The following is a 72,089-nucleotide window of genomic DNA, read 5'->3' as shown; positions in this document are numbered from 1 at the left end:
AATAAGGAGTTTTGAGAAAGAACAAAGTGTGTGATGCATGCAACTTGCCGAGCTAAAGTAAGTTTTCCACAAGATACCATACATGCTATGTTATGTTATATGATATGATTATGAGAACTACATGTTAGATTAGGGCTAAGGATCTAGGAAGGATGCCTTATATGCCTGTTGTATGACTTTATTGAACTATATGCTAGGGCTGGTTAGTCAGCAGTATGGTAGCCTGGTTAGGTTATGCTTGGTAATGGTTACTCAATGCACGAATGTTGCTTGCTTTGTGTTGATATGGGTTCCGGATAGCTTTAACTAACTAGTAAGCGGATATGTAATAGTATCCGCAAGCTAGTTAGGGAAATATGGTAGGGACTCCTTGTGCAACTGATGGCGGAGAGTATGTCGGAGAGTGCCCTAGGACAAGCCTAGGATGAGATTAGTTGGAAAGCTGTGTTAGTAAAAAGGGACTTGGTGAAGTCAAGGCAATTCTTTAGGAAAGTATGGATAGATGTGGAAGGTAGTATGGGCCCGTACTACTAGAAGCAGATGACCTGTACTTGAATCAAGGATGGTTGAGATAGAACCAGGAAACTTGGAGAGTGTATAAGACCTCTTGAGAGTATATATGACTCTGAAATCATTGTCTTTATTTTCAGTATGCCGATTACGCAACATGGAGAAGGATCTGGGTTAGGCTTGGGTGTGGGATCCGAGCAGGTTGATGACAAGCTACGCAAGTTCATCGCGTCTGAGATCACGAGAGGTATCCTTGAGGCGACCCCGATTATTTTTGGGTTGATCAAGGAGGGGATTATTAAGCTGATGGAGGATCGCCTCCGAAGATTCAGGAGTGAATTGGCATCCAGTCAGTCAGGTACGCGCACACTGTCCTTCAAGGACTTCCGGGGGAGTGGTGCACCAGACTTTCATGGGGCGAAGGACCCCATTACTGCTAGGAGATGGATCACATACATCGAGTCTACGCAGTTGATGAGCTTCTACCTGGAGGGGTCAAAGGTCTGCTTTGTTGCGGGTTGTTTGAGGGATAGAGCTAGGGATTGGTGGGAGTCACTTGGTGACTCACTGGGATCCCTAGCCATTGAGGCTATGGCTTGGTTAGACTTTGTGACCAGGTTTATGGCTGAGTTTGCACCAGTTGTGGAGCTTCAGAAGCTGTCCAGGGAGTTCCTTGGAATAAGACAGACTACAGAGTTATTGGTAGAGATCACCACCAAATTCCGGGAGAGGGCCTTGTTGGTAGCTCAGTATGCAGGGGATGAGTAGATGCGGAAGACTCGCTATCATGATATGTTAAGGGCTGACATTCGGGAGCATGTTAGTTATTTAGCCTGCCCGACCCTGGAGTCCATGATTGCCAGGGCGAGGGGGAGAGAGAGAGATTAATTTAGAGCACCTCATGAAGAGGAAGGCAGAGACGAATCAAGATTACTGGGGTTTCGGGGAAGAAACATAAGGGATCCGACGCTAGGTCGAAGGGCCAACCAGGCCAAAGTTATTGGAGGGAATGCGGCAGGCTACATGAGGGAGTTTGTAGAGCAGGGTCATCAGGCTGCTACAAGTGCGGCAAGACATGACATTTTGGCAGGGATTGTACTGCTCCTTCCCCCATTGTTCAGACTTCGAGTATGATTTGATTTCATTGCAATCAGAGGGTCCATAAAAAGGCTAACTGCCCCAGGTTGACAGCAGTAGCAGCAACGTCAGTGGTGGTGCCAACTCCAGTAACTACATGGGTTATGGATGGCTGGAAGGTCAAGCCAGAGGCTCCAGTGGTGAGGAGCCGTGCTTTTCAGTTGACAGTCAAGGAGGCACGCGTCGCACCCGATGTGGTGACAGGTATGGTTTCTTCTCTCTAACTTTTATTATATGTCACTTGTGATATTGATGTATTATGTTATATGTTTTGTTTAGGATTGTTCCATTTGAATGGTATCTCGGTCGAGGTGTTGTTTGATTCGGGTGCTACTTCATCATCTGTCTCTCTTGCTCGTAGCAAGAGGTTTTCTGTTCTTCAGGGTGTGTTAGATTGCCCTCTAGAGGTCGAGATTGCGGACGACCGGTCAGTGCGAGCGTCAGAGGTTTTTAGAGATTGTGTTTTGAGGCTGTACGAGGAGCGCTACTTGGTATATTTGATTCCCACACCATTGCAGGGGAACAAGGTTATCATAGGGATGGATTGGTTGAGCCCCAATAAGGAAGTGATCGACCGAGCTCAACAATTGGTTCGGATCGGGACCCCAAGTGGGGGAGAGCTGGTGATTCAGGGAGAGAGGCCACAACATGGACCAACTTTATGTTCAGCAGCGAGGGCTAGGCGCTACCTGATGCAGGGTTACGCAGGGTATGTAGCCTATGTTTGGGATACTTGAGAGGCTGGTCAGGCGACGGTGAGTGATGTGCCAATGGTACGAGATTATGCGGATGTATTTCTAGAGGAGCTGATTGGGAGGTGGAGTTCATTATCGACCTGGTCCCTGGTGCGGCTCTGATAACCAAGGTACCGTATCGTTTGGCTCTGCCTGAGATGCAGGATTTGTCTACACAGCTGTAGGAGCTGTTAGACAAGGGATTCATCAGACCGAACAGTTTGCTGGGAGCCCTGATACTATTCGTGAAAAAGAAGGATGGGTCGGATCAGATATGTATAGATTACCGGGAGCTGAATAAGGTAACGATGATGAACCGTTACCCATTCCCAAGGATTGAGGACCTCTTTGACCAACTTCAGGGAGCATCTTGGTTCTGCAAGATCGATCTGCGTTCGGGTTACCATCGGATGAGGGCCGGAGAGGAGGATATGAAGAAGACTGCTTTTCGGACACGATATGGTCATTTTGAGTTTGTGGTGATGCCTTTTGGGCTCATCAATGCTCCTGCCATGTTCATGGATCTCATGAATCACGTGTGTAGACTGATGTTGGATCGGTCTGTGGTAGTTTTCATTGATGACATATTTGTCTATTCCAAGACTCGAGAGAAGCATTAGGAGCACTTGCGGGATGTATTGGATACTCTTAGGAGTGAGAGCTTGTATGCTCCAAGTGTGAGTTTTGGTTGCGCAAGGTGTAGTTTCTTGGGCACCTTGTCAACCAGGACGAGATTTCAGTCGATCCGGCCAAAGTGGAGGCCGTGATGAGGTGGGAGGTCCCGAAGTCTCAATCTGAGATTTGAAGCTTCTTGGGATTGGCAGGGTACTATCAGAGATTCATTTAGGACTTCTCCAAGATAGGCGTGCCTTTTACCAGGTTGACAAGGAAAGTCATAGTCTTTCATTGGGGGTCAGAGCAGCAGGCTGCATTCGAGACTCTGAGATAGAGATTGTGCGAGGCGCCAATCTTAGCCCTGCCAGAGGGCATGGATGATTTTGTGGTATATTGCGATGCATCCGTCTCGGTTTTGGGCGTGGTATTGATGTAGATGGGGCATGTTATCTCCTATGCTTTGAGGCAGATGAAGCCTCATGAGGCGAACTATCTGACACATGATTTGGAGTTGGGGCAGTTGTTTCGCCCTCAAGATTTTGCGTCATTATCTTTATGGGGTCCGTTATACCATTTACACGGACCATAAGAGTTTGAGGTATCTTATGGATCAGCCAAATCTGAATACGAGACAATGTCGATGGCTAGATGTAGTGAAGGATTATGATTGTGAGATCCTTTACCACCCGGGGAAGGTCAATGTTGTGGCCAACATGCTTAGCCGCAAGGTAGCCCCAATAAGAGATGTTTGCATAAGGATGACGGTAGTGACTACCCTATTGGAGCAGATCCGCGAGGCACATGTTGAGGGCCTAAAGGAGGAGCACTGGAAGTGCGAGCGGATCATAGGCCAAGTGGCCTCGTTTGACTATGATAGTCATGGATTTTTGAACCTGCATGGGAGGGTTTGGGCACCGTACTGAGGTGAGGTACGATAGTTCTTGATGGATGAGGCCCATAAGTCCAGGTTCTGCATCCATCTAGGGGAAACGAAGATATATAAAGATCTTCAACCCGACTACTGGTGGCTCTTCATGAAGCGGGACGTCGCCTGGTACGTTGAGAGGTGATTGACCTGCAGAAAGGTCTAGGCCAAGCACCAGAGGCCTCACGGCAAGACGCAGTCATTGGATATCTTTATGTGGAAATGGGAAGATATTACTATGGATTTCATTATAAATATTCCCAGGACTGCACGGGGAGTGGATTCGATTTGGGTCATCCTGGATCGGTTGACCAAGAGTGCCCATTTCATACCGATCCAGGAGAGCATCTCAGCCAAGGCTGATATCTACATCGAGAGGTAGTAGCTCGTCACGGAGTGCCTGTCTCAGTGATTTCGGACAGAGACATGCGGTTTACTTCCAGATTCTGGAAGAAGTTTCACGCCGAGTTGGGTACTCGTCTGCACTTCAGCACTGCTTTTCACCCGCAGACGGATGATCAGAGTGAGCGAACCATCCAGAATCTGGAGGATATGTTGCGGGCGTGTGTTTTAGACTTCGGAGGTAGTTGGGATACTTACCTTCCTTTGATAAGGCTACCCTAGCTTATGCATCACTCTATCTCACTGACCACTTAATCATCCTAGTAAAACCATGATCCAATACTTTGACCCAACCGGTCTACCAGGTCTCACCTACACTGCTATAATTATACAGTCCTCACCCATAGGTCTCACCCAGTCTATACCAACAAACGGGCCATGCCCACAGGTCTAACCCCATCGAGAGCTACACAGGCCTAACCTTACTCGGACCCAATGGTCCTCCTCCTATAACATAGAAATGATCTCCAACAATACTGTTCACCTTGCCCAAGGCAAGAACTGATCCTCTTTTATACTGATGACCACCCCTAACGATGGTCTATCTCAATCTGGCGAATGCTACGATCCCATCGCAGACTTACAACATTTCCACAACTGCTTGGAAAATCTACTTCCCAAACTCTCATGGACATTGACAATAGAAACACTGGAAGTCCAGAAAAGTATTCTCTTCCCAATGGAAAGGGATCGACCATAGTCAACCCAGTTGACCAAATGGTCAACAAAAAGGCTAAGTCTAAGATAGTCCCATGTACCATTTACTAAAGAGTCCATATGTTTTATTTCCAAAGGAAGGGACATTGGTTGCGAAGCAACCCTGTTTACCCGAAAGATCATAAGGATGGTAAAGTCAGAGTGTATGGCTCTACTTCAGGTAAGTCCACTATCTAACTCTATTAAGTTCCTATTTGGAGATTCTTAATACATGATGTGACTAGGTCACATTTTGATGTCTTGTAGAATCGAAGAAAATAGAGGAAGCTTAAAAGAAGAGTAAGCTGATTCTGATTGTGAATAGATGGATTTCGATCGCATGATTCGATGATTAGAATTTTGAGTTGATGCTTAAGAGTTATGATAGATTGCTCAGAAATAGATAACACCATAGTTTTCATATGTATGTGCATTGTAAGGATAAGTTTTTCCGCAATTTTTTAAAATAAAAGAATTTTTTTATTTATTTTAAGTATCCTTACAATGGAACTTTTGAAATTTGTTGTTTATATGATTCCATTGATAGCAATATTGGAAAATGGATTTGATTCTTTCGTTTGTGATAGTGTAATAATTTACCAAATAAGGAAAGATTTTCATCACCCAAGTTTCAGTTGGATAGAAACTTGGAATCATGCAACTTGTATTGTATGATGAATGAGAATATTCATCTTTGGAAAATTAAGACTAGTTCCTTGTTCACATGTATATGTGAGTTAAATGAAGGACTAGGAGATCGGGTACACTTGGTTGTGCGCTGATCAGGTCTACTACAGAGAACGATAAGGCTATTCATCATGAATTACTAAAGTTTAGTAAATATGGTTGTGCTTACAAGTTTAAGTATAATTCTGAAACATTGGAAAATTTTCAATGTATGGCAGGATGAATGAGAATAATCAAATTAGGCAGAAAGATAAAAGTTTCTCCAATCTAAAAAGATGGAAGAGCACTTCAGTATCATGTTTATGATCATCTTAATGATTATGAAAAACCATATCACAATTTGACCCTCTAAGGACATCTTAGTGCATTTGTTTGACTAAGAAGAGGAACCGTGAATTGTTGAAATGGTTAAATCAAGAAGATGAGTCATACTTCATTCCAAAACAAGTCTTAGTGTAATACTCCAAGATCAAGCCTTGAGTAACATTATGTTAAGAAGGTTTAAAACACTTGTCAAATGTAGAATAAAATGTTTTCTACTCTTGTTCATTTGAAATTGGTGAGTTGTGATATTTTGGATAAAACAAAGCCCAACTAAGGCCAATTGTGTGAGGTGTTTGTCTTGATAAGAATCCGCACTAACTCTTGAATATTTGCTTTGTCAAGGAATGGTTCTTGACAAGAGAATCTTATATGCCAAGAGGTAAGTGGGAGTATTAATGATCTTGAAAAGGGTCTCAAGAACTAATCAAGAATAAAACATGTTGTTTATCACTAACACACGACTTGAGGTTTATAACCTATCATGTTGACATAGTCTTGTTTCTATGTCCATTCCAGTTAAAGTTGACTATGCATGTGAGTTCTATAAGTTCTCAATTATTTTCATAACAACCTGGAAGCAATGGTAGGCCCTTGTACTGCCGGGTGGCAAGAAAACTATGATTAAATAAGTTCAGTCCATATGAGTCTGGATTTGTCACTAACCTTGTCTTATGATTATGGTTATGACAAATTTATATGGATAGGAACACATACACCATAAATATCTAAGTGTCATAAGGTTTCTCTCCGATATATGAAAATGATGGTGAGGAAACACTTTCACTAAGTAGATTTTAAGTAGATAGCAATTGTGATATTTGCATTCTCAAAGTCGTTAGTGGAGCGTGTGTGGTTAACCGGCACACTAACATGGACTAGTAAGATTGGAAAAAGGTCTAAACATTATGAGCTATCCAAGGAAAGGTGTATGGTTTTGATAAAGTCTTATAAAATCATCTCATATCAGAAATCTGAACTTTGGTAAGAAAGTCAATAAGTATTGATTTCTAAAAGTCCAACTGATTTTTGGATACATGTCAAAGCTAGTGGGAGTGTAAGTGTTATGCTAATAATTATCATGCTAGTGGGTGCATGTTTATTATGTTAGGTGTTGCAAGTTAGCAATGTTAATTATAGAAAACAAAAGTGTCAATTTGCAAAGTTGCAGGGTCTGGAAAGTTGTTTTGCTATAATTAAGGGAGAGTTGTTTTGCTATAATTAAGGGAGAGGAGATTATACTTGATTCCAATTCTAAAAGCTTAGATTGTGAGTCTTTAATCAAATTTAGTCATGATTACATTATTTGCGTTCTAAAATTCGATTATGATTACGACATCCCTTTTCATAATTCGCATTATGAGAACATGACAAATAGAAATAGAAATAGAAATATTATAGTAAAAGGCTGGTCTAGCATCATGTCTTTATGTAAGACATCATGAATCGTGTCCCATATGCTTTGGATATGGGATCGATTACATGTCCTATAATATTCATATGTTCTAAATTTTCCAAATTCCTGGGGCATCAAGAGGGAAAAAGTACTAGAACCATACATGACTAAAATGATCATGCAATTGTCAAGGGCAATATGAGGTTTACTAAAGATTAGTTGATCATGGACAGTTGGAAGTATATTGTTAATTTTGGAAGGACCATATTGACATATTCTAAAAAGAGGCAACTCTTGTTCAGAAGTAGTAGTCAAAATGTGGATACGAAAATGTTTCCATAAGTGGAAGTTATTCTTTAAATCTGTGTAAGATTAGAAAACTTAATGGAAGAAGGATGTTCAAAGGAATGTTCTTTGAATGTGAGACTTCGAAATACTTTGTAATGTCTATTGCCAAGTCTTTGTGACTTTTGTGCATAGTCATCACAAAAAGATCAATGCATATATGTATAGAATCTAACAGATTTCAGTAAATAGCAAAGAATCTTGTATTCTTACATTTGCAATAAGGATTTGGAATTGTGAAATGAGCATCATTTGAAATGTTGTCAATTGATCTATTCCACAAACAAAGGACCATAGGTAAACATAGTGTACATGCTTGGAGCATGGGACAACTATTGTTTTGATTCAAGTATAAAGTTGATTATTCGAAACATTATACAATGAATAATGAGTAATCAATATGGTGATTAAATAAAAGGTGTTTTATTTACTCTCAAAAGTTTTGGGGCCATATAGGATTAATATTATTCTTGTGTTTCACTTTACATGTTTTGACTTCCCGAATAACTAGGTTATTTAAACTATCCACAGTCGATCATACTTTGGAAGTAGGTTTTGAGGCAAGACTTTCATGAATGGGTCTGTAGCTTATCTAGGTAGCCTAGACATAGCTACAATATTGATGAGTGCTCCTGGAATAAGATTTGAGTATTGGATTAAACCCACACTCATTTGAATCACTTCATGCATTTTATCATGAGTGATCATGAGATGGTAATATCTGATATTATTCAAATGGAGACATGTGAGTTGTAGTTGCCAGTTGGTTGCACTTTGACATATGTAAAGACACTAGTAACTTGGATGGTATAAAACATATCATTGTGTGTAATTTGATGAGTGAGTACAAGCGGGTATTTTGGTCAAAGTTTATCTATTCCTTTTACCCCATGTGGATAAAAGCAATATCTGTGCCCCCCTCCCCCCCCCCCCCCCCCCCGATGATTTAGTGATGACAACCCTAAGTGCTCGGTCGAGCTTGGACTGATTTGATTCATTCAATTAGTTGGTCGTCATAAATCGGAAATCAGGAAACCACAGATGGATAGAGAGAATGATTAAAATCCATGTCTCAGTCCATATGATATCTACAATGGAGGAATATATGATCTGTTATCTAATGGACATGTCATTGACTAGATTGGAGTTTGACAACGACTTTTACGAGCTACGATTGCTAGTCGGGATCTTAGAGTCATATTTGCAATAATAGTTTTAGACTTTTCCAAGTGGGAGACTGTTGGATTAGATATCTAAGCCCGTAACTATTATTGGTATGTACTCGACCTGAGAGTAGCATGGTCCATTTGGGTTGCATAACACTAGGACAATTTGTTAGGATGGACTCTTGAGAGAAGGTTATATATGATTTTTTTACTATATTATAAGTTCTAATATATTAATATGAAATCATATGTTTTAATTAGTATTGATCAAGAATTAATTTGGAATTAATTTAGTGATCAAAAGAGACTAATTAAATCTATGGGGATTGATTATGATAATTAGTTATATTTATATGTGTTGGGTTTGTGATCCATGTTAGACCAAGTTTATGTATGGACAAATGAAGAGTTGGCCCGCCAACCTGTTTATATTCTTAATAAAAAAATTTGGAATTAATTTGGAATTAATTTAGTGATCTAAGAAAATAAACGGGTTGACCCGCCAACCTGTTTATATTCTTAATAAAAAAATTATTTTATTTTTAAATGTATTTATGTATCAAGTATTAATATTTAATAAGTATCATATAATATATACCATTGATTCATAGACCATTTAACAATTTTGACATTTTGACTCATGGTGGATGGTCTAAGGTCGTACGTCGTAACCTATAAGGCTAAGTCTGTAACATGTTTCTATGAATGTTTTTAATTTTCATTTGGATGTTTAAGACTTAAATGCTTACAATTTGGACCCACGAACCCAAATTTGAGCCACGAACCCGCCAACCTGTGAACCCGTATAAATAAATGGGTTGGTGGGTCATATATGGGTTTATGTTCCAAACCCGCCAACCCGTGACCTTTATATTTAAATGGGTCATGTTTGGGTTGGCATATTTTGACCCGCAAACCCACCAACCCGCGATACGCCAACCCGAACACAACACGATTGCCACGCCTATGCTAGTTATAGGCTTAATACCCTGGAAACATCATTGTATGTATAATTTGCAAAAAAAAAAAATAGATCCAACGTATTTAGGGTTGTATGTGCACTATTTAATGTTGTAGTATACAAAACCCAACATGTGGCAAAGACTATAATCCCTTGACCAGAACTGGCGAGTCTTCACTCCAACTTCCCGTTCCCAAAAGGATCTCTGCATTTTAACCATCTTCAACCTTCACGATTATGAATTTCCCTTGGCATATCTAATGTCCAAACAAACTCATGCGACTGCCAATTTCATCTTCTTGCTACCACTGCTTCCTAGTAGCAGTAGCGATTGGACCTAAAGGACCATCAATAGATGAATGCTGATCCAAACTGAACAATTACAAACACGTTTGAACTCTGATTTCGCTGATGAACTAATACAACCAATTCGTCCATAGATCTTCTAAGTGATACCCCTAAATTGACCCCATCAAAGAATCGGAACAACAACCGAACAAACCGAACCCACTTAACAAGACACAATCCACTAATAAATCTTGGCATGAGAAAAAAGATGGCATATGACAACTTTTTGGATAAATTAAATATATTACTTATACAAGTCCTTTCATTCTTAGGTAATCAGAGCATAACATTTCATACATATGCCAACATGGAATTATAAGCATAAAGATTAGAACTTGAAAGAGAAAAAATATGATACATACCCGAAGCGTCTCAGGGTTCTGCTCCCCCTTCTTTTCGATGTACCAGCGATGGAACTCGGGCTGCCCCACCCACTAAGCGTGGGCAATTCGCCCTGATATAACCAATCTGATGACAATGATGACACAATTCTACCACCATGATGCATTCTTGGAGAAGGAGGCCCTTGCATGTGCACCTGTCACATTTCGACTTCCAACGTACATGTTCCTATGTTTCTTCATCCCTCGTTTAAACATCATGGCCCCTCGAGCCTCTAACACTAGACAAGGCAACATCCAACTGATCAGATGTTGTTAGCTGAGTCGGACCATGAGTCTGCTTCCTCTTCCCCAGTCTCCTCTCCTAACCGATCTCCTGCTCCTTAGTCACCTCAACCATCCCATCAACCGCCTGTACAACCAAGATCCGATTCTCGAACCTGATGATCAATCTATCAATGACACGACCAATGATGTCGGGTAACTACTCGCGTAAAGCTCACAAAACCTCAGTGGCAGTCCAATCATGGGATCGATCTCCAGGAAGGCATGATGCATATCCCACCTCTGATTCCTCATGAAAAGAGCTAGCAGTAAGAACCTCCTTCCCAAAGGATTCTAGAGCTCCACAAGCCTTGAGCTCCAGATGAGCCCCCCAACTATCCTACTGTAATCTCGGTCTGAAATCCCCGAGATGATCATCCAAGATTTCCATAATCCCCTCCTTGACCATACCAAAGATCACAAGAGCATGCTCCAAAATATCGTGGGTAATATTGGGCAAGATGAACTCCTGCATCCGCTCATCAGTTGGCCCAGTACCTGCACTTGAGCCTGAACCAGAACCTCCTTCTGGAGTGATCATCATCATATGGAAAATCAAACCATGCAAATGATCAACACATAACCATGAATTCTTATCCAACAGGCTTCCTAGACTCTCTGTGACTCTCCTCGATTCGAGTATGGATAATGTGCTTTCAGTAGTACGGGCCCAATACTACCTTCAACACCTATCCTTACTTTCCTCAAGAATCATCCCGAATCCTCCAAGTCACATTCTCAAACTGATACTCCAAGTACCCGCTTAACAGTGCAACTAAACCCACTAAAGCACTTTATAGGCTTTTCTATGTTTCCGACCTCACCCTACCATCATCTGCTGAAGAACTCCCCATAATGTAAGTTAACCACCTCATGAATACAATCACATGCAATAAAGCTTAGATAATACTTCAAGTAAAAGACTCATCCCTACAACGATTAGACTCAAACGAGAGCTGCATGATAGGGTCAAATCCATCACCCTGAGATTATTCAACCTTTGTCATATGTGACTTAACATATTCACTTAATAGTTAACTCACATCACTTAAGAGTTCCACAAAGCACAAAGCAAGCAACATTCATGCAGTAGCACTCCAATCCATAAAATAACCAAAGAACATTCAAACCCACATACTACAACTCATGCTAGGAATTTACACTCTCACTATCGATTGCCTTATGCATGAGAATTATACACAATACATGATCAAATAGACTGTCGAATAAAAGAATCTATCTTAGGACCGCAACCAAATGAGGAATAGGAAATAAGGCCAAATCAATCATTCTAGGGCTATATGATCCTAATTGTATATAATTTTTTTAAAGCATACACTTAGAAATTACTGATACCAATAGATATTCCCAATCTAGCATAACAGCAAATGCTTCCTAGGCTAAAAGGAATCACATATCAGGACTATCTATCATGCAATTCTTGAAATTATCAATAGTATTTTCCTAGCATGCAATTCTCTTAACATATAATCATAACAAAAATGTATGGTTATTCTGGGAATCACTTACTTGAGCTCAGCCGATTGCACGTATCACACCCCTTTTTGTCTTTTTAAATCCTTTTAGAAATTTATTCCCTTTTTCAAAATCTTTTTAGAAATACATTTTCTTTCGAAAGATTATCAATCCCTCAGTTTGAGTTCTGGCATACCTGAGAGTGTGCCTGAATCCCTCAAACTAGGGCTTTGATACCAACTTGTAACGTCCCAAAAATTATAAGGTGAAAATTTCATTTTTAATACAATCAAAACACCAATTGTCGATTATTCAAACATTTAAACATATTTCATAGTAAATCAGTCATCATAGTACAATCCTAAAATCATCATAATGTAGAAATCATGGGTGGATGCGTTGCGATCACGTCGGACCCTCCCATTTCGAACCGGAAGTACCAAAAACTATAACCCTAAAAACCGTCAACACAAAGCTTAGTGAGTTCCCTAAAATATCACATACCATACAAAGATACAACCAAGAATATATGGGTGCTTGCAATCCACATTGGTCTATTTAACCCCTACCACTACCATACATATCAAACATATAGTGGGCCCCGATTGACATCGAGCCCCACCCCATATACAGATATGTCTGTCATCATGCCCCACCATGTATACATATAACATATAAACATATAAAACATGTGATCGTCACAAAGATAATGGCATACAGTGCAGTCATCGGGGCCCACCTAGCATCGAGCCTTGCCCAGTAAGCATACTAGCACAAAACACATGCAAGAGTCATGTATACACCAAGCATCCTAACATAATAAACCAAAGGCCATCATTGGTGCCTTCGACCCACTAAACGCAGTCTGGAAAACTCACCTCTACTGATGATAAATGAAACAACACTCGATTGGCGATGAACGCTGCTCCTCGTGTTAAACCAAAACAAGAAACATATCCAATCAATAATTAGGGTTTAATCTAAACCCATGGTCTAGTCCATTCCTCATCATGATGAGGTCAAAAAGACCATTTTGCCTTTTATATACAAGCCCAACTAAACTAAGCCCAAAACCCCTAATGGCCCAAGTCTTAAAATCGATATATTGGGCGTTTGCTGAGAACGCCTGACAATCCACCCTATGATGCCTAGCATCCAAACGTTGGACGTTCCCATGCAAACGTTTGGCATTTGCTTGCTGATTAACAACTTCCAAACCACTGTCTTAATGGTTTAAGATCTCATGTCTAAACTTTATATCCAATCATAATAGTACATCTAAATCCATAAAGTTGCAAAACGTATGCCGATGCATGGCTACAATGATCCCAACACCAAGTTCCTAACTCAAAATCAACTATAAAGCTCCAAAACTCTTACATGGAAGATTATAAAGACCCAAGATTGCATTTTTATGATTCTAGAATCACTTTTATGATTGAAAGGATAATCCAAACCTCTGGAGCATTCCAAACTCACAAATATCAAGTCTTTAGGACCAAAAAAAACATAAGCTAGCCCTAATCAAGCTCTAACAAATGAGACATCAATATCTGAACTTTATACCTCAAAATGATGCTCCAAGATGTCAAGAGTCCATATCCACAACACAGAGAGCAACCACAATACTCCAAAGATCTTCCTTCTCTTATCAAGAACACTAAATGATACAAAAAAGATGAACCAAAGCTTCAAACTCTCATACACACTTAGGATTTTCGAAATGTGGATGGAGGCTAGAGTGGTGAAGGGTTTTGAGGCCATAATGTTCTTTAAATATGGTGTTGGTCTCTGCGTGAAAATGACTGGCGTCCATCATAGAACGTCTAGCGTTGTATGCCAAACTTCTGATGTTTGGACCAAAGACCTCATCACCGGGATGTTACAACATGTACATTAATTAGTATAATAAAGACCTCATCGTCGAACTTCCTCCATCCTTTTTCTTGTCCTTCTTCAAACTCCACTTGAAGTTCCCATCCGCCACCCACTACGTTGCCACCCAAACGTCACCACCACGGTTGGGAAGCCTAGATAACTTCGTTATCGCCATTCCGATGTAGCCGAGGATGAAAACCTAAATTAGGATGTCATTCCAGTAGGATCAGCTGCCGTCATATTCCTTCTGCAGTTACATCGTCGGCCACCGCTGCTGCCCATACCCCTTAAAGACAAAGCTATTGTCGGATGGTAGCCTCTTGTTGCCGCTGTGAAATACCGTAAGCGCCGTTGTTGCTGTTGTTTTGTGCTACTGTCGCCGCCGTACACCTCCAGGTGGGTGGTTGGGTCCTTTTTGCAAACAAAATGTGTGTGTATTTCTGTTACGAGCATGTGTTCTGTGTGGGGACGTTTGGCCGGAATTTGCAAGAAAAGCCACCGCCATCACCGTGAGTTGGTGGCTGCTACCTTCTACCACCGCCGGTCACTACAAGGGTGGTTATGTAGGTGTGTTTATCTTATTGTGTATTGGTTATTTCAAGTTATTGCATTATGTAATTGTAATTAGTGACTAGAAGAATCAAAGAAAACTCATAACCAACATCCTGAGATAGTGGTTGCCGCCTTCCGCCGCCACAGCCGCCGTGTTGGGTGTCGGTGTGCTTTTTCTTGTGTTTAGTTGCTTTTGTGAAGCTTGTTCATATTTGGAATAGAACCATAACCATCACTATGAGGTAGTGGCCACCGCCGTGAGCCGTCGTTGACCACCACTACCCGAGGTGGTAGTGGGTGGTGCCCGACTTATGAAACACTAGTTGGCCTAATGAAAACCTAATTAATCTAAAGACTTATCTTTTGGGCCTAACTGGGTTGGAAACCCTAATTAGGGTTTAGAAAACCTTAATTTTAGATATATGGGTTTTGGATTGTCGAGACCCGCATTTCTAGATGATCGGATTGGGATTATGTATTAAGCTGACCACACTACATGATCGACCCAATAGATTGATAGATTTAATGGATTAAGTCCTTAATGGGTTAAGTGGGAAACACTTAACCCTAATCATCATTTTATGTGAAAACCCTAATTTTACTTGGGCTCCGAGTTGATCCTTTCTATTGGGCTTTGGTGATTGGGCTATTGATGGGCCATCCAAGAACAATCAGATGGACTAAGAATATATGGATGGGATTTAGGGTAAGGCCCATGTAAGGGTTTGGGCCCGGTTTAGAAAAATGGGCCATAATTGGGCCTTGAGGATTATCAGATGTTGTACCATTGGAATACCAAGTGTTAGACCAAGACTAAATGGTTGTGCCTTAGTGTAAGATATGATGGGTTTTGAGCATTCTAACACTTCCTAAGTGTACATTCAACCCTAATAACCTTGAATATATGTTTGTCTAGTTATCATGCAAAGTTGAATTCCAAGGTTATATTCCTATCTAGCATACATGGGGAACAATATTTAACTTGAATGGAAGATAAAATAACTTACCTTGTTGTTGCTTGTGATCCTTGAAACCTTGTGAGCCTAGCACCCCAAGTGTGATGCCTCTAATGCTTCACACAACACCAAATGCAAAGGAGTAAACTTTTGAGAGAATCTTACACTTGCAAAAATCGGCCTAGCCCTCACTTGTTCGTGTGTAGCCGATTTTGGTGGAGAATATGATCATTATATAGTGTTGACACATCTAGGGTTACACCATGTAAACCCTAATGTGTCATGGCTCTTCATTTCCATGACCTATGGGTTTGTAACTCCCACGGAGCATCCATGGAGCATCCTATGGGTGGAACCCAACTTGATAATCCATGGAGCCTTTTAGCCCACTATATAAGTATGGATGATTTACATAATCAACCCATATATTTAATTAGTTATCTTTTGATCACTTAATTAATTCTAAATTAATTCTTGATCAAACTAATTAAATAATATTATTAATATATTAGAACTTATAATATATTAATAAACCACAAGTGTTATTTCTCTCATTTAGTCTATCCAATTGCATGGTGCCATGCAACCCAAATGGACCATTCCGGGTCGGGTCAAGTACATACCAGAAATAGTTATGGACTTAGACACCTTATCCAACAGTCTCCCACTTGGATAAGTCTAATAACTATAACTACAAGTATGACTTCAGGAACCGATCAACAATCGTAGCTCTTTCAAGTTTTCTCGGAACTGAGAAGATGATGATATGACATTTAAGATAAGTGATCATATAATCCTCTATTCGAGATATCAGCCGGACAAATACATGGAACAATGTCTTACTTATTGTCCAGAAGTTTGTTTCTCGATTTTCGATTTGTTTGACAAAGAACATAATTGAACACATCAACTTAGTTCTGACCGGGCCCGGTACATAGGTCAAAACAAAATCATCGAGGGGCCCAGATATCAGCTTCTAATCCAAGAAGGAACAGATAAACTTCGACTCATATGTTTGTTCTACCACTCATTGAATTATACAAAAGAAATATAGTAAATGTGACAATAGTCAAATTCAGGTCAAGTCAAAGTCAAACAAAGTCAATAAGTCAAACCGGACGACTCATTTAACTCTTGCGTATTAGGGTTTACGTTGTGTATTTACTACACAATCCGTTATTTTAATGAGAAAGCATCATTTGAAAAATCCATGTGATTGAATTTTTCCTAAGCCTTAAATGCGGTAAACAATGAACCAAGGCGATAAAACACAAATGTACACTCATCAGGAGTGTGTAAGACATTAAAACACGGCTTAATGGGGTTTATGGACCTTGCATTGCGAAGCCGGACACTCAAAAAGGGCACAAACGAAACCTCTCTCAATCGTTTTCACTCTATCTCTTTCTATTTGAAATCTCTCTCAAATATCTCTCAATGGTTCTCGTAACTTTTTGAAGTCATTCGGGTCATTCCGACCTTTCATCGGGTCAAAAACCGCTTAAAACGGGGTTAGAACGAGTAAAATACCCTAAAAGACCCGAAAACACTTTAGAGGGCCGAAGCCTCTTAGGGCCGAACCCCTTGGACCAAAAGCAGCAAGAACCGAACCCTCTTGGTACCCGAAGGCTGCTGAACCCAGACTAGGAGGACCGAACCTGAAGGATGCTCTCAGGACCGAACCTCGCACACCGAACCTCACCGATCGAACCCCCTTTTCGGGCCCGAACCTCGCACAAGCCCGAACCCAAAGTTCCTGTTCATCTCGGTCTATTTCGCTTCTGACGCCTTCGGACCGAACTGAATCGCTTCTCGCTGGTTTGCCTCTTACTGTTTCGCTTCGTTCCGCCTCTCGCCCGGCCTCAGGAGGAACGAACCTCGGCCAGGACCGAGAGGTCTCGCAGATTTAGCCTTCCTTTTCGATTTTCGATTCCGACTTTGTTTTGGCTTCGTTTTAACGCGGGATTTTCACCCAGAACTTTATTTTATCAATTAAAGCCCCATAATTCATTAATTTCCACGTTTTTGGTGCAAACCTTATCCAAGAAATGAGTGGGTGAAGTACAAAGGTTGAGTGTTGACTTTACTTTACCTTATGACACAAGCAACCACCCCCATACCCACTCTATGAGCAACCACACCTCCCCACCTTACCTAGGTTACTTCAATGTCCTTTCCACTCATTTACCAGCCCTCCCCACATCCTTAGGGTTGGAACACCCACCCTCTCTCCTCACTTCTCTCATTTACTCTCATTTCACCAAAGATACAACACAACTTTTCTCTCAAACTTTTTCTCTCTATTTCAAGACTCCAAGGCCAATCTTCAAGCTTTATTCTTCTTTTGGTAAGTATAATTCATCCTCCTTGTGATTATTGACTATTGCTTACACAAACTCCATCACTTTGATGTTACATTCTCGAAAATCTTCAAGGCATCTTCAAGTGTTCTTGAGTTGATCACTTCCATTTTCAACAATCATCTACTGAAATCACATAAGGTGAGTTCATACCTCTACATTCTCATATTTTCTTATGTTTTAAGGGGGAGAATACAAGTCAAATAATCAAGAACACAACTAAATATTTCTAACAGCTTACATCAGAAAAGTTGGACTCCATTCACAGACTGTTTTGGTCAACTAAAACATTTTTGTTTTCAAAACTATACAAAGTGCAAGTAATTCAAGTTCTTAGATTTAAAATGACTACTTGCACATCTCCATACGATTTATCTATAATTTATGGTGATTTTTGCAAAACTGCCTATCATTTCAAGAACCAAACCGGACCAGTCTGTGTTTATGGACGTTTTCACTTAAGTTGGAGGTCACTAAAAATCATAGAAAAATTTATTAACAAACTAGACTCATTAACCAAACTCCCAGAACTTAAGGATTCTGATTTGGATCTTTTATTAAGTTTTTATAAATTTTCTAATAACATTGATTGAAGCTGTTACAAACAGAAAAATGCTAACATATTATTATCACCTTGGATCATGTTGAGCAAAGTGTATATCCTTATGTGAATGTGTATTATTACAAAAGAACGATATTTTATCTTGGTATATGAACGTGCAACAGTTAATAAATGGATTTTGATATGGATATACATATGAAATATAAAGGATAACACGATTGTTATAATCAAAGTACATCTATTTTACTCAAACAATTGAATGAACTACGTTGAATAGGATTACGTATGTTACCATTACTACCCTTGTTTTTGATAAACCATAATAGGTATGGTTTATGATACACTACATAGCACACTCATACAAAGATTGTACATTTATACAATAAGGGATTTTCATTACATTCCATGTAAATTCGTTAAGGACTTTGTGAGACATTCGCTTCACACTTACCATTAAGTCCTGTATTGTAACCTGAGTCTCCTGGAGGGAGAGCGTGATAGTTGTATATAGATCTATATTGGGTTTGACAAACCACACCTTAACTGCATGTAACAGTTAGACCGGCAGGTCTGGGGTGACAAATGTCATAAACAGTTCCGACACCTGAAGAACGTCGTTTCAGGCCAACTAGGTCATAGCATGGTTATAATAAACTCACTGAAAGTATTAACAAACATAAGAATTTACGAGAACTTCATTAAACTCAAACGCGTTTATGTCGATTTAAACACATATAATTTTCTATTAGTAAGAGAGATTACTTATACATTTTGGTCTTCGGTTATAAGACTACATTACACAAATTTTAAGGAAAATATCAGATTTTTCTGAAACAAACGTGACATTTATAAGAGAAAGACTTTTATCAAGTTGACAACAAAAGCTTATGAACTCACCAACCTTTGTGTTGACACTTTTTCAAACAACTTGTATTCTCAGGAAATCACTAATCAGGTACCAAAGTGCATTTTGAGGATGGGACATTAAGGCGTCAACATATCATGTTTTTGTTAACATATTGTAATTGATTTGGAAACATGTAACTCATACACTGATGTAACTCTTTCAATTATATATATGTTGGTTGTGTTTGCTTAAATTACTATTGCAAATGTGGTTATGATACTATACATGAAGTCCTCCACCCCCGGACATTTCCGCCATCCTTGGTTTGGGGGTGTGACAGTAAACGATTGACAAGAGATAGAAACACTTTACTCACAAATAAAACACCTTTTGTTCATCATCTAATGTCAATTACACTTTACAAATTTCAAGGTTATCTAAATACTAAATCTAATATCATCCTTCAGCCCTATGCTCCGAGCATGCTGGAGATGCTTAACCCGAGTCAGTCCCTTCGTGAGGGGACCTGCTGGATTCTCATCCGATTGTACCCTCTTTGCCAAGAGGAGTCCTTCTTTTATTCGATGTCCGATGAAATGGTATTTTCTGTCGATGTGTCTGGATCTCCCATGTGGTTCCTTGGCTAAGGCAACAACACTTTCACTATCACAGAAAATTTCCATTGGCTCCTTAATAGCTGGTACAACTCCAAGGTCGTCAATGAAGTTCTTCAGCCATATCGCCTCCTTTGCTGCCTCGCTAGCTGCTATATACTCTGATTTGCAAGTTGAATCATCCACTGTCTCTTGCTTGGAACTCTTCCAAGAAATTGCTCCTCCGTTTAGGGTAAAGACCCAACCTGACTGAGAGCGGAAATTATCTCTATCAGTCTGAAAGCTAGCATCACTATACCCTACAACTCTCAAGTCTTCACTCCCACCAAGGGTAAGAACCCAGTCCTTAGTCCTCCGTAGGTACTTGAGGATATTCTTTACCGCAGTCCAGTGTGCCTTGCCAGGTTTCCCCTGATACCTACTAACCATGCTCAAGGCAAAGGCTACATCAGGTCAAGTACATGTCATAGCATACATGATCGGTCCTATAGACGAAGCATGAGGTATTCGACTCATTTCTGCTATCTCAGCCTCAGTACTAGGGCTTTGTGTCTTACTCAATCTGGCGTTACTCTGGATGGGTAACTCTCCTTTCTTGGAATCCTGCATGCTGAATCTCTTCAGCACCTTATCCAAGTAGGTACTCTGACTAAGTCCAATTAGCGTTTACTCCGGTCTCTGAAGATCCTTATCCCTAGAATATAGGCATCTTGTCCTAGGTCCTTCATAGAGAAACACTTCCCAAGCCAGGACCTAACTTCCTGCAGAGTTGGGATGTCATTTCCTATGAGTAGTATGTCATCCACATACAATAACAAAAAGCTAACTGTACTCCCACTAGCCTTGACATATATACACGATTCATCTTCACTCCTTGAAAAGCCAAAGTCTTTGACTTTCTCATCAAAGCAAAGATTCCATCTGTGAGGTTCTTGCTTTAACCTATAAATGGATTTCTCAAGCTTTCACACTCTATTAGGGTACTCTTTATTGACAAAACCCTCTGGATGACTCATGTAAACATCCTCAACCAACTTTCCATTAAGGAAAGCAGTTTTGACATCTATTTGCCGAATTTCATAGTCATGAAATGCAGCTATGGCTAACAGAACCCTAATAGACTTAATCTTGGCCACCGGAGAAAAGGTCTCATCATAATCAACTCTCGGAGTTTTTGAGAAACCCTTTGCAACCAGTTGTGCCTTATAAGTGTGTATATTACCATCCATGTCGGTCTTCTTCTTGAAGATCCATTTTCACCCTACAATCTTACAACCTGGTACATTCTCAACCAAGTTCCAAACTTGATTGTCATAAATGGATTGTATCTCGTTGTCCATTGCCTCTTTCCACTTGGCTGACTTAGGGTCTGCCATGGATTCCGCGTAACTGTTAGGTTCATCTAGATCTATCAGTGTCTCATCACTGATAAGTGTATCACCTTCTACGGTAATATGGAATCTATAGTAATTCTCGGGTGCATTCCTAACCCTTGTGGAATGCCTCAGAGGTAAAGACTTGTCAATTGGCTCAACAAGAGTTTCTTCCTCAAGTTGAGTGCTAGGGTTTGAAGTTCCATCACTGCTTGACTCTTGAATTTCTTCAAGGTCAACTTGCTTCCCACTGTTTCCTTGGCTTATGAACTCTCTCTCTCTCTCTCTCTCTCTCTCTCTCTCTCTCTCTCTCTCTCTCTTTCTCTTTCTCTCTCTCTCTCTCTCAAGAACGCCCTCCTAGCTACAAAGACCACATTTTCACTAGGTCTGTAGAAGAGGTAACCAAAGGATTGTTGTGGGTAGCTGATGAAAATACACCTCTCGCTTTGAGGTTCGAGCTTATCATGAGTCTCGCATCTCACGAAAGCCTTGCAACCACAAATCTTGATATGGTCTAGTTTGGGTACTTTACCAGTCCACATCTCATGAGGAGTTTTGGCAACTTTCTTTGTAGGGACCAGATTAAGGAAATGGGTGGAAATCTTTAAGGCATACCCCCAAAATGAGATTGGTAGCAAACCTTGAATCATCATGGAACAAACCATGTCCAACAAGGTTCGATTACGCCTCTCAGCCACACCATTCAACTGCGGTGTCCTGGGAGGTGTCAATTGTGAGACAATCCCACATTCCCTAAGATAGGCGAGGAACTCTGAACTAAGATACTCACCACCTCGATCGGATCGAAGCATCTTAATGTTCCTGCCCAATTGATTCTTGACTTCCTGTTTAAACTCTTTAAACCTGTCGAAAGTCTCTGACTTATGCTTGATTAAGTAGACATATCCATATCTACTATAATCATCAGTAAAAGTAAAATAATAACGATTATCATCCCTTGTGGCATGTTTGAAGGGCCCACACACATCGATGTGTACAAAATCCAACAAACCTTCACCCCTCTCACAAGAACCTGTGAAGGGTAACTTTGTCATTTTTCCAAGTAAGCATGATTCGCAACTATCTTTGACCTATGGTCAAATGACTCCAAGACTCCATCTTTTTGGAGTTGGCCTATGCGTTTCTTGCTTATATGTCCAAGACGACAATGCCATAATGATGCTTTATCCAAGTTATTATCATTAACAGAATCAATACACAAAACATTATTTCCTAAGTTATCAACCACAGATACAGCTTCATACACACCATCACAAGGTAATGCTTTAAAATAAAGACCATTATTAAAGAAAGCATTAATCAAACCAACTTCATTATCAAATGAAAAGGTGAAACCTTGTTTATACAATGCATGAAAGGAAATAATATTTCTTGCCATTTCTGGCGAATAACAACATTTATTCAAATCTAAATTAAACCCACTACTTAGCGATAAAGTATAAACTCCAACCTTGGTGACAGGCAAAGCTTTCCTATTCTCCATGATTCAGTTTATTCTTCCTTGCTCCACATTCTCACTTCCTCTTAGTCCCTACAAATTAGAATAGATATGAATACCACAACCGGTATCAAGGACCCAAGAGTTAGAATGGGGTGAGTTATTAGATAAGATAGTGTAAATACCATCATGGTTGGGTTTAACTTTCCCATCCTTCACATCTTGCTGGTACTTTGGGCAGTTCCGCTTCTAATGTGACCTTTCATGGCAATAGAAGCATTCATCCTCTTTTGGGTTAGAAGAAGGAGTGACGAAACCTTTCTTGGTTCCACTTGAAGAGGAGTCATCAAGGGTCCTAGACTTGGTACCCTTCGAAGAGCTCTTCCTCTTCTTCCCTCGACTTTTCCCGATTGCCAAAACCAGGGCGGAGTTTGGAGTAGGAGTGTTAACAACCGAATTCCCCTTAAGACCTGTTTCTGCGGTCTTAAGAAGTCCCTGAAGTTTGCTGAGTGTGACCTCTTCCTTATTCATGTGATATGTCATGCGGAATTGATCATAGCACGATGGTAAGGAGTGCAAAATGATATCTATTGCAAGCTCCTGAGGGAAGTTCACATTAAGCTTCAATAACCTTTGCATTTTATGCATGTGGCTCGTGACGGACTCTCCGTCCTTCAACAAGGTTGTTATGATGGAGCAGATGATTTCATACCTCTCTTGTCGTGCACTTTGATGGTCTCTTTCCATCAGATCTTGGTGCATTTCAAAAGGGTAAAAGTCGTCATAGGACTTTTGGAGTTCCGTTGTCATGATGGCCATCATAATGCATGCTACTTTGGTAGCATCCCTTTCATGTGCCTGGAAGTCAGCGATCTCCTGAGGAGTTGCAGTGGTCTCATCAATCTCCTTAAGCTCCTTATCAAGGACATATTCTTTATCCTCGTAGCAGGTAATCATCCTGATGTTTCCGATCCATTCATGGAAGTTGGAACCATCAAAACTGACTTTCCTACATAAGTTCATAAGGGTAAAGGAGTTATTAGAATTAGAGCCAGAAGCAGCGTTGTTTGAAGACATCTAAATGAAGAGGACAAGATTAGTTTAGATATTAAGAGAGTCCTTAATAAAACACCCAAATGTAATATTAAGGTTAGGATCCAATCATAATATATTATAACTTAGAAGAGGTATGCCGTAGTCCAAGCTATAACATATTTGAAAGGTAGGTGAATGATTTCACCAATTTCCACCATGAAAAACGAAATATTGATATTAGGTTTTTAATTGGTTATTAGAAATTCCTAGATTCTTTGAGATTCATTGAAGTTTTCAATGGCATGTTTCAATCTGGAGTGTGCCCTCCAGGTTTTGTGACTGGGATACCGAGGATCACAAAACGAGGTGTGAAGTAACCATGCAAATCACTTGGTACCATTAAAGTTTATCACTCAATCGATGTGCCGGTAAACCACACACGCTCCACCGATACTATGATAAACCTTAAGTCACGCTTTACCTACCTTGTTAGTCCAAGTTAGTGTGCCGGTTAACCACACACGCTCCACCAATGACTTAAACAAAGTGTAAAGTGTAATTTCATGGATTAGCACCTTATTCACATTTTTCCTAAAGTAACTAAAATTGGGAATTTAATAAAGCATTTAGTTACTTTATAATATTCATCATACTTTTAATGAGAATTTATTAGTCCGTGTCTTACCCGTTCGGCTAACGACCCTCCACCAATCAAGGAAGCGGTGGGTGAGAGTGGACACCCATTAAGTTGCCATTTTATAGGCAACAACCTTATACCCCCCTTATAGACCGACTTCGTGAATGAGGCGTACTAGCGGTAAGACGACTTGATCTTATAAATACATACATACATACATATATATATATATATATATATATATATGTGTGTGTGTGTGTGTGTGTGTGTGTATATATATATATATATATATATATATATATATTAACTTATAATATTATAAAGTATAAGGGTTGAATTTTAACTTTTAAAATTCTAAGGGTTGGAACTAAAGTTTTAATTAAGACTTTACTTTTTCCAAAACTTGAGGGCAAGTTTTGAAAACTTTGAAAACTTTTCATTTCTTGTAGCTTATGAATTAATTGAGACATAAAAAATAAAGACTCTTCATTTTTATAACTCTTGTGTTCTTTTAATGGCTTTAATAAAACTATGACTTTTGGTTTTCCATAACTTGATGACAAGTTATGGACTCCATTAAAACACATTATGATCATGAATTAAACTACCATAAAGGTTACAAAATAATTCCTATGATCATCTAAACATCATAAGAACAAGAACATGAATATGAACACTTTCAAGAATAAAAAATTACACTTAGATACTTGTAATTTTGATAATTGTCATTGTAAATGGATTAGCATAAACATTACACCATCTAAAACATGTTTTCAAGTACCAAAACAATTTAGGGTAATGTTTCTAGTCCATTTTCAGTAACTAAAATCGAAATTCTGAAAATTGCAGCCTATACTCGTCGAGCGCAAGAACAAACTCGACGAGTAGCTTGCATTTGGTCATGGACTCGTCGAGTCCCCCCATGGACTCGGCGAGTTCATACGAGAAGAAAACAGAAAAACGACTTTTTTTTCAATAGTTTGCACAAAAAATCAACAAACAAGCCTAGGCTCTGATATGACTAATGGGTTTTGAGCATTCTAACACTTCCTAAGTGTACATGCAACCGTAATAACCTTGGATCTATGTTTGTCTAATTATCATGCAAAGTTGAATTCCAAGGTTATATTCCTATCTAGCATACATGGGGAACAATATTTAACTTGAATGGAAGATAGAATAACTTATCTTGTTGTTTGTGATCCTTGAAACCTTGTGAGCCTAGCACCCCAAGTATGATGCCTCACATGCTTCACACAACACAAAATGCAAAGGAGTAAACTTTTGAGAGAATCTTACACTTGCAAAAATCGGCCTAGCCCTTACTTGTTCATGTGTAGCCGATTTTGGTGGAGAATATGATCCTTATATAGTGTTGACACATCTAGGGTTACACCATGTAAACCCTAATGTGTCATGGCTCTTCATTTCCATGACCCATGGGTTTGTAACTCCCATGGAGCATTCTATGGGTGGAACCCAACTTGATAATCCATGGAGCCTTTTAGCCCACTATACAAGTATGGATGATTTACATAATCAACCCATATACTTAATTAGTTATATTTTGATCACTTAATTAATTCTAAATTAATTCTTGATCAAACTAATTAAATAATATTATTAATATATTAGAACTTATAATATATTAATAAACCACAAGTGTTATTTCTCTCATTTAGTCTATCCAATTGCATGGTGCCATGCAACCCAAATGGACCATGTCGGGTCGGGTCAAGTACATACCAGAAATAGTTATGGACTTAGACACCTTATCCAACAGGATCATGTATAGGTTTGGGCCCAATTTCGAAAATAGGGCCATATGTTGGGCTTTGGTTCATTATTAAACTTTTAGGCCTTTAGATTGGGCCTTGGGTTGAATCACGCTAAGTTAGGGGTAAAGTAGTCTTTTACCCCAAGCGTGGAATTATGTATATGTGTTAGGACCCAATTATTAATTGGGTGTTATTTTGATGTTGCCGGTTCAGGAATCTGTCATCAAGCAGCCAGAGATCTATTTGCGAGATTTCAGCAGCCAGCTTGATAGGTGAGTTTTTCTCCAGTAGGAACGGGTCGAAGGCACCAATGCCAGTCTATTTATATATGTTAGTATATGTCGGACTTAGGTTCGATGTCTTGGTTAGCCCGATGTAGTTTATATGTTTATGTGTTCCAGAATTCGGTCCGATGTCGGGGCAAGCCCGATGAAGGTTTCTATGCTTGATGTCTTTGTGATTCTTACATATATTGTTATGTGTTCCGAACTTCGGTTTGATGTCGGGGAAACCCTAAGGAATGTTTAGTTATATGCTACGTGTTATATATTCCGGATTTCGGTCCGATGTCGGGGCACGCCAGAGGAAGGTTCAGTTTATATGTTTATGTTATGTGTTATATTACATGCTTGTTGATATGTATATGTATACAAGACTTCGGTCCGATGCTAGGTGGGGCCTGATGTTGGGCGGGGCCCGATGCCAGATTCGTCCGATGTTGGGCAGGGACCAATATAGTGGGCAAGGCTCAATGTATGCTATTATGTGTTTATGTGTATGGTATGTTGTAGTTTGGGGAGACTCACTAAGCTTCGTGCTTACAGTTTTCAATTTTGGTTTCTGGTACTTCCAATAGCAAGGGGAAGAGCTTGCGACGACTGCATGGCATACACCACAATTTTCAGCCTGGGATGTTTAGACTCTGATATTTTGACACATGTTTTGATACAATATTTTTGATATGATGTTTGAGATATATAACTTGTGATTTTATTATTTTGTTTGATGAATTATGGTTTTTTCTTAAATAATTTAAAAAGAAAATCATTTTTATAAAAGAACTTTGAGAAAAAGAAAAGAATTTTGAAAAGAGAAAATAATTTTGAAAAAGAGAAAATGGTGTTGTACATGCAATCAACCGAGCTCAAGTAAGTACTCCCAAATTACCCATACAAGTTTATGTTATGATGTGTTTATGAGAACTGCATGCTAGATTAGGGCTAAGGATCTAGGAAGGATGCCTTATGTGCCTATTATATGTGTATCAGCGTTATGAACTGCATGCTAGTACAAATTAATCAGTATCATGGCATGATTAATATATGTTGGATTATGCTTACTTAATGCTTTGCTTTGTGATTTTAGGAGTTCTATTTGTCATTTACTAATTAGTAAATGGATATGTTAAGTTACATATTGCAAGGACTAAATAATTTCAGCAGGTTAGGTCTAGCTCTATTTCACAGCTCTTGTTAGAGTCCAACCATTGTAGGGTAGGCTCTATCATTCAAAGAATTATCTAGTCTGAGTGATATGTAATGGTATTCGTGAGCTAATTAGGGGGAGACAATAGTGACTTCTTATGAAAATGATGGCGGAGAATGGGATGGTGATTACCCTAGGGCAAGACTAGGATGAGATTAGCAGAGAGCAGTAGTAGTAGAAGGGACTTGGTGGAGTCAAGGCAGTTCTTGATGAAAGTACGGATATATGTGAAAGGTAGTATAGGCCCGTACTACTAAAAATAGAGGATGTGTACTCGAATCAAGGAAGGCTGAGACGAACCCAGGGAATTGGTAGTGTGTGAGATCCTTTGAGTTATGATGAGAATTCTGATGATTGTTATGGTATATTTCTGAGTATGGTGACACTATGTGGTAGACCATATGGCAGTTTTGGTGTCAGTGAGGGATCAGGCTTGAATTTTGGAGTCGGGTAGCTCGATGATCAGATGAGGGAGTTCATTCCATTTGTGATTAGGCACAGTATCACTTAACAGACTTCTATGATCTTCGGTATGATCAGGGAGGGAATTTCATAGATTTGTGATGAGAGACAGAGTGCATTCCGCACTGAAATAGCGACCATGATGGGGGGCGTACGTTGATGCTTCGGGAGTTCAGAGCTTGTGAAGCTCCAAATTATCATAGGGCTAGGGACCCTATTGCTAGCAGCATATGGTTGGCATATGTTTCCAATGCTTTTTTTACCAGCCGTTGCCCGAGAGGGACAAGGTCCGACTTACTTCCTGCCTCCTAGAGGATGGGGCACGTGATTGATGGGAAGTGGTTGGTATTGAGTTTAGTGATGATGCGGTCAATGCTATGTCATGTGATGACTTTTAGGCCAATTTCAGTGCAGTGGTGCGGGAAATTGCATGGTGGAGCCTTTCGTCCCAAGGGTTTGAGTAAGTGTAACCCTTTGTTTATCCTCTGTTTGTGTTTGAATTATATTTTCGAGAAATGTCATATGCTAATTGCATACCGAGAATTATTAGCGAGTAGCAGAAGGACATTTCCCTAATTATGGATTCGGGAAGTGTTCATCTGGTTCTTAGAAGTTGTTTGATCATTTGGATTGACTAGTAATGGAGCACTAGTTGGTAAAAGCTGGTTTTCATCAGATTGATCGTTGGAAAGTGAGGATTGGGAATTCTTCAATTTTCATGTATTGTAAAGTCTTAGTCAAATCTAAGTGGGGGAGAATTGTCCAGGGATTCAAAAGCAGGAGCAGTTTTGAAACTGGGATATGTTTCGCATCCTTGTCAGGAAGGAAGACAGCCCAAGCGGCTGTATGGTTTGAGGATAGTGTGAGTTGAAGTTCGGAAAAACTTGCCACTGATGAGATCGTGTTCTCAAAATTTTTGATAGCAAGCCTTAGGGAATATGATTAGGGATTCCAGTCAGGACATGAGTTCAATTTGGGATGTTAGGTCGTGTGTATGCTCGACTTTGGATGTGCGCGGATTAGTAATCAATGATTGAGACAACGTGGAAAGTTTGTAATACCGTGGAATAGTCATAGCATTCACTAGCAGTTAGATAGTGTAGGAAGTGTTGTAAGTTTGTGGGTGTATCCGTAGCATTCACAAGGTTAGTAGATAGTGCTAGAAGTGTTGTAATTCTGTGGGTGTAGTCGTAGCATTCACAAGGTTAGCAGATAGTGCTAGAAGAGTTGTAAGTCTGCGGGTGTATCCGTAGCATTCACAAGGTTAGAAGATAATGCTAGAAGTGTTGTAAGTCTGCGGGTGTGGCCGTAGCATTCACTAGCTTAAGAAATAACATGGATGCATGTTGGATCGTGGAGGGAACAGTAGTACCCATTAGTTCGGGTGCAACAGTGAGGGCGTGGCAAATCCACATATTGGTTTACGGAATTCCCCAGACGAATTAGACCTATTTGAGCCAGTGATAAGGCCGTAGGAACATCACTGCAGTCATGGGATCAAGGAAGCAATGGACCATTTAAGGTCGTCTGTGATATAAGGTTACCCTTGGTCGTGTGGCGGTTACTCTTAGCATTGGATTTTAGTGATGTCAGGATTCGACGTATGGACTCAATTGGTTGGATCAGGAGGTTGTTAGAGCCATAGTGGAAAGATAACTAATGACATCTATTGACAATAAATGATTTCATTTGGAAATCATGTGGGCGACTACGTGGGAGTCTTTTGGCTCCGCAACCGCGCCGAAACTTGGTGTTTCAGATAACTGAAAAGTGAATTAAAGCCAAGGAGGTCTCGGTGGATTTTGGAAGGCAGCCTGGGTGCAACATACTATTTTAGGCAGTTCAATGTTTCAGGTAGTTCAATGCTTCAGACAGTTTCGGTGTCTTAAGCAGTAATGGTATTTTAGGATTTCATGTATGGTTAGAGTAACAGATTGATGGGTAATGCTAAGTCACCCACAACGAGATTCAGCTATGATGATTCTATATGGGCGGACTGTCAGGGAATCAGGCCATATCGAGACTTCGAAGTCTAGATTGAGTAGTGTGATCAAAATACCAAGAATTTGTGCATCTTCGGGTTTTAGAACCCTGTGAGGGTTAGCTTGATTTTCCTTGGGAAGGCTGGGGTTATGCTCAGGATTGTGGCCATGTCGATCAAGTTGTCAGGCGTGTAAGGGATAGCAAGGAATGATTTTGAGGAAAAAATCTAATTTAACTGGGGGAGAGTTGTAAAATATCGTTTAGTAGATAAATAAATTGATAAAGATTTATAAATGAATTGTATCCCTAAAATCCATAATATTTAGTAGGGTGTTGGTTTTGGGGAGCCAAATGTTATAATTTTGATTATTCGGGGTTTAAAGTGTAATCTCAGGAATTATTTGGTAAAGATTTTTAGAAGACAGGGGGGTGTTTGGAAAGTATTATACTTATCATGAAAGGATTTTGAAAACTGAGGGGTGCATGGTAATTATTAGGACTTAAGTTGAAGGGATTTTGGATGGCTGTGGTTAAAAGGGTAAATTAATGAATTTATTTGAAATGAATTAGGATGGAGGGGCTGTTAATGTAAATATGGGATAGATGCTCATAACCAGGTATATAACCATCACCATGTCACAAACCCTAACCCTAATGAATGACATCAGCCGCCACCTTCAATTCTTCAACTTCCTGTGCTGTACCAACCTTATGCCTCCATCGCCGGCGCCGCCATCCATGTAACCCGTTTGTTTTTTCGATCAGCTAGTGACCGCCAAGCAAGCACTGAACTTCCTCTTTCCTTTTTCTTCTCCTTCTTCAACCGCCACATGAAGCTCCCATCGAAGCACCACCACCACAGTCGGGAAACCGGGATAACTTCCCTGTCACCATTCCATTGTGGATGAGGACGAAAACCTACATTAGGACATCATTCCAGTCGGGTCAGCCGCCACCACATTCCTTCTATAGTTACATCATTATCCTCCGCCTCTGCCCGTTCCCATTGAAGACATAGTTGTCGCCGGACGTTAGCCTCTTGTTACCACTGTGAAACACTGTAAGCGCTGCTGTTGCCGTCATTTTCTGCTACTGTCGCTACCGTGCGCCACCATGTGGGTGGCTGGGTCCTTTGTGCAAACAAAACATGTGTTTGTATTTCTGTTACGAGCATGTGTTGTGTGTGGGGATGTTTGGCCAGAATTTGCGAGAAAAGCCACCACCACCACCGTGAGGTGGTGGCTGCCACCCTCTACCACCGCCAGCCACCATAAGGTGGTTGTGTGGGTGTGTTTATCTTATTGTTTGTGGCTTATTTGAGTTATTTCATTATGTAATTGCAATTAGTGACTAGTATAATCAAAGAAAACTCATAACTACCACCTTGAGGTGGTGGCTGCCGCCTTCCGCTGCCACCAGCCGCCATGTTGGGTGGTGGTGTGCTTTTGCTTGTGTTTACTTGCTTTTCTGATGCTTGGACATATTTGGACTAGAACCATAACCGCCACCGTGAGGTGCTGGCCGCCGCTGTGAGCCACCGTTGACCACCACTACCCGAGGTGGTAGTGGGTGGTGCCCGACTTATGAAACCCTAGTGGGCCTAATGAAACTCTAATTGATCTAAACACTTAGATTTTAGGCCTAATTAGGTTGTGATTGGGTTGGAAACCCTAATTAGGGTTTAGAAAATCCTAATTTTGGATATATGGGTTTTGGATTATCGGGACCTGCATTTTTAGTTGACCGGATTGGGATTATGTATTAAGTCGACCACACTACATGATTGACCCAATAGATTGATGGACTTAATGGATTAAGTCCTTAATGGGTTAAGTGGGAAACACTTAACCCTAATCGTCATTTAATATGAAACCCCTAATTTTACTTGGGCTTTGAGATGGGCCTTTCTATTGGGCTTTGGTGATTGGACTATTGATGGGCCATTTAAGAACAATCATATGGACGAAGATTATATGGAAGGGCTTTAAGGTAATGTCACAACTAGGATTTTTTACAAGGAAATTCTGTCCTCAAGTAAGCAAGGACTATTGTGAGACTTGTGCTAACAAATCTAAGTGTAAAATATGAGTTCCCAAGGAGCCATGTAGTGTTAGAATGCAAATCTCTCCAAGTATAAATATCTCCAAGTATATTGAATCTCTCCCAAATCTCCCCAAGTATATTGAATCTCTCCCAAATATCTCCATGTATGTGAAATCTCTCCTAAATCTCTCCAAGTATGTGAAATCTCTCTATATTGAATCTCTCCCAAATCTCTCCAAGTATGTGAAATCTCTCCCAAATCCCTCCAAGCATGTGAAATCTCTCCCAAATCTTTCCAAGTATATAAAATCTCTCCCAAATCTCTCCACGAATCTCAAATCTCTCTAAGTACCTTCCTCAGTCGAAAGCAGCTCAAAACCGGAAGAGGAAACCCTAACAGGACCCTCTTGGTCTGGAACCTTCTTGGACCTGAACCTTTCGTGCGAAATCCTCTTGGACCTAAACCTCTCATCCAGAACCCTCTTAGTCCTAAACCTCTTATCAAGAATGTCTTCTAAGGAGCCAAGAGGAAACAACTTCGGAACCCCCCCTCCCTTCGGAATTCAGTGAGGAATCCGGAATGCCCATGTTTTGCTTCGGATAATCTTGCACGCCCGGAAGGGCGAAGCCTTGATTCGGACCTCACACATGGGAAGCATCCGGATCCGGACAATTTCACAGCTCAGCACCTTCTTGACTTAAGAAGACCTAGCCTCGCCCCGCCTCGGTCCGGACTTACCCATTTCGCACCTGACTCTGGAAGTGAAGATTGACTCCGGAACTCGCCCAGCGCCTCTGGAACTCCTCTATATGCAATTCGAAACCTTGCAAACCTGACCCTTCCCTCCGGAAATGGTGATATAGCTTCGGAATTCGCATAATGACTCCGGAATTCACCTCTTAGCTCCAGATTTTTGACCATTTCAGACCTTTTCTCCATTTTGGGATATTTTGACGTCAAGAATCCCACCAAACTCGTGTTTTTCTTAACTGAGACCCCCAAAACCTCTATTTTATGCCAAATTTGATTATTTAAATCATATTTTCGTAAAATAGAAGTTTGGGATTTAGGAAGATCTTATCCTAAATCAAGATAAGGACAAAGAGGTTGACTTTGTGATTTGATGAAATTTTCATTTCCCATGCAAATCACAGTATCCCATGCTTTACCCACCAAATAACAAAGCTTGGACCATCAGATCCCCATGAACCAAAGATTCCCTCCCTTTTCTTACTCTTAAGCACGACAGTAGAAGGAGTTTTGGACTTTTCACATTTCCTTCTCACTTTTCTTCTATTCTCTCACCTACTCTTCCCAAGAGCAAAGTTAAGGATCTTGCTGGAAGCAAAATTCTCAAATCTTCCTTGGAGTTTTCTAAAATAAGTTCTCCACTCATCTAAGATTTTACATAATTTTCAAGATAAATCCATATTATTTTATTCATAATAATATGTGATAATCAACCTTAGGATAACATTCTTCCCAGAGGAGTTCCGCATCTCAGCGAAAAGTTTAAGCTTGAGATCTTTACTCCATAACTCTAAATAACTCCTCAACTAACTCAAGGTGAGCTTCATACCCCACTTTTTCCAAGTTTTTATCGTTTTTTTTGGGGGGGGGGGGGGGGGGGGGGAGTACAAGTCAAAGTCTTGTGTTAATCATGAGCTAATTGTGTATTGTGTATGCCTGCCATCTTACCTGTGCTTAAGTATGATATTTGTTACACTTAGTCCAAATACCCGAGATTTTTGGTTAAGCCTCAAGAGTTTGGATTATTTATCACAAAACATGTTTAGAATCAAGAACTAATATATGACAAGTATAGGTCATGAATTTTTACAACAACTATAAGGAATCGCTTCAAGCTTCACTTAAACAAGTTGTTAGATAAAATATTTTGGAAAGTGATTAAAATATGAAAATAATAATATTTTGAAATCATTGTTGGTCAAACACAAATATAAAGGTATCCTGGAGTATTAATTCATGCTCATGACTTTTACCAGATCAACTGATTAGTTGAGTTTATTTACAAATATTATAATATGATTAACTTTATCAAGAATAATATACCAAAATAGAGTTTTTCATGACAAAAATATTTGCATGTCATAAACTGATGTCGTAAAAACCTCCAAGAACATAAGTAATGTTCTATATGTCATAAAACAGAAAATGCGTGTCATAACCGCAGTTATAAACTTATACAAATTATAACTTGACACTTTTTCTCTTGACTGCAGTGACTTATTTTCTCAATAAATAAAATGGAACGAACACGAGCACCCAGTTAAAAAGTACAAATAACGATACAGAACGAGAACGATATTTCTATTCGATGAGCACAATCAACAATATGGAACGAGAACGGTATTTCTATTCCATAAGTACGAATTTCATTACTTATCTAATAAATAATGGATCTCTAACGATTGCTCAAAAGGTTGTTAATATTCTAGTCAGACAAATCTCAAAAGTACCTAAATATAAAAAATATTAGTGTACGTGTAAAGTCTTGTAAGGAGTTATAGTCAGGGTCTCCTGGAGGGAGAGAGGGAATTTGTGTATAGATCTATACGGGGTTGACACCCCGCACCTTCGTTGTTCGCTACAGCTAGACTGGCCAGTTTAGGGTGACAAATGTCTTTATCAAACGGAGGGCGCTTGAAAAACGCCAAAACATGCCTCCGTCATGATTAGTATGGTTATAACGACTCACGAGAATATGTTTTATTACCTAGAAATTTATGTAAGGAAAACCTTATAAATAAATTTTGGCACATTGTGTCGACTGTCCTACACATGGTAGTGATGGTTCGCATTTGTTGCATTGACTGTCCTTTTTCATTGCGTAGAATGTCCACAATCGCTATGTTGATTCTTTCACTTATCAAGTATAGAGTCTTAATACGGCTATTTTACAAATCAGATAACGTAAGACTATATGGAAAACATATGTAAACGGTTTTAAAAACCATAAACTAGCACACACATAGACAAGTATACACAGTTTAACAAAACTTATGAATATGTTATAGCAGAAACTATAGGATTTTCTAGAGAAAACGATTTTCTACGATTTTGATAATGATAAACTAGAACGCACATTCAATTTTACTCGATAAGAGAAACAAGATTTTCAACCATATTTTCTTATTGAAAATAAGGGATTTTTTCTGTAAATGGTTGACTAGTACTATTCAATAGAACTATTCTCGAAACACAGCTCGTCTTTACAAACTACACTACTTTTCAAAACCACTCCTTATAAGGATGAACGAAAGTAATGACATGTGCACATATATCCATGATTTTCAAAGCAAGGCTTCAAACGATTTCATAGAAAATATCGAATTTTCTAAAAGTGCAATGATAACGATTTCTAAACAAGTGTAAACCTATTTATACAAAAATGCTTATGAACTCACCAACTTTTTAGTTGACGCTTTTCAAAACGACTTGTATTCTCAGGGATCTAGTAAACAGGTAACAAGGGACGCGAATGCTGGACTATTTAGCTGTAGTTTGGAATTTTTCGGCTTATGTCTCTTTTGTGTAATTCAAAGAACAAATACAATATGTAAACAATGTAAGTTTTTTATCTCAATGTATGATGTTTGGATTGCTTTGTTTCATGTATATTCAATTGTTATGATACTGCACAATGAAGTCACCCGCCTTCGGACGTTTCCGCCGTCTGGTCCGGGGGTGTGACAAGTAAGATGACTTGTGCTTTTATTATGTTGTTTGATGAATTATGGGGTTTTCTTAAATCATTTAAAACGAAAATTTTGGACTGTATTTTTGGGATGTTACAATATGCATTATGGTTGATGCATGTAGTTTAGAAGTTTAGGTTGGTGAGGTTAGGAAACTATATGGGTTGTTTCACTTAAATAAATCTGCCATATGAAAACGTTTGGTTTAATTATGCAATATTATGAACCGGTTGGTGATTTCGTGGTTTATTTGGAATTGTTTTTAAAACATAAAAGGTCTTCCACTATATTTCTTATTAAAATGGTTTTAAAGTTGTGAATTTTTTTAGTAAAAAACATGACGTTACAAATTTGGTATTAGAACCCGAATTTGTGTGAACTAAGCACATATGCTAGTGCTTGGACTCAAAGGTATGTTAGGAGAAATAAAGATTGCATTAAGCTCTTACGGAGGGCTTAGAGTTATAGATTACTTGTTTTATAAATCTATTAGTACTCTATTTCCTTCCTTAGTATATTAGGAATTTACTAAGATAGAATTCTTTTCGACGATGAGAGAAAATGTCTCAATTAGAAGGAAACAATGGTTCCAGAGGAGTTGGAAATCATCAGGACGACCAAATAATTCGATAAGCAAACTTAATGGAGACACCTCAAATTGTTTGCCAACCTTGAGTTCAACTATTCCAAAGTGCTCGTAGTTTAAACAGTACTTCTTTGATCAATGAATTGCAAAAACAACTTAAGGAAAATGATGCTCAGTTGTCTCAGATGCAACAAGATATGCGATCGGCTGTATTAGTACTAGAAAAGGACAATGTTAAAAGCTATAAGATGCTGAAGTGTTGAGTTGTGTAAGGAATGAAAAGCCAACACTCAGTAATGAAAACTGTTGATGCAGTAGTTTCAAAGAATTTATGTATTTCAAACCTTGTACTTTTAGGGGAGGGGAGTATTCATTGGTGTGTAATCGTTGACCGCAGAGGATGAATCATACTTTTCAATCTGAAGATTTTATTGAAGAGCAGGAGGTTAACTATGCAACACTGAGGTTTGAAGATGAAGCCCTCAATTGGTGGCAGACGGTGTATGAAAGAATTCTTGAGGTTGTTCGGAGATCTATGATGTGGGAAATTCTCACAAAGAATGTTCGATAACGCTTTTGCAATGAAGGAAATGTTCAGCAAATTGATAGAGAGTTCTTATCACTATAGAAGGGTCCTATGCCGATTTCAAAGTACAACACCACATTTACTGATAACCTACAGTTCGATATGGACTACTGTCCTACAGAAGAAAAGAAAATTAGCCATTATATGGAAGGACTACTTATGAGTACTGTGAAATTATACGGTCGAAATGTATCTTATTGAAGCTATGGATGAGGCTCGGAAGGTTGAATATGATCTAACAAAAGAACGAAGCACGGTGAAAAGTGGAAAGAAACACAAATAGGAGGACAAATTTGGATCCTCAAAGAAGCAAACTTTCAATATGTTACCAATGTTGTGGACGGATGGGACATATGTAAAAGTGAAACGCATCTTATTAAAGCTGTGGATGCACTACAAACGTTGTAGAAAAGTTGTTCATCGCTATGAATATTGTAAAAGTGTTGATCCAATATGTTACAATTGTAGACAGATGGGACATATTAGCACTCAATGTCCCAATCCAAGGTTCCAAGTGGGGGATGATGTGAAGAAAGAAGAAGCGACGAAGGCAAGAGCTCGTGCCTTCAACATGACAGTGGAGGAAGCCTTCCATAACAATGAGGTGATTTTTAGAAATTTCTTGGTTAATTCCATATCTTTTAGGGTATTATTTGATGGTGGTCCAAGTAGATCGTTTCTATCAATACGTTTTTGTGCTCAGTTTAATTTACCTTGTAGTGCTTTAGAGACTAAGTTTGATGTTGAAGTGGCAACTGGTGAAATAGTCACTATTTGGAAAAAATATGATGATTGTGTCAATTTAGATAGTAGACACAATTTTCCCATAACATTGATTCCTATTGGAGTCATATTCTTTGATGTTATTATTGGTGTGGATTGGTTTCTCTTTTATGAAGAAATTGTTCGTATATATCTCTATAAAGAGTAGATATGCTCTTTCTTATGGTGAACACCACCTTACGACTATCGCTTTGTTATTAGTGATAAAAGCATGCAAGTGCATCGCTAAAGTATATCCAATATTCTTAGATCATGTAGTTGATTCCTCTTCTAAGAAGTCGACTCTATCTGAGGTGGAAGTAGTTAAAGACTATGTTGATATCTTCCCTGATGACCTACCGAGTTTACCACTATCGCGACATATATCTTTTAATGTTAAACTCATTCCTGGTGTGACACCAGTGGCCAAAGCACCATAAAGATTGGCTCCATTAGAAATGAAGGATATGATGGCACAACTTCAAGAGCTCCTTGAGAAGGGATTGATTAGGCCAAGTTCCTAAACTTGAGGAGCATTGGTCCTACTCGTAAAGAAGAAAGATGGCACTATGCGGGTGTATATCGATTATAGAGAGTTAAATAAAAACAAGTATCCACTCCCAAGGATTGATGATCTTTTTGATCAACTACAAGGAGCATGTTACTTCTCAAAGATCGACCTACGCTCGAGCTATCATCAAGTTAGAGACAAAGAAGAAGATATTCCAAAGAAAACATTTAGAAACTGTTATAGGCATTATGAGTTCTTGGTTACGCCATTCGGTTTGACAAACGCTTCAGCGGTATTTGTGTGTCTAATGAATCGGGTTTGTTTTCTTATGTTGGACAAATCCGTCATTGTTTTTATCAACGACATTATGGGTTTTCATGAAATAATGAGGATCATCGAAGACCCCTTCAAGAGGTTCTTTATACACTTTGCACAGAAAAGTTATATGCAAAATTCTATAAGTGCGAATTTTGGTTGCGAAAGGTCTAGTTTCTTGGACATATGGGTGATGAAGATGGGATAAAAGTGGACCAAACCAAGATCGAGGAAGTGAAAATATGTTCCAATCCAAAGACTCCCATTGAAATTCGAAGTTTCTTGGGATTGGCAGGTTACTATCGGAGATTTATCAAAACTTTCCCCAAGATAGCAACATCACTGACAAAGTTGACAAGAAAGCCAAAACCATTTGTCTAGACTGACAAGCAGAAAGAGGCATTTCAAACGTTGAAGAAACATTTTTGTGAAGCACCTCTTCTGTAATTACCTTAGGGAAGTAAAGATTTTGTGGTGTATAGCGATGCATCTTAATCTGGTTTAGGATGCGTGTTGGTGCAACAAGGGAAGGTAATTACTTATGCTTCCTGACAGTTGAAGAGTGCTGAGGTAAACTATATTGTTCATGATTTGGGGAAATAATTTGCTGTCTTTTCTTTGAAGTTATGACATTATTATCTGTATGGAACGAAGTGTACATTATACACTGAATTAGAAAGAACTGAATATGAGACAATGACGTTGGATGGTGTTACTAGTTGAGTTTGATTATGAAATCAACTACTATCCGGGTAAGGCAAATGTGGTGGCTAATGCCTTGATTCGTAAGGAGCCAAGAATACCTTATCATCTAAAATGTATGGGTTTGGTGGTGGTTCCTAACATAATTAAGAAAGTAAGAAGTTCTCAAACTGAAGGACTAAAATAAGTGAATGTAAAGGATGATACATCCAAGAACTCCTAAGATGTACCACGATTTAAAGAACAATTATTGGTTGCCATGTTTAAAGAAAGACATTGCAAAATATGTAGTAGAATGTATGACCTACTCTTAAGTTAAGTCTGATCATCAGAAACCTTATGGTAGCTTACAATAACTAGAAATTCCTGAGTGGAAGTGGGATAAAATCATGATGGATTTTGTCACCAAACTTCCAAGGACTTCACATAGGAATGACATGATATGGGTTATTATTGATAGATTGATAAAAGATCTCACTTTCTAGCTACCAGGGAGAATGAGAAATTAGAGAACTTGGAAAAAATCTATGTAAAAGAAGTGGTTACTAGGCTTGGAATTCCATATTCCATTATTTCTTATTGTGACAGTCACTTTAATTCGACATTTTGGTACAAATTACAAGAAGATTTTGGTACAAGAGTTCATTTGAGTACAACCTATCTCCATAAAATTATGGTCAAAGTGAAAGAACTATTACGAATCTTGAAGATATGTTAAGTGCTTGTGTTATAGAGTATGGTGGTAGTTGGGATACTCACTTACCATTAGCAGAGTTTTCCTACAACAATACATACAATTCTAGCATCGATATGGCACCTTATGAAATGTTGTATGAAAAAAGTATCGTTCTCTTACTTGTTGGATGGAACTACGAGAGAAGCAGTTCTTCAGCTCGGAGATTGAATAGATAACTGCGGATAAGGTGAAGGTGGCCCGTGATCAATTACGAGTAGCTTGTGAAAGACAAAAGAAGTATTCGGAGAAGAAACACAGACCAAACGCCTTTGAGGTAGTTGATAGAGTAAAGTTGGAAGTCTCACCATGGAAAGGAATCATCTGGTTTCTGAAACACAGAAAGTTAGGACCACGTTTCATCGGTCCGTTTTCCGTACTTGAGCATATAGGAGAACATGCATATAAATTGGAGCTGCCACCTATCTTAAATAGAATACAAAATGTATTTCATGTCTATTATCTATGGAAATGTTTATCAGAAGAACCATGTATGTTACCATTGGAGCAGTTGCGGTTTCATGAAAATAATCATTTGGTGGAAGAGCCAATAACTATATTAGATCAAGAAATTAAACAATTGCACAAAAGAGGGTCAAACTTGTCAAAGTTCTATGGAAGAATAAGAATGTAGGTGATATGATTTTGGAAATTGACGATGATATGAAATCTCGATATCCACAATTGTTTGTAACAATATCTAATTCCAGGTCGGAATTCTCTTAAGGAGGGGAGGATTGTAATGAAATAAATTTTCTTTTTGTTAGTGAAGTAGTCTTATGCTATGTAGGGTTAAGCTTTACATGTGTTTATTGTATAATTATATGCTTAAAATATATTAACACACTCACTAATTGAGTTTTACGACATAACCGAGAGAGTAAAACTAGGTATTAAACGATGGAAGTTTGGTTTTTATAATAATTAAGTAATTTAGGATGACCTGAAAAAATATTGGATCAATCGGATGAAAATTTGTAAGTCATGGAAACTCTAAACTTTTTACTATTTACTATTTACTATTTACAAATTACTATTTATTATTAACTATTTACTAAACCATTTGTCATGATTACATCGTGAGTATGTCATATACCTAGCTAGTTATATGGAGAACGTCAACATTTGGCACTTCTTATTATTAAAATTATATATGAATAATATGTCTTATTAGTATAAATAACCTTCATGTTTCTCATAACAAATCACACCAAGCTTCCAAAGTGCTTATAAACAATAGAGATCTTATAAACAACAATTTGTTTATAAATCATAAGGCAAAACCGATATTAATGGGGTTAGTTCATTCAAGGCATGAACGAAAGGTTGTTTGAAAACAGGAGTTTCGGTGTTGCGAGCATTCTATAATTATATTATATTTGTCCATTAGGACTTAAGGTGAGTCCATAGTGGTTTTAAAGTTAATACATGATAGAGTATTAGATTTCTTTAAAAATTATTGATGCAAATTAGGATATTGCTAAAATACTTATGCTAGTATTAATTGTGTGAGAACCTAATAAATGTTGAAATGATGAATATGATGTTAAAATGATATGCTAATAGATGGCATGATAGTAAAAGGTTATGTTGATAGTTGATATGTTGAAATATGGTAAAATGATGAATATGATGTTAAAATGGTATGCTAATACATGATATAATATTAAATTAATATGTTGATATTTTGAAATATATTTGCGGGTTATAACAGTGGGTATGGGTAGTAAACTGTAAGTTGAATTAGTTGAAAGAGCTTAAACCCTATCAGTTGCAAGTTGCATAGTCCTTCTAGATGACTGTGTAACACATGGTTTATGTACACAAAAATATACTCAAAATGGAGTGATGCTGGATTTATGTTGTGGCTAGATTAAACATCACATGGGATTTGGGAGGTGTATCGTTAGAATTGATATTGTTGAACCAATCATGAATGACTAATTCATTGATCATATGTTTATGTGAGTTAAGTGAAGGACTAATAGATCTAGTACACGTTGATACGAACTCTTCATATCCACCACAAAGTATGATAACTCTATTCGTCGTGATTTGCTGATTCTTTAGCAAATATGGTTGTGTTTATGAGATACGCATAGTTCTGATACTTTGAAAGAATTCAAAGAGTAGCAGAACGAATACAAAGAATCTATTAGGCATAAAGATAAAAGCTTCTCCAATCAGAGAAGAAAAGAGAATGATTTAGTATCATGATTTATGATCATCTTAGTGATTGTGGATTTATATCACAACTGATACTTGAAGAACATCTTAGTGTAATTATATGACTAAGAAGAGGAATCAAATATTGCCGTAGATAGTTCGATCAGAGATGAGTCATACTTTGTTCCAAATCAAGTTTTAGAGTCTCACTCTAGTAACTATGAATCATATCATGAAACTCTTTTCAAACTAAGAAGGTTGAAAAACACCTTGAAATATGTGGACTAAAATGTTTTATTACTTTAGCACATACAGAACTGGAGTTGTGATGTTTTCGTTTGTTGAGAAACAAAAGATATAATGAGACCTATTATATGGAGTGTTTTCTTGTCAAGATTCCACATGAACTTTTGAATATTTGTTTTAGCTAGTCAAGGAATGTTCCTTGAGAGAAAACTCATATCTCAGGAATTCAGTGAGAGTCGTATTAATCTTGAGAGTTTCAAGAGTCAATCGACAATAAACCTTTTAGTTATCACTAGCACACGACCTGAGGTTAATAACCTATCGTGTTTGGTTGACACATTCTTATTTTTATGCACTTCTAGTTGAGTTGGTAATGATTATGATTTCAATGTTCTTTATTTAACTACAAAAATCAGAGCATGTTAGGCAATGAAAGTGCATTGATCAATATGGGTGAGCAGCTAAAAAACATGGAAGAACTGGTAGGCCCTTGTGCTGCCAGAGGGCAATAAATTTAGAATAGCGAAGTTCAATCCATGAAGGAAAGCTAAATTTGAATTTTGTTTTGTCCTAAACCATGTCTTATAGTTGTAGGTTGGAAATGATAGATTCACATGGATGGGAATGTATGCACCATAAAATATAGGTGGAAAAGGTTTTGCTCTAATCCATGAGAATGATTGTGAGAAAACACTTTTGCTGATAGATTATAAGATTTGATAAAGATCGATATGGATAGTGGTCATGTTAATTTCATTCTCAAATTCATAATATGATTATGGCATCCCTCTTCATATTTTGAATTGTGAGGAATGGCAAGGAATTGTTTGAACTTTAAGGACATATATCTACAAGTTGTAAATGGGTTCAAACACACACATATATGCTATCCAATTAAGGTGTATAAGCTTAAGAATTCTAGTTGGAGACTTATCAAATCATCGCGTAACAAAAATTTGTACTTCAGTAAGAAAGTCAAGAGTATTGATTTGTAGAAGTCCAACTGATTTCTAGGTACACGTCAAAGCTAGTGGGAGCATAATTGTTATGATCGTATTGCATGTTGACAATAATGTTCGTAGGGAACAATGTTTCCAATCTGCAAATTGTTTGGGAATTGTTTCTCTATAGTAAACTTTAGGGAGAGGTCACTTATAATTTTTTCGAATCTAAAGGATTAAATTGTATAGTTTAATAGAACTTTGTCATAGACATATATGAATATTATGTTGAAATGGTTCAATATAGGAAATTCAATATATGGAAATATTATAAAAATAGATTAAACAAATATCAAATCCTTATGTGAGACATAATGAATCGAGTCTCATATGCTTCAGATATAGGATCAATTACATATGCTATAATATTTACTTATTCTAATTTTCAAATGATCAAAGCATTATGAGAAAAAAAGGACTAGAATTTTGTGTGACTAATGTTGTTGAACAACTATCAAAAATATTCCAAGGTTATATCAAAAGATTGGTTGATTGTGGAAATTTTGAAGTATGATATTAATTTGGACAGACCATAGAGACATTATTTTGGACTGACATGGTCCTTGATCAGAATTGATGGTCATATGGAAATATGAGAATGTTTCCATAATGGGAGATACTTGAAAAAATCTATATGTAAGTTGGAAACTTTAATGCAAAGAGAAGTGTTCATGGAGTGTATCTTGAATTAGAAATTTCCATGGAATTATTTCTAACAACAAAGTTTCAATGAGATATTTTGTAATATTAAAAACTAAGTCTTTGAGGATTTGGAATCTTGATATCACAGGAGATTAATGCATGTTAAGTTGGAATTCCATCATATCTTGGATAGTGATAAGAATTTGGAATTGTGAAATGAGCATCATTGGAATAATGTCCAGTTGATAAGTTCACAAAGGAATTACCATAGAGAGGCATAATATGCATGTTCATAACATGGCATGACTGATGTTTGATTTAAGTGGTTAATTGGTTACTCGAAACATTATACAATGAATAAAGTCGTAACTATTATGGTGATTAAATAATGGAGAGTATTTATATTCAATAGATTTGAGATCATAGTTAACTAGTTTATAATAGTGTTTCACTTTGCATGTTTTAGTTCCTGAATAATTTGATTATTCAAAACTCCACAGTCGCTCATAATTTAGGAAGTAAGTAGCGAATGGAGATTCTCATGAATTGGATTGTAGATTGTCAAGGGAGTTTAGACATAAAAGTTGTGTTGCTACAATGTTCACGAGTACTTAGAAGATAGAGCTTTGAGTATTGGATAAACCCACACTCAAATAATTACTCCATGGATTCTGTCATGAGTAATTGCGAGACTATAATATCTTATGTTCTTAAAATGGAGATATATGAGTTGTAATTTACAAGTCGGTTGTATATTGGTATTGTGAAAACGCATCAGTAACTTGATGTTATAATACGTAGTGTCATGTACGATTTGGTGAGTAAAAGATACAAGCATATTAGTAAAAGTTTATTTGTTCCTTTTGCCCTAATGGGAAAAGAGATATCTTTGGGCCCCTCGGTGGTTTGGTGTTGACTTATAGTGGTTGGCCCGATCAAGACTAAATTGATGTGTTCAATTTTGAAGTCTTATCACATCATCACAAATCAGGAAATCGGGAAACAAAATTTTGGACATTGAGATTGATTCTAATCCATGTCTCATGTCTGTAATGACCTAATTTTTCAAAGAAAATTTTCATTCATGAATGATCAAACACATTGCCATAATTTAAGAAATCCAATTCTAGTTGTTTTCAAAACACGAGTCATGACAACTTTTATTCCAAACATCAGAGTGTCTCGTAAAAATGCCTGAGAGAGTACATGATGCGCCATCAAGATTTGCCCTTGCCCTAGGGCTCCGATGTACCTGAAACAAATCCACAAACTGTAAGCTAACGCTTAGTGAGTTCTCCAGAGCATACCACACACACACAAGCCACATAACACATATCATATCAGCTATAAAATCTTCCTCTACCACATACCACATATCACCTCAACAATAAAGCTATCTCTACGACATATCACATATTACATTAGCTATAAAGTTATCTCTACCACATATCACATATCACCTTAGCTATAAAACTATCTCTACCGTTAGCAATACATGATATCTCTACGATTAGCTATAAAATCCACCTCTACTCTTATCCATGAAGGCTATGTCTACCGTTAGCTATAAAAGCTATCTCTACCATAGCCCTAGAGGCTATCTCTACGTCAGCCATAAATGCTATCTCTACCACATATTACCACATAATCATGCACCTCTACACAACAAGTATACCAACTATCATAAAATGGGCCGGCCTTGGTACCTTAGAGCCATTGGTATGGTGAGAAGACTCACCTTTTGTCTCAAGAATCCAAAGGCTGCTCTCCTGACAGTCTGTAACCACCCGCGCTGAATAATAACATTACCCAATGTTAGAAGTTCACGCAATCAATGGAAAACCCAAACTTCAAGTCCCTCCATAAGGCCTAAATATTCTTTCTTTGATAATGGGCCCAAAGTCCATGCCCATAAATCATTAATGGGCCTCATGTCCCAATAAGGCCCAACCATAGCATCAATTGCCCAAAACAGATAATCTAGCCCACCATTCCCAAAATACAACCAGGCCTAATGACCAATTTAGGCCCAACAGTTCAAAGGCCCAAAATAGATCCAAGCCTATCTGCCGTGCGTACGCTTAGCGTACCATCCTGATATGCACGGCGTACTGAGTCGCTGGGCCTTACGCGATGCATATGCTAGGTTACACCCAACATACTAACAAATTAAGCACTTTCTTCGTTAAGTGCTTAATGCTTATTTCTCTCACGTCCAAAAGTTAGATCTGAGTTTATTAAGATGGCCTAGGGCATAAAGTTGGCAACTTTATGCCTTTGCATGTTCCATATGTTCCCAACTCTCCCATTAAGACCTTTTTTAAGGGTCTTAAACCATGCATGAGGTCAAAACACCAACCAAGAATTCATTTTTATGCTACAAATGGACCAAGGGACCTTAGATCTAACATTTCCATCCTATGGAGATTTCCAACTCACTAGAGGAGATCCAAAACCAACAATGGGGAAAAAACTAGAAAACCCTAGTTAGATCTAATGATTAAGGTGAAAAGATCCAAGATTTAGACCTCTAGAAGCTCCTCAAGGTGATCTAGATGTAGATTCTTGAAGCCCAATGTCACTCCAAGCTTCCTTAACAACTTCTCCTTCTTGAATGGCACTAAAAATGACCACCAACACCCTTTCTAAGCTCAAAATGATCTAACAAGCTCTTTTTGGAGTAGAAGCAAGAACTAAGGCTATGGAGGCTCTCTAAGGTTAAGTCCAAGGGGCTTAAGGACGTTAAATAGGCCTCAAGTCCAAAATTTAGGGTTTTGGACATATGACACATACGCCTTATGTACTTCTGGTACACCCAACATACGTGTTACCCCTCCACGGTCAACTTTTCATAGTACTCTAAGCGTACTCATAAGTACACCCAACGTACTTAACAGGATATTATGCTCAAATTAATTTTCTTCAAGGGTTTCAAAGTAATATCTGATTTGGATTGTTACAATGTCCATATGATATCTAGAAGAATGGAGTAATATTTGATCACTTATCTAAAGGACAAATATATGATCAAATCAAAGTTTGACAGTTGCTTTGGAAAGCACCGTTTGCTGTTTGATTTAGAAGTTACCCTGTAATTTATTTTTGTAGACTTATCCAAGTAGGAGACTATTAGATTAAGTTTCTAAGCCAATAACAAAATTAGTATAATCATGAACTATTAGCAAAGTCCTTTTGGGTTGCCCTTAAACCTAGTATAGTAATTGACTGGAATGCTTTTGAGAGAGAGAGAGAGAGAGAGAGAGAGAGAGAGAAAGATTTATTAATTTATTATATGATTAATAAATTAATTAGAAATGAAAATAAATGATTCACTAATATATTATGAGAATACTATATTAATTAGAAATAGTATTGTTTAATTAAAAATTAATCAGAAGTTAATTGGAATTAATTTTGGGATTATTGGATTAATTAAAAGTGTAAGGACTAAAAGTGACAATGTTTAAAAGCTCAACATTAACCAATTCTAGAACCTTCCAAAAGGGGACGGTTTTAGAGAAGTTCTAGAGGCTTTCTATAGCTTTTCTTGGGCTCTAAGGAAACTTGGATGCCTTAGGGTAAAGCAAAAGAATTAAGGTTAATAAAAAGAAACCCATTTTATCCTTAGCCTCCCTATCACCTATATAAACCCCCTTGGGTTGTGATTTTTGAAATCACTTCAGTAGAAAGAGAGAATTCAAAATTTTCCTTGCTCCTCCTATCCCCTCTTAAGCCTCCAATTCGCTAGGGTTTGGGTGTGAGCCATTAGAGGCACGAGACTTCTAGTGCTTGCTTTCTAAAGACCAACAAAGAAGGAATATTAGTTTATTTACTATAAAATAAAGGTATGTTTTTTCTTATAACCATTTTGTTAATTTCAAAAATAGCAATGTACTTTAGGGTTCTTGATATTCAATAGTTGTTTGCAAATCATAGTGAGAACATAAATCCTTTAAGGTGCATGTGAACTTAGGGTTTATGTTTTCTATGAAAAATAGATTTTTTGTAACATATAAAACCCATCAATAACCCCCAAGGGACCTCAAGGATCCATAAAGTTGCTAACTTTATGGAATACATTCCTTCAAACCAATAATAACAAGAAGGACAAGCCTCTAAACCTAGATCTAAATTGTTTCATCACAAAAGATAGCAACTTGAGGACTTAGAAAGGTCCAGGAGGTGTCCAACAAGATGATTGGAAGGTTGTTTGTTAGATCAATGTTGAAGAATACATTCTTCTTCTCCTTCAAGGTCACAAAACACCCCAAAGCTTCAAAAAGGACTCAATGGAGGCTAGGGTTTCATTGAGGGTGAAAAGGAGTTGATGGAGGATGAGGGTGTGCAAATCCTAGCCCTCACTTCCCTTAAATAAGGCTGAAGGCCCAAAAAATTAGGGTTTTGTATTCAGAAGGTTGTCATGTCGTGACTAATAAATTGCCACATCGTGACACTCAAATGAAATGCTCCTTTTCATCAGGTACCACTATGCCGTGACACTCTCATGATCACGTCTGGCCAATAAAAATCCATCCTTAAGCTTGAAAAGCCATAACAACAAAAGAAGTATGTGCCCGGAACTTGGTGTTACATGGATCTTGACAGGTCTTCCCTCGGGAAAGAAAGAAATTGACTCCAAATGGGTTTATAAAATAAAATACAAACCTAATGGATAAGTTAAACGTTATAAAGCACGCTCGATGGCTAAAGGTTTCACCCATCTCGAATGTGTAAATTTTCAGTAAACATTTGCATTGGTCACTAAACTTGTAATAGTTCGAACAATCTGGGAAGTTATTTTTTATTGAAAGTGGAGCATTCACCAACTTGACGTTAATAATGCTTTTATGCATGGTGATTTAGAAGAACATGATTACCTAGAAATTCCACAAGGCTTTGTTAAAACCGGTGACAAAAGTGTCTACAAATGTATACACACTTCAAAAATCCTTGTATGGGTTATGACATGCATCTCGTAATTGGTATAATAAGTTCACCGACGCCTTATAAAGCATTGGTTTTTAACATTCTAAATCTGACCATTCTCTCTTCATTTTTCAAATACAAACCGCTATGTGGTTACCTTTATCTATGTCGATAATGTCATTCTTCTTGGCAATGATATCGATCGTACCATTAAAATCAAGTCATTTATGGATGAAAGATTTAACATAACGAACTTGGGATCCTTGAAGTTTTTCTTGGTGATGAAATAGCTAGAACACCAGATGGAAGGGTACTTAGCCAACGTAATGTGGTCTTCAAGGCTGTCGACCTAACGCTTTTCCAATGGAACAAAATCTTCATCTTGATAAAGAGGACGATACACCCATTGTAGATGTAATTCAATTCGGCGGCTTACATGGAGACTCCTATTTATACAAGTTACTTGTATGGACATCGCTCTTACCGTCAACACTCTAAGTGAATTTGTTTGGGCTCCACAACAACTGTATTTTGATGCACCTATTCACATTCTTCGTTACATCAAGGCCACACCGGGTCAAGGTATTTTTCTACCTTTTAACCCTTAAGGCTTTTTGTAACTCCGTTTGGCTTGGGTGTCCCTTGATGAGACATTCCAAAACCAGATATATTATCACACTAGATGGTGCTCCTATATCTTGGAAAACAAGAGAAGCAGTTAATTGTCTTTAGGTCATCAGTTGAATCTGAATATCGTGCAATGGCTTCTTTTGTTATGAGATATTATGGATACGTTGGTTATTATAAGAACTTGGTGCTTGTCAAAAAGGTCTCACTCCTCTTTGTTGTGACAACCAAGTTGCTTGTTACATTGCAAATAATATCGTTTATCATGAACGCACAAAACACGTAGAAATGAATTGCTATTTCGTACGTGAACGTATTAACTCTTAAGAAAATCATACTTGTTCCATTAGTACAATTGAACAAGTTGTTGGCATTTTCACTAAACCACTTGGTGCCAAAACAATTTCGTTAACTTCTGGGCAAGTTGGACGTTCACATTCTTCACATTCCAACTTGAAGGGAGTAAAGGGAATGAGATATTTCCTTATGCCAACTATTCGATTTCTATACCAACTCTTAATAGTTATCTACTTTTATTCAAACCTTTAGTTTCCTATTTTGGTTAGGTTTCTTTTATATCTTCTATCTTGTATAAATACCCTACGTGGTATTAGTTTTTCCCAATCAATAACAAAAAATCTCTAACACTTTCCAATTTCTATATTTTAAAAACCTATATTAAACACAGTTAAAAAAAACTACTTTTGTTTATAAATTAGAAGAATACATGGACCAAAAGGGGTTGTTAAGATTACCTAATTTATTTATAGATTAAATAAAAGGTATCATATAATAATCCAAAGATAAGGTTAGGTAATTATTTAATTTTTATCGTTGAAATATTATAGTCGAGAAAACGATCGATGATTGTAGATATAAATTTTTATTATTGGCATGTTAAGATGTTTGATTTATATTCACATGGCTACTTTTTAAGGAATTTTGGATTTTCTTATATTATATCAAAGGGACCATCCAAAAGGTGATACCTTGGCTTGGACAAGTGCAAAGAGACAAGTTACCGAGGCAACTTATCGAATCCCGAGTACTTTCCGATCAGCCTTTTGAGCTAAGCAGTGTTGTAAAAGTCGGTCAACTCGGTGATATATATATATATATATATATATATATATATATATATATATATATATATATATATATATATATATATATATATATATATATATATATATATATATATATGGAAGGGTTATTTGGAAAACAAAAAAACCCTAAAAATCATAAAAAAAATACTAAGAGATTACAAAACTTTTATTTTTTTTTTCTTTTTTTTTTCTTTTTTAATAAAAAAGTCGCAAGTTTTTTAATAAATTCGCTGAAAAAAATAAAAAAAATCATTTTTTTAAATAAAATTTTTAATAAAACTTCAAAAAAAAAAATCAACGAATTTATTTAAAAGCAAACGGTTTTTTCATAAAAAAATTTTAAAAAAAGTTTTGTGATCTCTAAGTTTTTTTTTAATGATTTTTAGGGTTTTTTTTTTTATTTTTTTTTATTTTCCATAGAATCTATATATATATATATATATATATATATATATATATATATATATATATATATATATATATATATATATATATATATATATATATAAAATCTCAATTTAATGTGTATTTACAAAGATACTTAAACATATTATTTTTAGCAAAAATAACGACTTGGTTCGAAATAATCATTTTGGATCAAGAAAGAAAACATTTTCTCTAACAAAAAAATATATTTTGGGCTGGCATTCCGGAATTCCGGACCAATATTTCGAATTTCGGAATAAAATTTCAGATTTCGAAAAAGAAAAGAAAACTCCGAAATTTCAAAAACAAGTCTGGAATCCGATCAACAATTCCGGAATTTCGAGTAATTTTTTTACTTAAATCTAAAAAAAAAAAAGTTAAACATAAAAATATGAACTATATATGATATTAGTATATAAATTCATACATTTTATTGAAAACGGTAGTATTAAATACTTGGAAATTAACATTTCAGACATAGGCAATGATATTTAAAAAAAAAAATTGGAAAAACCAAAACAGAACTCTGAAATTTGAAGAACAAATCCAAAATGAAATATTCAAGAGTAAGTGCTTATTTAAACATCTCGAAATAGACATTTCAGATATAAGTAGAGAGATTTCTTTGAAAACTAAGAACTATGAAATATAAACAATAGTTTTTTTCAATGAAAAAATCATTTAAAATGGTTAGGTTACTTAATGGTTAGGTCACTTAAACTAAAAAAAGTGGTTACTTTTTAAAAACTAAAAAATCCCGGATTGTGACATTTAGAAGAAAGTGGTAAAAAATAGTTTTTTTCAATGAAAAAATCATTTAAAATGGTTAGGTTACTTAATTTTTTTTTCTTACTTACACCACTATCATCCCATAACCTATGAAAATCATGCTTCATATTTTCCCGGTCAATTCAAACTTTTTATCTTTTATTTTTCAAAATAAAATTACAAATTTAAAACTAAAAAGTATTAAAATAACATTAAATTTAAAGAAACACACTGCAACAAAAGATAAATTAAAAACTAAAACGACAATTTAAATAATAAATTGAAAACAAAAATTCCAAAACATCAATTAAAAAAATTGTTATTCAAAGATTAAATGTAGGCATGCTCAATGTAATCACAAAGATCGAAAAGAAGTTGGTGGTAAGTCTTAGCGTTAAGCAATGCATTTAATATTGTTGTGTATATTACTTCGTTAACGAAGGAATCAAGGTTATGCACAGGAGATATCACACCACATCTATTTTGCAAAATAATATTGTGTAGGATAATACAACTGTATATTTTATCTCGTGTTGTCATTGACGAAATTGACCATGATGGTTGTTGTATTATGCCGCAACGTGTTTTCATGACCCTAAAAGTACGTTCAACGTACTTTCTTTTATCGCCTTTAACATTTTTTTATCGATTGAGATTTGGATATTGATTTCATATGCATATGAGTTTTTTTGTATATATATATATATATATATATATATATATATATATATATATATATATATATATATATATATATATATATATATGATTTTTATTCTTATGCATATAACATATTTGCATATGCACAAACATTATATTTTAGAAACTTGGGATTAAAAACAATTGGAAATCCCGAGATCGTGTTTAACACTTTCAAATCGAAGTATTTGAGTGGTACTGCCAAATCCTCAGTTGGATAATACTTAGAAGTGTGAGAGCAAGAAAAGAGAGAGAGTATGTTTTTGTCCATTGTGTTCTTGTACCATGCCAAAAAGTTTGACCAAAACATGATTAAATATGTCTGATGTCTAAAACTGTTATAAAACAGTTTCCAACGTTTAAAAAACCGACATAAATGGGCATATAACCAATGTATAAAAGTATAACCGACGAGTGTCCCAAAACTGTCACCAATAGTTAAACCTAACACAAAAATGGTCGTTTTGTCCATTGGATAAAACACCGAACCGACAGGTAAAACACTGAACTGCATGCGTTCTGACGCAAGCTTGTTGCGACACGTTCCGATATGATTCAGTCCGATGTGATCCTATCCATTGGTAGTAAACATTACCGTTCCAGTGATTTGCGATCCATCGAAAGTAAACAATAACTTCCAACGTGTTACACAATCACTTTCGCATTGGAAATAAGTTCCAGTTACGAAATCGTTTTCTTTCCAAACTCAGTTCTAGTTACGAACTTATTTTCGGTCCGAGATCAATTTCGTTCGGAGATCAAGTCCATTTCAGAGTCTTTCTGATATCAATTTCATTCTGCAATCAGTTTTGGTCTAATAAGGTATGTCACCTCCGAACATAAGTGGTTCCTTCGAGTCGAACTCGAACCACTAATACGTAGTCCAAACGAGTGTATCAAGAAATTCCGAACCATGCAAGATGATGCCAAACCACTTGACTTGCAAGAAACGTTGTGAACTAACATTCACATGTGTCAAGTCAAGGAGTCCTAGGGAACTACACATAAATAGCCTGTCATGGACTAACTGTTCGATATAGCTTAGATAACGAGAATGACAAGATTGTCGACATTTCATTAGTACTACTTTTGTACCTTTGGTACTGGGCACATAAATGACAATGAGACGAGGACCTATTCGGCTCCCCCTTATCTCCATTTTCCTATGCAAAAGGTAGTATAAAGGCAGACTAGCTTGACCATGAACATGTATGCTCTCGGCAATTACATCTCATTCATAATTTGATAACGATAACCCATATATTGCATTTGACTTAAGCATCAGAGCGTTCTCCTCGGTTCGGCGCCCAGAGAACGTCTGATGTTGTTCTATTTTCTCAGGTTCAACAAGGCTCTAGACGTACGAGCATTACCTTATTAATTAATACAACCCCCTTCCTAAGATACCAGATTCATCAAGTGGCGCCATCCGCCGGACCCGAAATAAATGGTCACCATCGGCAACAACATCAAAAATTTAGTTGATGGGGCAAGTCTGTTGCAAAAAATGCAAGATTTGGAAGCGCAAGTAGAAACACCTTAGGTGAAAATTGTTGTCAAGAAACGCGATATGGAAGGTACTTCAAAAGATCACGAGAATGAAGACATGGAGTTAGAGGAGTTTGAAGACTTTAAACAGTATAAGGAAATAAATAAGTCATGTGAAGAAAAGGAGAATCGAAAGAAAGAAATAATGGATAAGGAGTGGGAGTATGTTTCCATTCACACAGATCAGTTAAGTGACTCTGGTTATAGGCAAAGTTAAAGAAGGGATGAAGATAAAAGGAGAAATGATGACCCATGAAAAAGAGATTCCCATAAACATCTATACACATAGGAACATCATGCAATGGCTGGAGGATGAAACTTTAGGTCACCGTTCACCGATGAAATAAATAACACTCCGATTCTGACGGGTTTAAAGGGTCTAATGGAAAGCCTTACAATGGCTATAGGGACCCGAACGACCATGTTGCAAACTTCCAGTGGATAAGCAAGATGATTTGCATGGATCTTAAGTTTTGGAGCCTATATTTCACGAGTACTCTTGACGGGTTAGCACAAAATTGGTTGGAAAGTCTCCTATCAATAAGTATTGGGAGTTTTGAAGAACTTTGCACGAAGTTTTGTAATAGTTTCATACAAAATTGAAGGTGATTTGTTGCTTTGTTGCTGATTTGTTGCTTATATGTGATTAAAAGTCCGAAAATATGTGTTCTTGTTGATTTGTTGCTATGATTTTGCTTGATTTTTTTGTTACGTTGCTGAAACATGTTCTTATTGAATTATGAATACTAGACACTGCACAAATAGCACAAAAAGGTCTAGAATTAATTGGAAGCAAATAGTAGGTGTTGAAAAAACATTCCTTGAAGCTTGTTTTCATGAAATTTGTAACATCCTGTTTCCCATCATTTCTTATTTCAGGTCCATAGGCCGGAAGTCGATTGTGTAAAGGATTTGGGCCTTAAGGGGGTAATGTTAAGACCTTTTGGAAGGAGGTAATGATGGTTATGAGATCTAAACTTCTGAATTGTGTTTTGAGTCGAAGGGTAGAATGGGAAAAGTGATAGGCCGGATTCTTGCATGAAATATGAATTTTTTTCGAGAAGTTTTTAGTCCAAGATATTTAGATATGGTTGTAGCGCTCCTCAATACCTTTCTGTGGATATAAAGAACGTCAAAAACGGAGTTGGAACGGAGAAGTTACGACTGCTTGAAGTTAGGTGATTTTTGGGCTAGCCGCATACGTTGGGCATACAGTGTAACACCCGTGTTTCTAGTCTAGGCATTAATGACGATGTAATATTCTAGGTTAACCTTTGTAACTCATTTTGAAATAAATATAATGTATTATTTGAGTATTATGTGTTTTATGCTTAATTGTGGGCTTAATTGAATTAAGAATAAAAATAAGCGTAAAAATAAAATGTTAGATAAAACCAATATTTATACATGAAGACGTAGTGGTCATGACAAGAATTCTGAATATATAAAGAATGCCGAAATCCGAGTTATAACAAAGAAATTATGACCTGTCGAAGTTTCGCGACAGAACCGCTACGACACTGCGCGACGTAAATAGTGAATTTATGTTAGAGCGATATTTAGCCTTAGTGATCTAAACTAAAGTCATAGAATACATTAAACCGAGAACGTACATAAAAAGAACGTCTAAATCTGACTTTGTATGAGGAAGTTATGAATTTTCGAAGTTTCGACTTAGCGGTATGTAGCCCAAGGTCCGGATATGAGACCGAGTGATTTCTAGCCAAAACAATCTAAATGAGCATAGAAGATCTCATCGATAGTAGTGCAACGGAAGAAAGACAGACGAAAACGGACGTCAGATAAAGAAGTTATGAATTCCTAACAGAGTTTTCCTATCCTGGCCAACTAAAAATAATATAATAAAAATAAAGTAAAAATTAACCGACGGAGTCTAAACGAGAGTTGTAGAGCATAATCTCACTTACGCATGGATATAAAGAACGTCAAAAATGGAGATCGTATGTGAGATTTATGATTTTCTGAAGTTTGAGGCACGCATCCCAAAGAGGAACGCCCCGTGTTCCTATGCTAGGCCCCAGATTGGCCACGTCGATGATGAGTCAAACGGATAAGAGATAAGACGGAACCCCGCTCCTACGTGCCGTGTTCGAACGGAACGCCCTGTGTTCCTCTAGGGAACGCCCTGCGTTTGAGACAGATTTCACCCTATAAATAGATAATAAGGGCAGCCGTTTAGGTTTGCTCAATCTCTTCTCTCTCACCCATATTACCTCGTTTTACGTACAAGTTATACCACCGAAGCCCCGGTATCATCCCGATACCCGAAACGAGTGCCGAAGCCCTAAAGATCCTGAGAAACAGAGTTCCCGAGCCGAAAATCTGCCTGCAAGAAGCCCGATTTTGTTTTGTGAAGGTCTCCCGGTTTCATCGAAGAATTACTACTTGAAGAGATGTAGTGTTGTCCGATAATCATCTTATCACGTGAGTGTGTAGTTAGTTTCTTCTAACACATAAATACGAAGTATTTCCATAAAATACATGTTATGTGTTTATATGTTATGTGTTATTTGAGATGAGTATTGATTGAATGTTTTATACATGTTTTATGTTGTATATATAAATATTTTTATCTACAAATATGTTGGGTTGAACATGGGTCGATAGTGATGTGCGATGAAATAAAAATAATGAGAGGCCTCGATGTGATTGTGATCTAGTCATCCAGCAGAATATGGATGACGACCACAGACTTTTCTAGACAGTTTAGTGGAATGTTGGCAGACTCATAACCTGTAGGTGTAGTGAGCTTAAGTGTTCATTTGTTGTATTCTATCCCCCTTATGGTTGCCTTAGGACATTCATTGCTGAGAAATCCCCTTTGTAGTAGTGTCCTTCACGATGAAAATTCCTAGACTAGGTCCTTTGTGATAGTTGTCGTTTTAGGGACGTAAAGTGAGGATAACGGGAATGGGTAATTGGGTTATTATTGCTTGGTGAAATTAAATATAATTATTTATTGTGGGTTGAAAACCGTATATGCTCACCAGGCTCCCAAGCCTGACCCACTCAGTTTCTTTGTATTACAGGTAGTGGTGCGAGAGCATAAGTTGGAGAACTTTTGAAGATGTTTTTGTTTATAGGCTAGTAGTTGTATATAACTATGTAAGGTCTATGTTTTATTGTTTATGCATTTGTGTCTGTATCGGAACATGACATCCCATGTTTTGTGTCTGCTTGGGAACAAATACGGATTAACTCTTTTAAATCAATGGATTTACTCTGAAATTATTTTAAAAGTATAAATGAAACTGATCTTTTCTGGTCATGATTTTCCGGATGTCACATACGAGGAGTACGCTGGGCATACTAGGACATCCTGTTAGATTAGATGTCTAAGCCCATAACTATAATTGGTATGTACTTGACCTGAGAGTAGCATGGTCCATTTTGGTTGCATATCACCAGGACAACTTGATAGAATGGACTTTTGAGAAGAGGTTATTTATGATTTGTTAATATATTGTAAGTTCTAATATATTTACATGAAATCATATGATTTAATAAATATTAGTCAATAATTTGGAATTAATTTAGTGATCAAAAGAGACTAATTAAATATAAGGGGATTGATTTGGTAAATCAATCATTCTTATGGTGTGGGCTTATTATTATTTAGGATAGGCTAAACCAATATGGTAGTCCATGGATAGCCCATGGAGGTTTAACCCATGGATACTAGGTAATATGAAGAGTCATGGGAATTAGAGTTTATATGGTGCTAACCCTAATCCTGGCCACACTATATAAGAAGCCCCTTAGCATCCAAAATCGAGCACTAGATGTTCTAAGAGTTCATGAACCGATTTGAGTGTTAGAATATTCTCTCAAAAGTCATTCCTTGTCCAAAGGTGTGTTATGATTCCATTTGAGGTGCAACACTTGGGGCACTAAGTTCTTAAGGCCAAACACAACAAGTTCTACAAGCCACAACCAAGAGGTAACTCCATAACTCAATCTTATGTTGTTTATATCATTTTGTATGATAATTGTAGGCTTAAGGATTTGGAAACAATATTTCATGTATAATTAGAGTAAACATAGATCCAAAGCATTTAGGGTTGTATGTGCACCATAGGATGTTGTAGTATACTAAAACCCATCTGTGGTATCAGAGGCTATGATTGTTTTCTATTATACTTGATGTTTTATTGGTTTTCAAAGTGAAAAAATCAAATTTTCTGCCTTCTGCCCAGTGAACTCGTCGAGTGCACTGGGTGACTTGCCGAGTCCCCTCATAAAATGGAAAACTCGACGAGTCCAGTTCATGTACTCGCCGAGTTGGAGTTTCAGTCGGCAGATTTTTAACTTTTGGCTAGAAATTAGATTAGGATCATTACCCCCACATTGTTTTTTGAACCATGAAATGTGTTTTTTCATAAGGTAATGATCATGCTTGTCCAGTTAAAGGATAATTGTCATAGTTTCAAGATTTATATTAGTTTATATGATAGATTAATTTCTTTTAAATAGTTGATGTGAATTATCTTGACTTATGAGTTTAATCTAGATCATAGAAAAATTATTTAACTATTGTGTTAATTATTAAATCTGGCATTATCCGAAGAGGAGTCACCGGACTCATCCGAAGTACGCCCCGCGTACCCAAGGTATGTCGACACTCGCACTCGAGTTCTTCGGATGACGCATGCGCTTACGAACCAAGGCGTACGCCCCGCGTACTGCGAGGCCTCAACCTCCTATAAATAAGATGCGAGGGCAGCCGATTCTTTTGCTATTTTTCTCCCTTCTCTCTCCCGTTTTGCATCGATTTGCGTGCCATAAGTACCCCGAAGCCCCGGTAATATTCCCGAGTCCCGAAGCAAGTCCCGAGATCCCGAAGATCCCAAGAAGTACGGTTTCCGAGCCGAAGCTCTGCCCGCGAGAAGTTCGATTTTTGTGAAGATCTTCCAGATCTGCCGAAGAATACTACTTCTACAAGCCGTAGTGCCGTCCGATCATCTTCTGATCAGATGAGTGTGTAGTTACTTTCTTCTAACGCATAATTATGAAGTATTTTATACGAAATATGTGTTATGTGTATATTTTGTTGTTATGCGTGTGAATGTATATTCACTTTCTTCTATCTTATAGATCTGATTATTTCTCTATGAAATACGTGTTATGTGAGTGTGCCTCATCTGTTATGTGGAAAATGTATTGATTGAGCATGTTATACAGGTTTTGAAACTATGTATAAAAATGTATGTTTTATCTACTAATATGTTGGGTAGAACATGGGTAGATAGTTGGTGTGTAATAAACAGATGAGAGGCCTCGATCTTGTTTTGATCCAGTCATCTAGCGAAATTTACATGACGACCACGGACTTTTCTAGACAGTCCAGTGGAACGCTAGGAGGCTCATAACCTGTAGGTGTTAATGAACTTGGGTGTTCATTCGCTGTATTCCATCTCCCTCATGGTTGCCTTATTTGACTTATATTGCTGAGGAACCCCCGAAGCATGTGTTGTCACCCCGATGAAATAATCTTAGACTAGGTCCCTTGTGTTAGTTATTTTAGGGACATAAAGTGAGAATAACGGGAATGGGTAATTGGGTTATTGTTGGTTGATGAAAATTAATTTAATTATTTATTGTGGGTTGAAAACCCTATATGCTCACCAGGCTCCCAAGCCTGACCCACTCAGTTTTATTTGTATTACAGGAAATGGCGCGAGGGCGTAAGATGGATGAACCATCAAGTTGTTTTGTTTACAAGTCTGTATATGTATATATTTGTTGAATGACTTGTAATGTTATCGTTTATGCTTATTGGTCTGTATCGGAACATGACACCCCGAATTTTGACTATATAATGAAAATACATTTCTTTTATGAAATGCTTTGGTAAACATTGTTTTATCATGTTTTGTTTTTGGGGAACAAATTCCACAACTCTTTCAAATCAAAAGCATTTACTCTTAAATTATTTTAAAAGCATAAATGAAAATCGGTCTTTTCTGGCCGAGATTTTGGGGATGTCACAGTTGGTATCAGAGCATTAGTTTAAGCGAACTAGGAATTTGTAGGATTTCTAGACTTAAACTTAGAATGCTAAGTGAAATTTTGAGATGTGTGTGTTATATTTTAGACACGAGCACTAGTTTATTTTAGGAAAGTTGCCTAAAATGCTTTATGTGCTAAATGTTATATGTTGCCATATATGATATTATTTGTTCGGATCTATGGTATGTTGCCGACCGGATCTAGAAACTTTATGTATGTAGGATTCTAAGCGTACGTCTACGATATTAGAACTAGCATGTAAACGTTTCGGAGTGATAAGTATGATTTGAATATCTATCGTGAATGAGGATCTAATTTCACCTTATTCGGTGTGTAGATCAAAAATGGTGAGAACAAGAAGTGGAGTTCGAAATGCTGATGAAAACAGGAATCAACCACAAGTGATTGAACAACGACCTGTCGTAGCAGCAACACCTGAGCCAATAACCATGGCTGGTGTCCAAATAATGATTCAAACAATGTTGGATCGTTAGATGGATGAAACTAGGCGGTTGCTTCAACAGAATCGTGAAGAACTGTCAATTCGTGTGGAAGAGCCAGAATTAAATGAAGGGCACTCGGAAGGTGGAAACTTCAGTGGGTCTGTTGGTCAAGCCAGCCCACTGATAGTGAGGCGACACAACCATGATGGAATGGGATGCAAGTACAAGGACTTTCTAACTTGCAAAACATCGACCTTCAATGGAAAGGAGGATCCGATTGGAGTTATGGATTGGATCTCAGAAATGGAATTGGCCTTCATGACTTGTGGCTGCAGAGGCAAGTTGTAGAATATCTATGCAGTGCGTCAATTCCGAGGTGGAGCCGTTCGTTGGTGGAACACTCTAGGGAAGACTTTAAGCCCTAATGAGCCACTGCAATTGACATCCCCAAAATCTCAGAAACTTATTCTCCAATTCCAACAGATTTTCTTCAATACATTCCCAACACCTCAGAAACTTATTCGCTCCGCTCCGCTATCAAATAAGATACATGCATACGAGTTGTTAAGTAGGAACGTACCAGTGACAACGGTTGGGTCCTGCACTGCTTCACCCTGACCCATTATCAGTACTCTCCATGCTGCACCTGCCCCTTGATTGTTCGCGTTGGGGCACTTTCGCCTGAAATGCTCGGTTTTCCCACATCCATAATAGGTATAGCTTTTTGCATCATTGGTGTTGTTGTTGTTGTTGTTGTTGTTGTTGTTGTTGTTGTTTGTCATCTAGTTCTGTTGAAGCTGAGTCCTGCAATACTTTGTTGTATGGGGATTGCACCTTGTGCAATTCATCTCTCGCACTCCCCGTGGTGGTGGAAATTGCGTTTATTGCACTTGGGGAGATTTCCCAAGTACTGCTTCGAAGCATTTGTCATGGATAAGGCTGGAGCATGTGGTGTGGTGGTGGCTTGAGTTGCAGCGTGAACAGTCACAGTTTGTTGCTTCTTAGATGATTCTGATTTCTGTTTTCCCTTTCTCTTGTTGTTTCTTCCTTTCTTACTCTCTTCATCCTTCTTACCCTCCGTTTCCACTGTTTTAGCACCCTTCTTATTGCCATGATCATACAGTTTCTTGGATAGTCTCTTGGCTCTATGAAATGTCTCAGATTTTGCAGCAATGACGTTCCCTTGAATAGATGCAGTCAATCGCCAGATAAACCTCTTAATCTTTTTCCCTTCTGTGGTGATCATTCCAGGGCACAGAAGAGATAACTCACTAAACCTAGATATGTATGCGTCGATATTGGAGTTTTGAACCATGAGGTTCCATAACTCTTGTTCCATCTTCTGAATTTGACCTCTAGGACAGTATTCCGCCAACATCATCTCCTTCAGCTCTTCCCAGGGCATCGCGTTTGCCATCGGGGGTGTCATGGCCTCAATGTAGCCATTCCATCAGGAGATGGCTTGATCAATGAATGTGCAGGCTGCGAACTTGACCTTACAATCATCCGGACACCCGCATATTTCAAAAACAAATTCTGCTTTCTCAATCCATCACTTTAGGGCTATGACGCCTCCTGTCCCATTAAAGGTCCGAGGTTTGGCGTTGGTGAAATCCTTGTAGGTTCCTGGTCATGTGGCTCTGTGATTTGTTCCTTAATTTGTACTTCCAGTTCCTTGTTCCTTGCCTTCTCCATTGTTTCCATTGCGAATCTGTGCAAGTTCTGTAGTGACCGCAGCGGACACTGCTGGCTGGAATGCAACCGAGTTTATTTCCGGTAGGGTTGGTGTTGCATTTTTTTCCACGGTTGGGTCTTTGAGGCATCTTTCTGTTATGGAACGGAAAGATGTAGAGTGTTTATGTTTTTTTGCGAGTGTGTGATCCTATAGACTAGGGGTATAGCATGTACTTAAGTAATTTCACACATTGACATAAAACAAGGAAGTAAAACACAGAGCAGATAACAACGTCATGATAAAACATATAGAATTTTCATTAATACTAATAGTTTTGATACATGAAAATTTTCCAGAAGGCATACAGTACATATAAATATAAAAATCTAGCAGCATGACGACCCTATGAGTAGTGTAGTCACTTAAACATAGAGTCGATAGTACATAGCATAGATCACATAAGAGAAACCTAATACTAATAGATATACTACTAATCCCGATCATGCTGAGAAATTCCTAATGGTGGTAATGATATCATATCCTAAAATGTTGTGCCAACAACTGATCCATCTCGGTCATCTCTCCGATGACCTCATCCCGTTCCTGCTTAGCTTGCATGGCTCGTGCCTCCATAGCAAATAGATGTTGTCGAAGTGTGGCAACCTCTGCTTCCAAAGAATGATCTTCACCAACAAGATCCCTCAGTGGAGCGGGGTGGTCCTGGGGTTCCTCATCGGTAGATGGTTCGACGGGGGCTTCATTTGTGTTCTCATCCTTCTCCATGTATTCGTCAGTCTTATCAAACTCGTAGTCTGTATCAGAGTACTCGTCGGGCCCAATGCTAGGGGCTCGCCCTCGTCCTTCTTTGGGATTCTCTTCTAGCATCCCATGAGCCACTATGGCTTGATAAAAATGTACTCCTTGCTGATCATCTTCCATGGTGACTGCATGAAGGCGCGGGAATAAGTCATGATTTGATTATTCATATAGTATACTTAATTATTTGTGTTTGGGTTCCCTAGAATTATTGGAGAGTGGAGGTAGGTTTTTGGATTCATTTCCCACTATGATTACTCCCGAACACATGTTGGTAATATTCTAAATAAATATAGTTGATTAGTCTATATTTATCCCTAATATGAATACATAACTGCCCAGGTTTAATACAAACCTTTGGGATGATTTTCTTCAATACATTCCCAAAGAGAACCCAAGGGAGAACCCATCCGAACTTACTTTTGCAAGTTCTAGTCCCTTTGTATTGCATACCTTCATGCAGATGCAGGAATCGACATGGGTAGTGACATCAACTTCTTTGTCACCAAGGATCTCAAAAGGTACAACCCTTCATCCGATCAATCAATTTTTGGACCAATCCGCAGACTCCCAACCCACATTCTCTCTACCCTAGGTCTTGAGACTGTTGATGTCTCAGACCACATTGAGGCTATAGAAGGTACCCATACCTTCCTACCCCACCTCCTCTAAATCCATCCGCAACCGTTAACCCCGAAGGTACCGCAATCCCTTCCTCCACAACTCTCTCCAATGTTTCACAAAGACGCAAGCATAAATTTTTTGTTCTCCATGGCCCCCGCAACACCAAAAAGCAAGGAACCCCCAAAAAGGATGCTTCCAAGAAAAGGAAAACACCACCAGTAATCACCAGTGAAGAACCAAGCCAACATGACTCCAATAATGATTCAGACGAGGATGATAAACCTATCTTAATCCTCAAGAAGCAGAAAACCGATCCCTTTAGCCATATGCGTGACCGGACTGATACATCAGCCTCTCAACAGGCTCCAGTAGTCCTTGGGATGCCCGCAGATCCATTTGATACTACCATCCTCTTCCTATCAGACTCAGAAAGTGAGGTTGATTTACAGTAACAAGGAGACTCCCCCCAGTTCAATCCCAAGAGGATAATACTGGTTCTCGCCCTAAAGTCTCCAGGGATTCCCGACTGCATTTTTTTCTCCTGAGGAGTTGAACTCCATCCTTTTGAATGTCACCCATACACTGCAAACACTTTCCCAACCGTATGGCACTTCTTCCGCCCATGCCAGAACTGAGCCGAGGCCACACTTGACCACAGGTCAAGGAGACCAAGGAAGCTCAGAAAATCCTACTATACTTACATCATTAACAGGTGGTTTAGGCACGGTGAGCACAAATGTGCAAGGATCCGTGGACCCGAGGGACACCTCGATGCGCTTTCAAGGAATTAACAGTGGTGACTCAAATGATTCATGGAGTAATTTTCAACCCTCCAACGAAGCTGAAGCCAAGAAATATGCTGCTTTTTGTAGGGCATTCCAAGCGCGCAAGGATCAACAAATCAAACAACAACAACAAAAGGAACAAGAAATCCAAGTTGTGGCTAGGTATTAGGCATATGTAATTAATAATGCCAATACCGTAGCCACCATTCAGAAAGTTCAATACTGGATGACTCAAATGGTCGAAACCTTCCACAAGGCTCAGGAAGCAACTGCTGACCAACATGCTTCATAAGTTCCTCCCACTTCCACTGTTCAAATATCACAAGACGAAGGACCCGAAATTGAAGTGAGCTCTGCTCCCACCTTCGGATTTGATGATGTTGATCTCCACAAGGTAAACAAACCTTCTCCTTATGATGATGATCTTATGATGTTTGATGAAGATGAAGAATCCAGTGGCTCTCATCATTCAACTTCCAAGCCCAAAGAAAAGAAGAAAAAGAAGAAGAATGTTGTCACTAGGAAAGAATTTTTGAGTTTACAAGCAAAGGTTGATCAAATCCTTGCTGTGGTCAAGCCAACCCAACCGCAACCAGAAGATATCTCTGGACCGCAGTCATTAATTGAAATGATTGACCGCATGGAAGCACGTGAGAGATTAGCTGTTGAGCGTATCTCACTCAAGGTTGAAATGGGGATCAGGTCCCTTGACAATAATCGACAGGCAGATCACAAAGAATTCATGGCTACTGCGGAACGCCTCATTTATGAGGTAATCGCAATCAAGAAAGATCTTCAGGCATCCGTTGCAGATCAAGCCTCCCACACTGACAAGATGATTGCTGAGACTCACACTGCCTACGAGTCTGCAATCTCAGTCCTTCAAGCTACAATCAACCATCTGCAACGATCCTTGTCCACAAATTTCCATGGTCCAGAAATCCTTCATCTCACCAAGGAAATTCACAAGCTACTCTTCAATCCCACCATCACCAACAATCAACAACCGGACGAAGCCCTCAAAGATCAATTCCAAAAAGTTTTTGCCAAAGTTGATGGCCTTAGAAAATGGCTTGAGGAGTCCCCGGGTCTGAACTCCTCAAGAGGGGGAAGTGAAGAAGAAGAAGAAGTCCATCACTCCAATCACTCCATCTCACAACATCAAACTCCCCTCATCTCTATAGAAAAAATACATTCACCACAACCATCTCATCATACTCCACCTCACAACTCTCCACCACAAGAGGAAATCACTCCGGAGAAACCAGGAACTCCCCCTCGCTACAAAAATCTTGCGACAGACATGTCTTCTCCGAGTTCAAATGACTCACCTGCCACCACCCAAAGGAAAAGAGATTGGAAGGCAACCAAACATGCAGAGCTCATATGGAGAGAATGCGGATTTGATACTGCCATTGATGAATCCTTGATAAACTCTTGGATTAATCCTCACCACAGACTGCTTGATGAAGATTACACTCCTCACCTCACCTATGCGGAACCCCCTCCGAATGGTTATTGGGATGTCCCAATTTCTCCAAATGCCAGATACTTTATAGTATTTGAGCAGTTCGACCGCAGCCTTCCATACGCCAAAAGATTGCTAATGGAATTTGAGAGTTAGTCGTTTTTATGCTAAGAATGCCTCTCCCATTAAGAATATATGGTCTAACGATAGACCATCCGCAGTTAAGAACTACAAAATCAGGAAGTTCATGAAGGCTGAGTTCATCCAGTATACTCTGACTAGAAGGGAACATGATTATGTCCGCACCCAGGGTGACTTTCCTTGTATGAATCCGGAGGAAGTCTTTCTCATTGCGAAGGTGTTCCAACACAAGTCTGAGAAGCACTAGAAGATGAAGATTGCAATTGAAAGGGCTAATACTTTCTTGATGGAAACAATTTGTGATTTTGCTAAGATTGACGCAAACATCTTGTAACATACACGTTTTAAATTCGTGTTTTATAATGAATAAAATTGTGAAATACTATGTGAAATTGAGTGTTGAGTTCTAACAGATGGTTTTTACTAGAAATGAAGTAAAACTATGTTTAGAATCACTCAGAAAATATTGGAAGTCTTATGAGATTCCAATTAAAAGCCAAATAGTGAACTTTAGCGAAAATATAAAATTTTAAATAAGTAAAATTTTATTATTGAAAGTTATAAATAATCTCGTTAGAAACTTGTAGGTGAAAACCTCGTCGAAATCCGAGTTATAACGAAGAAGTTATGACCAACTCGGATCCGAACCTTCACAACTCCCTTCCTATAAAAGGGAGGCCTGCGAGCCTTCCCGGGTAGTTTTGAGATTTTGACACTTTTTCACCCTAAATTCATATTTTAGCTATTTTGACCTTCCCTGAAGTCCCGGTATCAATTTTAGCACCCGAAACACGTACCGAAGCTCCCGAGAAGCCCGAAAATTTTATCTTTTCGGTTTTGAAGCCCTACCTTCGCAGAGCCCGGTTTTCAATTAAGCTCCCGGTTTTCAACATAGAAAGTCATATTTAAAGCCGAAGTGCTGCCCAAATTACTATTTTGACCCCTGGTTAACTTAAGGTGAGTTCAATATATAGGAACAGTTGTATGTTATGTGTTATATGTGCTATGTGCTTTTCATTGTTATTATTCTGAGTTGTTTTCCCCGTGTTATTTTATTCGCTATGTTTATAGCATTTGTAATACCTTTGACCATGTGATGAGTGAAAGGACTTAGATTCACATTGGTACTGGTATGTAGCCTCTGGCCATGTAGAGCATGTCTCTGTAAGAGAATGACTTCTATTCTATGGCATTGGCAAATGGTTAGACAGGACTATAAGCCTGAAATCTAACAAGATGTTAATCAGGAATTGCATGTCTTCTATGCCATTTGGGCCAAAGTTTTATTGATGTATATCAAACATTGAAAAGTATATCTTTGAATAAAGTCTTTGATTGATATGAACGCTTGTCACATGATTTCACATATGTCTTGTTGTTCCTTTTTGCTTTTGCCACATTGAAGTATATATATGGCATAATGTTATATTGTATCTATTATTGAACTCACTAAGCGTCACCGCTTACCCTATCAATGTTTAACAATTTCAGGTGATAAGTAACTAGTATGTTCACATACTGTTGAAAGATTTAGAATAGTTTGTAATAGTACTTTTGTACTTCATTTTATGTTTGTATAAATTACAATATCCTGGGTAGTTATGTAATATATATCACTTTGTAATAGACAGTTTGTATCCAGTAGTTTGTAATCCCTTTATCAATGTAAAATATTGCTTTTATGAATTTTGGGGTAATAATATTGTGAAGTATGAAAGTTTGGGTCTTTCAAAAATACGAAAGTTGGGGTCTTTCAACCATGGTATCAGAGCAGTAGTTTAAGCGAACTAAATTCCACGGATTGGTATTTAGATTTAAACTATAGGAAGTTCAATATATGAACTTAATCATTGTAAGTTTAGGGATAAAAACCATAGGAAATATATAAGTAAAAGTATTAGTTATTAATAAACCCTAATATTCTAAAATACTATCTTACTCCGTATTTCAGATCAATGGTTGAACAAGAAAGTAGCCATACCCCTGAGGTTGGTGGAGATCCTCAACCCGAGGAAGTGAATACTCCAGTATCTCCTCGTGAGAAGCGACTCTTAGGTAAACTTACCGGTGTTATTCGACAGACTCTTAAAGAACACAAAAAGAATGATGATAAAGGAAAAGTGAAAGTCATTGGAGAATCTTCAAGCGGAAAGGTGAAGCGTCCCTCGTTCAAAGATTTCAAGAGTAGTGGTGCTACGGAGTTTTCTGGTGTCCTTATCCTATAGTTGTTCTAACTTGGATTCAGAACACCGAGAAAGTATTTCGTGTCTCTCATGTGGATGATGAAGACAATGTTATCTATGCTTCTGTAATGCTCATTGGAGAAGCCTTAGTCTGGTGGGAAGCAACATATGAAGCTCTCGATGGATGTGACCAGGAGAACTTATCTTGGGAGTTGTTCAAGACTCGTGTACTAGAGAAGTATTGTCCTCTAGATATGAGGAGAAGATTGGAGAAGGAATTCCTCGAGCTTAAACAAGGAGGAATGACTGTGAATGAGTATGAAACTCAGTTTAATCAAAGAGAAAGGTTTGCTACGAAGTATATTCCAACTGAAGACGAGAAAATTCAGTTATTCATGGAGGGACTACGACACGAAATCCATGATTTCGTTGTCAATCGGAATGTTCTATCATTTGATAAAGCTGTTGAGTATGCTCGAAGGCGTGAGCATGACTTAGAGATACGTAGTGCCACTCTTACTGTTCCAAAGCATCCACGTACTGAAAGAACTACTCCTGCTTCCACTATTCCACCAGCTCAATCTGTTCGAACTGATCCTAGCAAGCAAGCGCAATCTCAAAGTGCTTTTCGTGGCCGCGGAAGGTCATAATCTTTTTCTATTCAATCGCCTTCATGTAGCGTTTGTGGAAGGAATCATCCGGGTCAATGCAAAATAGAGAAGGAACCATTGTCTGTTATGGGTGTGGAGAAACGGGTCATATAAAGCCAGCTTGCCCAAGGAAGGATCTGACTTGATATGCATGTGGTATTACTGGCCACAAGAAGCGTTTTTACCCTACTCTTACCAGCCAAGTGACGGGAAGTCAAGCTTCTGTTCAACAACCAGTGATAAGTCAAGTCTCTGTCCAACAACCAAAGAATACTCTAGCTAAAAACGAGGAGGTGCCAAAAGCTAAGGGTCGTGCATTCCAGATTACCACATAGGAAGCATCTGAGGACCCGAATGTTGTGACGGGTACATTTCTTATCAACTCTAGACCTGCTCACATCTTATTTGATTCTGGTGCCTCGGATTCTTTCGTATCTTATGAATTTGTGCATTCTTTTCAAACTGTTTGCTATGCACTCACGCAACCATTTCACGTAGATACTGCAGGAAGTATATCATTACTTGCTGATAAAATCTATAGGGACTGTGTCATAGAAATTGAAGGCTATAATTTTCTTGCTAACCTAATCCCTATCTCTTTGCCCAATTTCGATATTATTCTTGGCATGGATCGGTTGTCAAAGAACCATGCAGAACTCTTGTGTTACGAAAAGATGGTACGCATTCCTATTGAAGGGGAAGATCCTATTCATGCTTACGGTGAACAAAGGATCTTAAAAATAATCTCTTTCCTCAAAGGTTGTAAATTCATATCGAAAGGTTGTCCTATCTATCTGACCTATACAGTTGACATCTCATGAAAGGAGAATAAAACTGTAAATGATATTCCCATTGTTAATGAATATCCTAATGTTTTCCTCGATGATCTGCCTGGACTTCCTCCGGACAGACAAGTAGAATTCCGAATTGACCTTGTGCCTGGTGCTGCTCCAATTTCAAAGACTCCTTATCGTCTTGCGCTAGCCGAGATGAAAGAAATGATGATCCAACTGCAGGAATTACTTGACAAAGGCTTTATTCAACCGAGTACCTCTCTCTGGGGTGCTCCAGTATTGTTTGTCAAGAAGAAGGACGGATCGATGCGAATGTGCATTGATTATTGTGAGCTGAATAAGGTGACTATCAAGAACAAGTACCCGCTACCTCACATCGATGATTTGTTCGATCAACTTCAGGGTGTTAGCTATTTCTCAAAGATTGATTTGAGATCTGGCTATCATCAGTTGAAAGTACAAGAGCAAGATGTACCGAAGACTGCTTTCCGTACTCGCTATGGGCATTTCGAATTCCTTGTCATGCCATTCGGTTTGAAAAATGCTCCTGCTGTATTCATGGATATGATGAATTGAGTATGCCGCCAAATGCTCGATAAGTCTGTTATCGTATTCATTGACGATATTCTAATCTATTCCAAGTCTGAAGCTGATCATGCCGTTCATATTCGTTAAATCTTATAACTTCTTCAAAAGGAGAAAGTTTATCCTAAATTCTCGAAATGTGAATTTTGGCTTCGTCAAGTTCAATTTCTCGGCCATATTATTTCTAGTGACGGTGTATCCGTGGATCCTATGACAATCGAAGCCATTGAAAATAGGGAAGTGCCCCGTAATGCTTCTGAAATTCGAAGTTTCTTAGGTCTTGCGGGATATTACCGGAGATTCATTATAGACTTTTCTTGTATAGCCATACCTCTCACGAGTCTTACATGGAAGGAAGTGAAGTTCGAATGGGGTGAATCCCAAGAAAAATCTTTCTCAACTCTAAAAGATCTTTTGACTCATGCTCCAATCTTATCACTCCCAGAAGGTGATGATGATTTCTCCGTGTATAGCGATGCTTCAAGATTGGGACTCGGTTGTGTGTTGATTTAGCGTGGTAAAGTAATAGCCTATGCCTCAAGACAAAAGAAAGATTATGAAAAGAATGATCCCACCCATGATCTTGAACTCGCTGCAGTGGTATTTTCCCTAAAACTTTGGAGACATTACCTTTTTGGTACGAAATGCCAATTGTTTACCGACCACAAGAGTCTTAAGTATATATTCAGTCAGCAAACTCTTAATATGAGACAACAACGAGCCATGGAGCTGATCAAAGACTATGATTGCGAAATCCTGTACCATCCTGGAAAGGCTAATGTGGTTGCAGATGCACTTAGCAGGAAAGTTTATCATAATAGTATGTGTTATACTATTACTCACACTACGGTGAAGTTCACTATTCTTGATGAACTACAAAAGTGGCAAGTTGAGGCCTTAAATCCAGAAAATGTGAAGAAGGAAGGAATGGTACATTATGTTGATGTTTTACTTGATGATCCACGAGGATTAAAAGTATTTAAGAATCGGCTATGGATTCCAAAGATTGGTGGATTAAGACAGAAGATTTTAGATGAAGCTCATAAATCTAAACTGTCAATACATCCTGATACAAGTAAAATGTACTATGATGTAAGAGCGGATTATTGGTGGCCTGGATTAAAGAGAGACATTGGAAGATATGTATAGGAATGCTTAGTATGCTTACAAGTCAAAACAGAGCACCAAAAGCCTTATGGAACCCCAGAAAGTCTTAGTGTTCCTGTATTGAAGTGGGAAGAGCTGTCCATGGATTTTATTACCAAATTGTCGAAGACTGCTAGACAACATGATATCATTTGGGTAATCATCGACCGCCTGACTAAGAGTGCACATTTTCTCGCCATACGTGAAACGACTCCAATGGAGAAATATGCACAAGTATACTTGGATGAAATTGTTGCAAGACATGGTGTGC

The 72,089-nt window shown here is 38.1% G+C and overlaps 1 protein-coding gene across 1 annotated transcript; it reads left to right on the top strand.

Moving 5' to 3' along the window:
- The first annotated feature begins 37,631 nt into the window (after positions 1-37,631).
- Positions 37,632-38,231, top strand: LOC145002398 (uncharacterized). The gene has a single exon (XM_078961681.1). It carries the CDS (start codon positions 37,632-37,634, stop codon positions 38,229-38,231), a length of 600 nt encoding a protein of 199 aa, XP_078817807.1.
- Positions 38,232-72,089: the final 33,858 nt, after the last annotated feature.

This window comes from Lactuca saligna, chromosome 6 (assembly GCF_052625555.1).
Source record: "Lactuca saligna cultivar CGN05327 chromosome 6, ASM5262555v1, whole genome shotgun sequence".
Classification (NCBI taxonomy): Eukaryota; Viridiplantae; Streptophyta; class Magnoliopsida; order Asterales; family Asteraceae; genus Lactuca; species Lactuca saligna.
Note: the sequence above shows the minus strand (reverse complement) of the source record. Positions and strands in the feature narration are given on the sequence as shown.

Excerpts from the sequence above, each read along its gene's own strand:
- LOC145002398 (XM_078961681.1), top strand. The coding sequence starts at position 37,632 with ATGTTGTGGACGGATGGGACATATGTAAAAGTGAAACGCATCTTATTA.